General features: G+C 42.8%; 2 protein-coding genes across 2 annotated transcripts; both read right to left on the bottom strand.

Annotated features, from left to right (window-relative positions):
• Positions 1-2,469: 2,469 nt before the first annotated feature.
• Positions 2,470-4,261, bottom strand: LOC146073467 (olfactory receptor 1468-like). The gene is made up of 2 exons (XM_083180648.1): positions 4,184-4,261; positions 2,470-3,408 (listed from the first exon to the last, which is right to left on the bottom strand). Exons 1-2 carry the CDS (start codon positions 4,259-4,261, stop codon positions 2,470-2,472), a joined length of 1,017 nt encoding a protein of 338 aa, XP_083036774.1.
• Positions 4,262-39,448: 35,187 nt separating this feature from the next.
• LOC146073466 (olfactory receptor 5P52-like) lies at positions 39,449-52,888 on the bottom strand. Its single transcript, XM_083180647.1, has 4 exons — positions 52,884-52,888; positions 48,472-48,617; positions 46,634-46,707; positions 39,449-40,387 (listed from the first exon to the last, which is right to left on the bottom strand). The coding sequence occupies exons 1-4, from the start codon at positions 52,886-52,888 to the stop codon at positions 39,449-39,451; spliced, it is 1,164 nt and encodes a 387-aa protein (XP_083036773.1).
• Positions 52,889-72,089: the final 19,201 nt, after the last annotated feature.

The raw sequence follows: 72,089 nt of genomic DNA, 5'->3' as shown, positions 1-72,089 counted from the left end.
CCGCCCCCCTCCCCCGTGCTTGGAGACAGGATGATGTCATCTCCAAGCTCCAATCACCGCCGCCGCCGGACCGGAACGCTGCTGGGGCAGCCCAGCACTAAGGTAAGCTGCTGGGCTGCCCCCAGTCCCCGCGCACACTCCCCCCACCGTCGCACAGGAGGTGAATGGATGCCTCACACAGGCATCCGTTCACCTCCCTCCCCCGCCGACGCTGCTGTCTGCAGGGTATAGCAGACAGCAGCGCCGGCTGTCAGTGTCAGGCTGACAACCCGTCCAACCTGCGGACGCTGCGGTCCGCAGGTTGGACGTTCCCCATTCATGTAAATGGGAGCCGGGTCATCCGACCCGGCGTTCCCATTTACACCGCCCTCTACCCAGGTCCTAGCCGTGTTCTACCCAGATCAGGACCTGGGTAGAAGTCCCGTGTAAAGGGACACGGCGTTAGGTATTTACACCGCCGAAGATCCGGGTCTGACCCGCCGCTGACCCGGATTTTTCGGCGGTGTAAAAGGGTTATTAGTGAGCAGATAAACCATGCCCCACCAAACGCTCTCCACCATCCCCCTGTCACCCAAATCCGCTCAATAGCATGTGAGCAGATGCATTCACATAGACATCCAGTACGGCATCCAGTAAGGGGAGTGACCATATTTCAATGGTCACTCCCCTTCGCTAATAAAAGTCAGTCTGCCCTCTGATGGCTGAATTCGGGGAGGGCGCTGAGGTCATGTGATGTCAGCTGCCTGCCTCAAGCAGACATCTATAAGCATGCCTTCGCAGGAGTATATCCAACGTTTCTATGGGCCGCCCACCTTTTTTGTGGACACAACCATGAAATACTGGGTGGTCCCCTGAGCCTGTTCACTGCCTGCCCTCTGCCGTCCTTCCTGGAGGGAACGCCCCGGCGAGTGTGAAAATCGTCGAAGGAATCCGCTTAGGGGGTTTGCACATGCACTTATTCTCATAGGCGTAAACTTCACTGATCCTGGATGGGGCTGAATTTGGTGTGAATTTGCCACTAGGTTTCTATTCCTGTGTATGTAATATTACATGGGCAAGTGATATAAATAAGTTGAAGAGAAAGTTGGGGTGTTCCTCAGGAGTAATACCAAACATGGCATGTATAGTGAATGAGCAATTTTGAGAGATCAATGTTTTTTGTTTATTTTTAGGGGTACTTGTGTATTTTGGCGGCGCCCATCGCATCGCATACCATAACGCATGCGATGGTATGCGATGCGACGCGATTTCGTGCCATAGTGTGCGATGGCATACAATTTTCAAATTGTATGCCATTGTACATGGCATACAATGCCATACGATGCGATGCGATTAAACATTGTATAAGCACCCTAATGGGTGCTTACAATGTTGAATGCACCCCCACACCACTCCCCCACTATAAACGTGAACCCGAAGCGTGGCGAGCGCAGCGAGCTCGCAAGGGGCGGCGGTACGCGTCCTACGACCTTTTCATACCCCCACTATCCACGTCGGCGTGGAGTTGAGAATAGAAAGTGTGGCAAGCGCAGTGAGCCACCGAGCCCAAAGCGTGGCGAGCGCACGCGGATACCTTCACAGGTATCCGCGTTCCCTGGCGGGCTTCACAGGTGTCCGCGTGGCTAGCCACGTGAGGGGACGCGGACACCAGTGAAGCCCGCCAGGGGACGCGTATACCTGTGAAGGTATCCGCGTACGCTCGCCACGCTTCGGGCTCGGTGGCTCGCCACACTTTCTTTTCTCAACTCCACGCCGACGTGGATAGTGGGGGTATGAAAAGGTCGTAGGACACGTACCGCCGCGCTCGCCACGCTTCGGGTTCACGTTTATAGTGGGTGGTTGGCGTATGGGTGCATTTAACATTGTAAGCACCCATTAGGGTGCTTATACGATTTTTCATCGCATAGGGGGTCAAAATCGCATCGCATCACATGCCATCGGGTACATGGCATGCGATGCGATGCGTTCATCGCACGATGCTGAAATCTGGCGCCGCCAAAATACATAAGTACCTTTTTAGGTAGCTGTAATGATAAAATAATTTGTTGTATATGTGCTGTAACTGTGTACTTATTGATTTATATCATTGGCAAATACAACTAATAAAAGAAAACATGCTCTAATTACAGTATGTCTGAATTTATAAAGCTGTTCTGCTTTTATTACATCCTTGCCTGCAACTCTTACGTTATTCCCATAGGGCTGAAAAAGATTGGAAGCTTCGAGGTCAAAAAATGTCATGAGAAGTCAAATCCAATTTTCATTTGGAGCCTTAAAGACGCATGTCATTACATTGGCCAAGTTCTGGGAAAAAATAGTACTTTATAATGTTTATCTTTCAGCATCTATTTCCGAGCCTCTAAAATCAGCTCCCGTTACTTCCTAGCCAATCTCTGCCTACTGCCATATATGGGATATATGATTTTCAAAAATGTATAACAGTGATGTCTAGCAATGTCAAGGTGAGGATCATCTAATTTTTGACACTGGCATATTCCTAATATACCCTTCAAATGCTTTATGTATGTCCTTATTTCTGAAGCTGTATATGATAGGGTTAATCATCGGTGTAACGGCAGTGTACAGCAGAGGCAGGAGTTTACTTAGAATTTGTGACTTAGCATTGTTTGGAACTGTGTAGATGCTTGTTAGGGAAACATAAAATATACAGACAACAACCAGATGGGAGCTGCAGGTGGAGAAGGCCTTATGTCTTCCAGCAATGGATGGCATTCTTAGGATGGTGAAGACAATGTAGACATAGGAAACAATGATAATTAAGAACGGGATGATAGCTAATGGAATAGAAAGAAGGTTAGGTACAAGTTCGGTCACATAGGTGTCTGAGCAGGAAAGTTCAAGCAATGGAGTCAAATCACAGAAGAAATGGTCAATCACGTATGGTCCACAGAACCATAGCTTACACAGTGAAATAGCTTCATTTACTAGCACAGCATAACCTATAACCCAACACATTATGATTAACTTACAGCAAAGCATGGGGTTCATTATAGCAGCATAACGCAGTGGGTTACATATGGCCAAATAACGGTCATAGGACATCACTGTAAGAAGGAGACACTCCGAACATTCTGTTGAACAAAAAAACAAGAATTGGGTGATACAGCCCATAAGGGGAATGAGGCCACCTTCATTGAAGATAATAGACAATAAATTGGGAACAATATTTGTGGTCAGCAATATGTCACACACAGAGAGTTGGGTAAGGAAGATGTACATAGGAGAATGGAGAGTCTTACACTGAGACACCAGGATAATTATCATGAGGTTACCCCATATTGTCAACAAATAATTAAGGAGGAAGAGACTGAAGATTATAACCTTAAGGTGATGAAGACTTGGAAATCCTAACAGAAGAATTTCTTTGATTACAGTCATATTTCTCACCTAGAAAAGAGCAAAAGTATTGAATGGTGCATGTATGGTTCCGTACAGGTTCCGTTAAAATAGGAAAACTATAGTACAACAACTAGAGAAAAAAAAAAACACTTAACCATGGGGATACTAGGATATATTTTAGTTAACACACAATTAATCTTTCAATATGTTTTTGGAGTGTTTTTGGAGTGTGTGAAAAGTTTGCAAGCTTCACACAGAGGCCCTTATTCTAGCTCAAATGGACAATACCATGTGCACTGCAGGGGGGCAGATGTAACATGTGCAGATAGAATTAGATTTGGGTGAGGTTTTACTTCAAAGCGAGATCTTCATGCAGTGTAAAAATCAAGCAGTCAGTATTTTCCCTGCACAGAAAGAAAATAACTCACCCAAATCTATTTCTCTCTGCACATGTTACATCCCCCCCCCCCCCCCCCGCAGTGCACACGGTTTTGTCCATTTGAAAAGGAATTTGCCTTTGCAAGTGAACCAGAATAAGGGCCACATTGTGAACCAATCAGGTATTGAAACCATGGCTCTGGTTTGTCAAAACAGCAATGCTAACCACTGTGATATAATTGTGTCCTAGTTGAAAAAACTTTTTCTTTTTTATAAAGATGATGCAAGCGTGAAATTACCAGAATGTTAAACGTTGGAATAAAGAGACATATTAGAACAACACTGCCTTTACTATGTTTTATTACAGTATGTCCACAGTAACAATTGAATATGTTATTGATGATTATGTTGGAAAAAGAGACACATTAAACTTAATGACACTTACCTTGAAAGAGTTTTGCCTGAAAACATTGTTTTCTGTTATATTTATGTCCTCATAAAGGGTCTGTATTAAATAACCCATGTCTGCAGCATATGGAGATTTATGGGGATGATACGGTATCTTGTATTAAGAATGGTTGTCAGTGTTTTAGTTTTACCTGAATTGACGACGATACTGTAGGTCCACCCCGATGGCACGGAAGGCTATGAGTGAACTTCTGTATTGTTTATATAGACCTCAAATGGAAATTCCAAGGACATGTCTATTCTTTACTAATTGACCTCTTGAGTATTCCTTCTTAATTAGTCAGTAGAGATTGAACTCTATGAACTTTGTACAGTAATAGTTTGTTAATGAAAACTTTAAATACTTTCTTGTGATTATGGATAGTTTGTGAAAATAACTTATTGGTTAGTAATTTAATGTAAATCATGTATTATAATGTAACAATGACGATGATGATGATAATTCTGAACCGATTTTACAACCTCTGTTCCTAAATGACCATGACTGACCGTTTGTGCAGATAGGGCTTGTGCAGACAGGGTCTGTGATAGGTTGTTTGGTGCCCTCCTCTAACCTATGGCCACCTGGGATGTCTATTTTCAATAGTCAGAGTTATAAGTATATCCATGGCTGAGCACAGATATAAATCAAATTGAATGAGGTACTATATAAGTCACCTTTGGCCAAGCATGGATACATTTAAAACCTTGACCATTGGGAAGCCTTGAGGACCGCATTTAAGAAACTCTGCTTAGCCATTGATGATTTCAACCAATGGATGACCCACCAATGGCAAAATGTTTCTCACCCCAAGGAATGCCTTAACTTATGAAGCTATCTAAAGAGGAGTTAAAACTGAATCAAACAAAAAAGAAGGGCAGTTTTAACCCAAACCATGAGGACTACAGAGACTGTATATACTCTACACAGTTTATTGGTAGAGTGGTCATTGGTGCAGTGTCTAGGTCATGGGTCTTCAAAATGTGGCCCTCCAGATGTTGTGAAACTACATGTTCCAACATGCATTGCCACATTTTTTCCTATGTGAGCATGCCAAAACTGTCAGGGCATCTTGGGACATGTAGTTCCACAACATCGGGAGGGCCACAGTTTGAAGACCCATGGTCTAGGTGCTTAATACGGGTCTTAACACAGCTCTCCACGATTAATAAATGATTATTATAAATAGTATTGTGATCCTTTATATATACAACACCACAAAGAATCCACAACACCCATTTACAGAGTACATAAATGAGTAGCCGAAAACACAGAGAGTTACATTACAAGACAGTATAGGACAATCACAGGGTATATAAACACATAGCTTTATCAGAAGACGATACTGAGCTAAGTATCATGGTGGCAGAAAACAGAAGGGTTTTATGCCATCAAAAGGAAGAATTGAGTAAAAGAACGTTTAAATGAGAGTTTGAAATGCATATGAGGGTGGAGGGCCCTGCTCGTCAGTCCCTACATTCCACAGATGATAAATGAAAAGAATCCTTCTGCAGGGAACTAACGCACTGCTTGAGTACTTCCTATACTGGTCACTTAGTCTGCATGCGAAGAATCAAAGGGCCTGATTCAGCTTCATTCAGTCACATGATGCCAGTGGACACCCCACATTTGGCCCTGTCCTTCATAAATAGATGTAAGCCTAGACTCACTTTTATTTTTGAACAAGCAAAAAAACTATTCAATGGTAGGTGAACATCGAACGATTTGGATGGATGTGTAAGCGTGGACATCCATTTGCATGCCAACAGGACATTTGCGCGGTGGTGGGCATTGGTTCACCCGACGGGCAGCGATTACTCACTTGCTAAGCAGAAAATGAATGCTGCTTAGTGAGCAGACCTGAATCAGGCCCAACGTCTCAAAATCGTATGGTCTTCTCCCCCTCTTGTCAATAAGGACTCTGTTGTATTGACTTGCAGGTTTGACTGCCTTAGCTCCAACTTAGCTGCCCGACTGCCTGTGCTCTAGCCCTTCTCCCTGGCTCAGTCTCTGCAGGGCACCTCAGGCACCCTTTTTGTTCTCTGTGGTAGTGGGTCCTTCAAGCCCCACACTGCATCAGCTGCTCGTCCTCACCATTACTGCTGATACTGCCACACCCTCTGTGGAAATTAAAGTACTATAAAAGCATTACTCGGATTCGCCTGAGACTTGGATCCTATATAAAGCAGACTAAGAATAAGCATGCACCGCTGCCGCACTCTGAAGGGATTTAAATCAAAATGCTGACCAACACTGTCATTAGACTCAGTACTGTGACTGCTGGACATATAACTCCCCTGTAAATACTGTGACTGCAGGTTTTACTCCACTTGGTGTATGGTACTGTGACTTCCTTTTGTACCCCAACTGTGTTTATGGTACTGTGACTGCTGGCTGTACTCCCATTGTGTGTATGGTACTGTGATTTCCTTTTATTCTCCCACTGTTTATACAATACTGTGACTGCTGGCTGTACCGCACTGTGTATATGGTACTGTGACTGCCTTGTGTACCCCACTGTGTATATGGTACTGTGACTTCCTTTTATTCTCCCACTGTTTATACAATACTGTGACTGCTGGCTGTACCGCACTGTGTATATGGTACTGTGACTGCCTTGTGTACCCCACTGTGTATACGGTACTGTGACTTCCTTTTGTACCCCAACTGTGTTTATGGTACTGTGACTGCTGGCTGTACTCCCACTGTGTGTATGGTACTGTGATTTCCTTTTATTCTCCCACAGTTTATACAATACTGTGACTGCTGGCTGTACCGCACTGTGTATATGGTACTGTGACTGCCTTGTGTATCCCACTGTGTATACGGTACTGTGACTTCCTTTTGTACCCCCACTGTGTTTATGGTACTGTGACTGCTGGCTGTACTCCCACTATGTGTATGGTTCTGTGATTTTCTTCTATTCTCCCACTGTATATACAATACTGTGACTGCTGGCTGTACCACACTGTGTATATAATACTGTGACTGCCTTGTGTACCCCACTGTGTATACTGTACTGTGACTGCTTTTGGTACCCCACTGTATATACAGCACTGTGACTGTCTTCTGTAGCCCCACTGTGTGTATGGTACTGTGACTTCCTTCTGTCCCCCCACTGTGTATATGATACTGTGACTGCTGGGTGTACCCCACTGTGTATACAGTAATATGACTGCCTTCTGTACCCCCACTGTGTATATGGTATTGTAACTGCTGGCTGTACCCCACTGTGTATACGGTACTGTGACTGCCTTCTGCACCCACAATTGTGTATAAGGTACTTTGACTGTCTTCTGTGCCCCACTAAATATACAATACTGTGACTGCCTTCTGTACCCCACTGTATATACGGTACTGTGACTGCTGGCTTCACCACACTGTGTATACAGTAATGTGACTGCCTTCTGTACTCCCACTGTGTATATGGTATTGTGACTGCTGGCTGTACCCCACTGTGTATACGGTACTGTGACTGCATTCTGTACCCCCACTGTGTATATGGTATTGTGACTGCTGGCTGTACCGCACTGTGTATATGGTACTGTGACTGCCTTCTGTACCCCCACTGTGTATATAGTACTGTGACTGTCTTATGTACCCCATTGTATATACGGTACTGTGACTGCCTTCTGTACCCCACTGTATATACAGTACTGTGACTGCCTTCTGTACCCCCACTGTATACGGAACTGTGACTGTCTTCTGTACCCCATTGTATATACAATACTGTGACTGCCTTCTGTACCTCACTGTATATACAGTATTGTAAATGTCTTCTGTACCCCCCATTTTGTATATGGCACTGTGACCGCTGGCTATACCCCCACTGTGTATACTGTGTCAGGTTCTGGGTCTGCTGTGTTCCCGGCCCTGACCGTGGTGGACCAGTGGAGGGCGCTGTGTAGCGGAAGGCCGGAGGCCTGATGAATGACATGCACAGAGGCACTGCCTTGCGTACCAGAATGTTGGCTGAAACCAGAAACAGAGGCGCGGAGTCTAACCTGCCAGCGGTATTCACCAGAGACCCCCGCAAGGGGATATGGACTTCGCTGTGTCTGACAGGCAGGTCGCGGCCCTCTGCCCTGGTCCTCTGGACGTAGGAGGAGAGTGGTAGTGATATTGGAGACACTGGGAATTGGAATAGTCTCTGGAGGGCACAGTGTGAAAGTGTCAACACTGATGTCGACAGCAGGGTCGATGTGATCACTCAACTGCACGATGGTTATTTTGCAGGAGGCTTCTGGAGATGGTATGCCAGGTAAAGATGGTAACAGGAGTAATACTCGACTGCAGAGTGGAATGGCAGGAGTCTTCTGGAGATGATAAACCAGGTAGTATGCAGGAAACTGCGAGAGGTACACGGGGAGACCGGATAACCAGGAGCCTTTGGAAACAGCTGAACACAGGAGGGACTGAGGTCAGATGAACACATATTCAAGGCGATGACTGTGAGTTAGAAGCCGGAATATATCCCCCTTGCTGCGCACTGATTGGTTAGCGTCAGCAGCACCAATCAGTCCAGGGAAAGAGTGAGTACACCTGAGAGGTGTGCAGGTGTGTGGGTCAGAGGTCACCCTGGCTGGACCGCGGGATTGGACCCTCTGGTCAGCTGAGCGCATGTGTCATGGCGGCGCCCATGACGCGCGGGCTCCAGCGTGCCGGCATGTCGATTGCACGGGTCAACACCAGCCAAACATGGGACATCTCGCCAGGCGCTGACAGCTACCAGAGGCCTTACTCTCACCGCTGACCACCGGGAAGGTAATGGACGTGGTCTCAGACGGGGCTGAGACCCACGGTTTGTGACAGTACCCCCCCCTTTTAGGGTGGGCACCGAACACCCTTTAGGCTTGGACGGGTTCTCTTCGTGAAATACTTTGATTAGTCGGGGGGCATGTACATCTTCTGCATCTGCCCAACTCCTCTCCTCAGGACCATATCCTCTCCAATCAACGAGATATTGGAGATGCCCATACCTCCGACGAGAATCAACGATTTTATTAATCTCGAATTCTACTCCCCTGCTGGTTTGAACTTTGGGTAGTGAGGGTGAGGAAGTATGGAAGCGATTCAGGATGAGAGGACGTAACAAAGAGATGTGAAATGAGTTGGGGATGCGTAAAGATTTGGGCAACTTCAGTTTGTATGCGACAGGATTGATCCTTTGTAGAACCGTATAGGGACCAATGAATCTGGGAGCAAATTTCATAGAGGGAACTCTCAGTCTGAGATTCCGTGTGGAAAGCCACACTCTATCTCCTGGGTGCAACTCAGGAACAGCTCTTCTCTTGCGATCTGCAAAGAATTTATACCTTGTTGAGGCTTTCGTGATGTTGGAATGAACCTCTCGCCAGATTTGAGAGAAATGGTTAATGGCTGCTGCGGCTGCAGGCACCTCTATTGCTGGTAACATTTCAAAATTGGGGGCCCGGGGGTTTTGTCCATAGACTATAAAGAAAGGGGAATGACCAGTGGTTGTGTGGTACCTGAAATTATGAGCAAATTCTGCCCACGGGAGGAGTCTCGACCAGTCATCTTGCGAGGATGATATATAAAGACGAAGGAAGGTCTCCAGATCTTGGTTCACCCTTTCTGTCTGACCGTTGGATTGGGGATGATAGCCTGAAGAAAACTTTAATTTGATTTGGAATGCATGAGACAGAGCTCTCCAGAACCGTGCCACAAATTGTACCCCCCGATCGGACACAATTTCGCTAGGCAAGCCATGACTTCTAAAGATATGCTGTACAAACAGCTGAGCCAGAGTGGGAGCGGACGGTAGGCCGGGTAATGGGATGAATCGGGCCATCTTGGAAAACCTGTCAACTATTACCCATATAGTGTTGTATTCTTGGGATTTGGGTAAGTCACAGATAAAGTCCATTGAGATGTGAGTCCAGGGACGAGATGGTACGGACAGAGGATGGAGCTGGCCGGCTGGGGCTTGTCGGGATACTTTGTGCTGTGCACATTCTGGACATGATGCCACGAACTCTTTTACTTCTTTGCCAATCTGTGGCCACCAATAGGATCTCTGAAGAATTTTTAATGTCCCTTGAGCGCCAGGATGCCCAGAGAATAATGACTTGTGAGCCCAGGAAAGAAGCTTCTGACGTAATTCAGTGGGAACGAAGATTTTACCAGGAGGAGGCACAGGCGACACCTGAGTGGGAGCAAAGGCGATGGGGTCCAGAATGGGCCGATTTTCCTGTAGGTCAGAATCTTCTTGCATGGAACGTGATAAGGCATCCGCTTTCACATTCTGAGTGCCAGGACGGTATAAGAGCTTGAAAGAAAAACGAGAGAAAAACAAGGACCAACGAGCCTGTCGGGGGTTCATACACTGGGCAGACTGGAGGTACAGGAGGTTTTTATGATCTGTGAAGATCGTCACGGGAAACTTAGCACCTTCTAAAAGATATCTCCATTCTTCGAGAGCTAATTTGATGGCCAGTAATTCTTGGTCTCCAATGGAGTAATTTCTTTCTGCTGGAAGAAACTTGCGAGAGAAGAACCCACAGGGGTGGAGTTTTTCATCACTGTTCTTTTGAGATAGTACAGCACCGACTCCTATGTGAGAGGCATCTACCTCAAGAAAAAAGGGTTTGTCGACATCAGGCTGGGACAGGATAGGAGCAGTGACAAAAGCTTGTTTTAAAAACTGGAAGGCTGCGATGGCTTCTGAGGGCCAGTTGGCTGGATTAGCCCCTTTTTTTGTGAGTGCGGTGATGGGTGCAATCAGCGTGGAGAAGCCTCGAATGAATTTCCTGTAGTAGTTGGAAAACCCTATGAAGCGTTGGACTGCTTTGAGGGAAGTGGGTTGTGACCACCCATTAATAGCCTCTAACTTCTCTGGATCCATACGTAGGTCGAACCCAGAAATGATGTATCCGAGGAAAGGCACAGAAGGGACTTCGAAAGTACATTTGGAGATTTTGCCATACAGTTTGTTTCTGCGAAGACGAGACAATACTTCCTTGACCTGAGTTCGATGAGAGGATAAGTCTTTTGAAAAAATGAGAATGTCATCGAGGTATACCACAAGGCAAACGTAGAGCATGTCCCTAAAGACCTCGTTTACAAATTGCTGGAATACTGCTGGGGCATTACAAAGACCGAAAGGCATTACCAGGTACTCGTAATGACCATCCCGGGTGTTAAATGCGGTCTTCCACTCGTCACCTTCACGGATTCTTATTAAGTTGTATGCCCCACGGAGATCCAATTTGGTGAAGACTTGGGCACCTCGCACTCGGTCAAAAAGTTCTGTAATAAGAGGAAGGGGGTAACTGTTCTTGACTGTGATACTGTTTAAACCCCGGTAATCGATGCACGGACGGAGGCCTCCATCTTTTTTCTTTACAAAAAAGAAACCTGCGCCTGCTGGTGAACTTGAGCGCCGGATGAAGCCTTTCTGAAGATTCTCCTGTATGTATGCCGACATAGCTTGTGTCTCAGGAACGGACAATGGGTAAGTTCGACCTTTAGGAGGGAATTTCTCTGAGAGAAGATCAATTTTACAGTCCCAATCACGATGAGGAGGAAGAGTATCAGCGGACTGTTCGCAGAACACATCAGCGAATTCACTATAGACTTCAGGGAGGCCAGGAAGAATTTTTACATTGGCTGAACGAGTGGGCACCACTGACTTGATACACTGCTGTTGGCAATGAGAACTCCATTGCTCGATCTGTAGCGTCTTCCAATTGATGTTTGGGTTATGAAGACGAAACCAGGGAAGACCAAGGACGATTTCATAAGAAGATTTGGGAATAACGAGAAATTTGATCTGTTCCTGGTGCAGCATGCCGACTCTGAGGGTGAGGAGACTGGTACAGAAGCGAACCTCACTGCCTGGGATTCGGCTGCCGTCAACTGCTGTCACAGCTAGGTGTGGAACTAGTGGTTCCATTGGAATCTTCAGTTTAGTGACCAGGTCTTGAGAAATAAAGTTCCCGGCCGAGCCGGAGTCTGCCAGGGCGGTACTGGAATGGGTACCAGTAGGAGTATCCAAAGATACGGGTAAGACAAAGTCATATTCTGGAGGAGATTTTGCCACTTGACCCAACCTGACTCCTCCCTTGCAGGTTAGGCCCGGTCGTTTCCCGAACGCTCGGGACAATTGTTAATGAAATGGCTAGGAGCAGCACAATATATACACAGGCGATTGCGCTGCCTACGGGTGCGTTCTTCGGGAGTCAGTCGTGATCTACCCACTTGTATTGGTTCTTCACGCGTAGGAGACTCAGAACGAATCTTGGGAGAAACTTTGGGAATTAACTTCTTGTGTTTTTCTAGTCCTCTCTCACGAAGACGTAGATCAATCTTGACACATAGAGATATGAGATCTTCCAAGGGAGTAGGAAGGTCGCGAGATGCCAGCTCATCTTTGATCCGGTCAGAAACTCCTAACCAGAAGGCAGCTGTCAGGGCTTCATTGTTCCACTGTAATTCAGACGCGAGAGTTTGAAAGTGGATTACATACTGCCCCATGGGGCGGGACCCTTGCTTAACCTGGAGGATGTCGGTAGCTGCTGACACGGGTCGACCTGGCAAGTCGAATATGCGGCGGAAGGTCAGGAGGAATTGGTCATAGTCTGTCAGCAGAGGATCTGCTTTTTCCCATAAGGGTGATACCCACTTCAGGGCCGAACCAGTTAATAATGACACCATGTATGCGATTTTAATTCTGGCCGTAGGAAAGTTATGAGGAACCAATTCGAACTGAATTTGGCACTGGTTGATAAACCCTCTGCAGGTCTTGGGGTCACCATCGTATTTGGTGGGTGCTGGCAGGTGGAGACGGGATGATAAAGCTGGTGTTGCTGATCTTACGGTAGTGGTTGACACAGAAGTCGACAGGGACTGTTGCAGGGTGTCCAACCGACTGGATACATCTTGTAAGAATTTAATCACCTGCTGCTGAGTAGCTTCTTGGGTCTCCATTCTGGCAGCAACATTTTGAAGAACCGCTGGTCCCACACTTGGGTCTTGGGCCGAGTCCATCGGCCTTGAATATACTGTCAGGTTCTGGGTCTGCTGTGTTCCCGGCTCTGACCGTGGTGGACCAGTGGAGGGCGCTGTGTAGCGGAAGGCCGGAGGCCTGATGAATGACATGCACAGAGGCACTGCCTTGCGTACCAGAATGTTGGCTGAAACCAGAAACAGAGGCGCGGAGTCTAACCTGCCAGCGGTATTCACCAGAGACCCCCGCAAGGGGATATGGACTTCGCTGTGTCTGACAGGCAGGTCGCGGCCCTCTGCCCTGGTCCTCTGGACGTAGGCGGAGAGTGGTAGTGATATTGGAGACACTGGGAATTGGAATAGTCTCTGGAGGGCACAGTGTGAAAGTGTCAACACTGATGTCGACAGCAGGGTCGATGTGATCACTCAACTGCACGATGGTTATTTTGCAGGAGGCTTCTGGAGATGGTATGCCAGGTAAAGATGGTAACAGGAGTAATACTCGACTGCAGAGTGGAATGGCAGGAGTCTTCTGGAGATGATAAACCAGGTAGTATGCAGGAAACTGCGAGAGGTACACGGGGAGACCGGATAACCAGGAGCCTTTGGAAACAGCTGAACACAGGAGGGACTGAGGTCAGATGAACACATATTCAAGGCGATGACTGTGAGTTAGAAGCCGGAATATATCCCCCTTGCTGCGCACTGATTGGTTAGCGTCAGCAGCACCAATCAGTCCAGGGAAAGAGTGAGTACACCTGAGAGGTGTGCAGGTGTGTGGGTCAGAGGTCACCCTGGCTGGACCGCGGGATTGGACCCTCTGGTCAGCTGAGCGCATGTGTCATGGCGGCGCCCATGACGCGCGGGCTCCAGCGTGCCGGCATGTCGATTGCACGGGTCAACACCAGCCAAACATGGGACATCTCGCCAGGCGCTGACAGCTATCAGAGGCCTTACTCTCACCGCTGACCACCGGGAAGGTAATGGACGTGGTCTCAGACGGGGCTGAGACCCACGGTTTGTGACATACTGTACTGTGACTGCAGTCTGTACCCCCACTTTGTATACTATACTGTGACTGCTGGCTGTAACCCCACTGTATATATGGTACTGTGACTGCCTTCTGTACCCCCACTGTGTATATGGTATTGTGATTGCTGGCTGTACCGCACTGTGTATATGGTACTGTGACTGCCTTCTGTACCCCCACTGTGTATACAGTACTGTGATTGCCTTCTGTACCCCCACTGTGTATACAGTACTGTGATTGCCTTCTGTACCCCCATTGTGTATACAGTACTGTGATTGCCTTCTGTACCCCCACTGTGTATACAGTACTGTGATTGCCTTCTGTACCCCCACTGTGTATACAGTACTGTGATTGCCTTCTGTACCCCCACTGAGTATACAGTATTGTGATTGCCTTCTTTACCCCCACTGTGTATACAGTACTGTGATTGCCTTCTGTACCCCCACTGAGTATACAGTATTGTGATTGCCTTCTTTACCCCCACTGTGTATACAGTACTGTGATTGCCTTCTGTACCCCCACTGTGTATACAGTACTGTGATTGCCTTCTGTACCCCCACTGTGTATACAGTACTGTGATTGCCTTCTGTACCCCCACTGAGTATACAGTACTGTGATTGCCTTCTTTATCCCCACTGTGTATACAGTACTGTGATTTCCTTCTGTACCCCCACTGTGTATACAGTACTGTGATTGCCTTCTGTACCCCCACTGTGTATTTTGCATTGTCACTGTCGGTCGGTTTGTTCGATGATAGATATGGAGGCTAAACTACTGAGAGGAGAGCAGGAAGCTCATACCAGTGCTGCTGCTACTGTCATGATATTAATGCAAGTCCGTCAGTGTCAACTACTAAGGCCATTGCTAAAGGGCATAGAGGGCTGATGTCAGGGAAAATTGAATCAACATATTTTTTCAGTGTGAAAGGTAAAAAAAAAAAGTAAATTTAGCTACAGGGAAACAAAATTGGCAATATGCCATTCGCCACTCGAAGTGGCAAGGAAAGGTTACGGCCTTGGCCACTATTTATAACTGATGGTTCTGCCTCTCATGTAGGCCCTCCTTTTAGAGGTGTAAAAAAAAAGAAACTCATGAAGGCACAGGAACCAACTCTGTGCTCAGAAACATCACAATTCCCCAAGGAGAGTCCAAGTGTGTACATAAGTTGCCAAGAGTGATACTGATGTTTCTAATACTGTACTGGAAGAGGGGGCTCTTTCCAACAATTGTGCGCACTCTGAAAATGTGGGGGATAAGCAATACAGTACAATTCAGCATGCTGATATAGAAATTGAGGATGTTTCTGTGGAAGTGCACCAATACGAAGTGTATTTTTGTGTAACTGGCACTAAGAAGGATGTTGGGGATGAAGAAGAAGTTGGTGATGAGGATGTTGATGAGAATGTTTGTATCAGTCAGACAACAATGATGAAAAAGCCCATTGTCTCTTATGTCTGGAATAATTTCTACCTAACTCTGGACAACTTTCAAGCCATAGGTACCGTTTGTAAAGCCGTAGTGACTAGAGGTAGGGACCTTCACCATCTCGGAAACTCCTCCCTTTTATGTTACTTCTAGTGAAATCATCAAATGTTTTTGACAACTTTCGAAACTTTGGCTTAAAATATAACAGCTTGTCACCTGTCACCTAGCTCTGTTATCTCTGTAGAGCCAAGCGCCTGCAATCTCCACCGACAACACCCTCATCATCAGTATCCTCAGTCATGTTTGAAAGTTGTCCTACAACCAATTTAATAGGCATGACTGAGTGCTCTCCTATCTGCGCTTCCACAGAAGCATCCTTGAGTGCAGAGCCGGCCTTTGGCATAGGCAAACTAGGCAATTGCCTAGGGCATTCGGAATGCCTAGGGGCACCAGCAGCTTCTGCTGATTAAAATGATATGCAGCATGTCTATATTCTGTGTGTGAGTGAGGCTGTATCTGCATATGAAATAGTGTATTCATGGAAATCACTGTAACATAGCATTCCGTATGCAGGTACAGCCACAGTCGCACACAGAATATAGGCATGCCACATATCATTTTAATCATCGGAAGCTCCTTGTGTGTGCTGGTCATAACAATGTGACGAATTTTCAGCAAAAAAAGCACCCAACGTTAGCAGAACTGGCCAGGAGCTGCATGGCTTATTGAGGCAAGATGTATGAGGAAATATCTGTATCCAAGCAAAGGCAGAGGTCACAGTGTTAGCGGCTGTGCGAGTGCTGTCTGCGGGTGGGTTGGTTGTGCAATAGTGTTCGGCATATGTGTAAGGGGCATTATGTGTGTCATGTATAAATGCATTAATAATGTGCGACATGTGTAACAGGCATTATGTCTGTCATATGTATAAGGGCATTAATAATGTCCAACATATGTGTAATGGGCATTATGTGTGTCATGTGTATAAGGGCATTAATAAAGGTTGGCATAATGTGTAAGGGGCATTATGTGTGTCATGTGTATAAGGGCATTAATAATGTGCAACATATATGTGAGGGGCATTATGTGTTTCATTATGTGTATGAAGGGCATTAATAATGGTTGGCATAATGTGTAAGGGGCAGTACTGTGTGGTATTATCAGGGGTGCCGAGAGAAAGGGGTAGGGGGTACAAATTACCCAGGCCAAAGTCTGATGGAAGGGCCCAGTGGGGGCCCCGGGGTACTTCCCCTTAAGTGACAGCAGCAGCTGCAGCTCTTCTCCTCTGCCCAGCACACGCTGCTTTGTGCTGGGTTGCAGTGTGGCCATGGAGGTGCTTAAAATACAATATTTTCACAGGATTTTTTTCTATGTTAGAATGTGAATAATGTGAGGAGTGATGAACATAAGGTAAAGTGGTACTACTGTGTGATGTAACATGAGTAAGGGACACCATCGCATGATATAATGTGAATAAAGTTGCACGCATGATATAATGTGAATAAAGTTGCACTACTGTGTGGCATAATTTGAATTGGGGGTACTATTGTGTGGCCATGCCCCTTCCCAGCAAGAATACACCCCTGTTTGGGCAGCGCACTGAATGTGTGCACTGTTTCTATTTAAAATATTGCGGTAGGAGCACCAAAATGATGACTGCTATGATGAGGGTTGATGGTGCTGGGGAGCAGGGTCAGAGGCGGAACTAGTGGCTGTGCTAGGGGGCTCCAGCCAAAATCTTGCCTAGGGCATCATTTAGGCTAGAACCGGCTCTGCTTGAGTGCTACACCTCCTTCTACTGCTGCTGCCGCCTTTGTTGTTGGGAGTGGATCTTCATCTCAGAAGGGGACCAGGAATAAATCTTATACTAATGTAACCATGCAGTTGACTGGTAAGTAGTCATTTGCAAGGGGGACCAAGTATGACAGTACTGACTCGGTTTCACACCAGATTACTGAAGCCATAACAGCTATGGTGGCATCCTGTATCCGCTGTTCATGCACTGGGTTTTAAACAGTTAGTTCAGGTGCTGTTTCCCCACCACCAAATACCATCTAGATTCACTAGAAAATCAATTCCTGCATTGTACAAGAACATTAAGAAAAAACGAATTAGTGTCCTTCGGAATGCCATTGTACCAACTGTCCATTTAACCACAAATATGTGGACAAGCGGTACAGTATAGAAAACCAAAAAGATAGTGACACCCACTGGCGAAAACTTCTATGACATGTAGTAACTTAAACAATATAATTGCTGAATATTTGTCGTCTTTACATATAGCATATAATATTGGATAATTGAAGTTTCTCTCTGAAAAGAGCTCAAACACAAAAATACATAGTGCAATATTGCAAGATCTTAAATTAATATTTTTGCATTTCACTCACAAAGGATAGAGGTTAGCAGGGCAGGCAACAGGGGGGGGTCTAGGGGGACACCTATACCGGGCCCCAAGCTTGTGAGGGACCCCAAGGTTCTAAGGGGCTGTAAGCATGGCTGCGGCAGTGAAGTGCCTAGCAATGGTTTATAAAGGCACCCGCCTGGATTCCTGTAAGGATACTTGCCTGGAACCCCCTCCGGTATTAGTGATTATTAATTATGTTTCTTTTGTAACAATAAAAAAACACTTTCAATATGCAGTGTACTAAAACTGTTCTGCTCAATGGGGCGGGGTTAGGGGGGCCCGCCAAAAATATCAGTGTACTGGGCCTCAAGATTTCTGTTGCCAGCCCTGGAGGTTAGTGTGCATATCAAATTGTAGGAATCCTCCTTTCAATAATGTGATCTTCTCCTTGTAAAATGTTAAAAGATTTTAAAAGCATATAACCCATCTGGGTAGTGGACACAATTGGCATAAAGCAGATACCATTTCCTCAGCAATCAAGGGAGCTCCCGGTTCTCAGTCCAACAGGTCTGGTCAGTGGTGGCAGCAAGCTTGAGCGTGCTTCCAGGCGAAGAGGTGCCCTTCATCAGAAGTATAGTGGTCACCATCAAGCGAGGCCTTAATATACCCTGTACGATTAGAGTCCACAGCTGTTCCAGACGTTCTTTTCTCTGTGGGAAGTGAAGTTTCACATAAGTTTGATGCCTTCCACTTGCTTGTCATAGATCCTTCCTGTTAGTAAAACGGATGGATGGTCCATGTTTGGAAAGCATCCATCTTGGAAATTCTTATATGGCATGATATATATCACTTCTCTTTATGAAAACCGGGTTCATTTAAGATCCATATGAAGTTCTTATTTAGTAGTCCCACTCATATTTGGCGTCCATTTTTGTGGTACCCCAAAAAATATTTTTATAAAAGAACCATATTATATACGGACCAAATCTACATATTTTCACATAAAATACATACCAACAAGAAAAATATATAAAAAAATTATATAAACACGCTAAATTTTACAAGGACAATAAGGGGAATAAAGTGACAAAGCATTTAGTACTAAAATAGAGGAAGAACTATTTATTTTTGTATTTATAGGAACCACTTTATTTCTAATTCGCTATTCAACCCTGCGGGTACTAAGGGTTTTAATTTGTGGATCCACATCATCACTGCGTTGTGAGCCGTACATCCACATTATTAAATCGCCAAAACGGGTTAATTTGTTGTATGCCCCAAAAAAGACTTAATATATTTAGGATTTGATTTATGATTTTTTTTTTTAAGTGGGCAGATCCTGTGTCCTGTACAGTGCAAATGAAAGACTACATGACTGTGCCAGCTCTTAAGTATATTGCCTTCAGCAGCACCAACAGCATCATCATCATCATCTTAGAAATTCCAGCTCATTTAGAGGTAGGCCACTCTGTGTAACACCGGTTTCATTAAGAGCAATTCCGCTGACAACCGCTTTGAGAAAATCAGGAAGATTGTTGCAAAATTGATTACTCCGCTTGGACTCTCTTCAGGATTTGTGATTGTTGACCATACTTGATGTTAAGTTTAAGTCATACATTGTATCTTTTCAACAGACAGAAATCTGAATTTGTTGGTGAACAAATTGTTTGCTTAAGCGGCACGTGACACCACAGCATCTCCTCATTCAGTTTCTCCTGTGGCTGCAGCTGCTAGGGAAATACTACATTTTAGGGATATTTTAGTGACAACATTGAAATTGGCATGTCAAACAGTTATTTGCCTACTGGCATGAATAATAGACAATTTGGAGGCCCTTGAACAAACTAGCTTGGCTTTTCTTAAGTTGCCCAGCCTCCATTGTGTACTCTGAAAGAGTTTTAAGTGCAGCTGGGAACCTTGTCATCCATCACCATACGGTTTACTACCTAAAAAATGTTTAGAAGATGATGTTCTTCAAAATGAATTACAAATTCCATCAGGAAGTACTTTGCTGGCAATTACATCCACAAAATACAGAGGCGTCTGTAATGGTGAATTCTAGTGGGGAAAACTTAATATTGAATGAGAAGAGGATATGCACAGTGATGGGGGAGAAGAGTCCCTGTATCTAAAATAATTGGTTTGGTTTATCCTGTTTATTATATACAATGAGTGTAGTTGGGAGGGCCTTAAGACAATTCTAGCTTGCACCTCTTTCTCTGCATTTTCATGTTTATTTTCATATTTGTTGTTTCATTACTAATGCTGCCCTTTTTTATTCATATGCATGGGGAAAAACATAGAACTTCACAAAAATGGTGCCAAGAACTCTAAAATAAAGGCCACAGTGTTAATAAAGAGGTGACCAGCCTTGGATGACAAGATGCACTGTACAGAAAAACGACAAAGGTTCTCTTTAACATCATTTATTCATATAGTCATCAGCATTCCACAATTTTCGCTATTGCAATTATAACATTATGTTCTCAGTTTAATTTTCACAAAGTCAGTTATTATAATAGACCAAAAACAAGAGAATGGCAGAGCGCAAATCTATACAACTCCACCGGGTCTGCTGCTGTTTCTGACAAGGGGATACCCCACCCTTTGTGTGATTCCAGAAAGAGAAAGAGCGCTCCAAACCGAAAAGGAGGCTTGGCCATGAAAAACAGCGCAAGTGCACATTGAGCCTGAGACGCCATATAAGCCAAGCGCCGGAGGCGCTCTGCATCTACATCCTACTGATGAAGCAGCCGATTTGAAAGGCTGAGAAACGCGTTAAGGAGTCCACACAGGTGCCGACCGTATTGCCACTGCATGACCAGATTGCCACCAAGACCTCCCCCAACACTCTGTGGAAGCAACCCAGAAGACTGTTTTGCATACAGCAAGGAATCAACAGTCGGGATACCACCACACCAAAACGAGTGACTGAGCCAGGAGGCGGGCAGGTTATAGCTCAATTGAGCACCATTCATAATTGTTTGCCTTGCAAATGACTGAGTTCCTCTCTATCACTAAGAGCATGCATGCTATCTAACAAACTAACACGAACAGAGCTGTGAGAGAGCTTATTGTTTATCTGTATTGCTAACATCTGCATACTAACAAAGAAAAACTAAGGAATACAATGAGCTGGAGTATAAAGTAACGGCTATGGTGCTAACTGCAGTGGGTTTTTTTTATATTTGTTTTATGCTAAATTACCAGCCGGTATTTGTGTGATTACTATCTAAATTGATATATTTAAATAATACATTTTTAAAGTGTATATCTGGATCAGCGCTGCCTCTGAATTTCTTTCTTTTTCAGTTATTATAATATCCGATATTAAACTCTAAACCATATCAAAAGGAGAAAGAATACACATAGACAGACAGGACTGTTCTATATCTATGATTCCTCTAAAATATTTAACAGGTTCTTTTGTTGCGTTATCCTAGTTTCCCACCACTGTGTTATACCCCGTTCTCACTGCTAGGCAAATTCCTGGGTCTAGCATTTCGACTCGGTAATTTACCTTTTAACACAGGCTTTTTTTCAGTGTGAACGGGTCAACCCATGTCAAAATTCCTGAGTCTCCAACCCTGCGGTTTACCAGGGTTTGAGAGCCGGGTATGCAGACACGTGTTGACCTGTTCACACTGCAAAAAAACCTGTGTTAAAAGGCAAATTACCGGGTAGAACTGCATCATCCTTAGCAGTGAAAGCGGGGGTCCATCAGTGCAGTCCCCGGCATTAAAATGCCGGGTAAAAGCCAGGTATTTCACATGAGCAGTGTGAACACAGCATTACCAGGAACATTTGCACCTTGATTGTTGTAGGCTGGATTTGAATAACTCTTTCCAAGTTTCAAACAGTTGTTTTACCATTTTTTCTTCTGGAGGGATTCCTCTACCCACTCCATCCGAAACATATAGAGTCGTTTCTCCTTAAATAATACCATTCTAGTGGCAGATTTGCATATCCACATATGTCTTACGCTTTTACATCAACTGCCAAAGTTGACCATACTGCCGTCATTGGGAATGGGAATACTAGGTGTCAGATAGCATATTGCCAAACTTTTATCCAAACATTTTTAATGTAACAGTATTGCCATATGCAGTAGAACAAATCTGCCAGTGTTTTACATTTTAGACATTTATGTTCCTCTGACAGACCCTTTATAAAACGTCTTTTGAATCCTGTCTCTTAAGTGTCTGTGGATTTCAATTTTATTATACCATCCCACATTTGGGAAATTAATGCCCCCAAGGTTTTTTTTTTTTTTCAGACTGATTCGTGTTTTCTTACCCTTCCAAATAAAGTTGCGAAAGAGCTTATTTATTTCTGATGTATCTTTGTGTGATAACAATAATGGCAGGTTTTTGAGAGGGTATAATATTCTAGGTAGCGATATCAATTTGATTAAATTTGCCCTCCCCCTGTATGAATGATTGAGGTGTTTCTAGCCTTGAAGCTCTGTTTCGAAAAGATTGTTAGCTTTAGAAATATTACGTGCATACATTTGTGATATATCTTTAGGGAAGGCTACACCTAGGTATGATAGGGAGTTTTGGTACTTATGTATTATCTGGGCTCCCATGTTAAATGCATCCCATTTTTTCATACCCCTACTATCCAACTACGCATGGAGTTGATTTTATAAAGTGTGGCGAGCGCAGCGAGCCACCGTGCCCGAAGCGTGGTGAGTGCAGCGAGCCCCGCGAGGGGACGCGGTCTCATAAGAAAAACGGGAGCCCAGATAATACCTAAGTACCGGTGTTTTTTGCCCACTTTAAGTTAATTTCCTGATCCCAACTAGGTTTTTTTGTATCCATTTTGCAGTGCCAGGACTATGACTACTACAAACCCCAACACTACTCCTAATTTATTCATAAGGGGTTTCATGGAATCTTTAGGATTTGGGATATATAGTAATATATCGTCTGCAAATGCAGATACTTTAATGTTTCTCTTTACTATCTGTATGCCTTCCACAACTTGACAAGATTAAATTACTTGTAGCATTGGGTCTAGTACTAAATTAAAAAGTAGTGGGGACAGGGGGCATCCCTGTCTAAAACACGTCAATCTGAGTACCTTGATATCCATTTATTAACAGGGATCTTACAGGGTTATTACTTTTTTTTTTTACTAAGGCTCTAATATCTTCCTCAAATCCACGCCGGGAAATAATCTCCTCTAGATATTACCACGATATGGTGTCAAATACTTTCTGTGCATCTAGGTTTAAAAGAATGCTAGGTTGTTTTGTATTGGGTTGATGTTATTATTGCTGCGATTGCCAACCTAATCCTTTTCAGAGTGTGTGTCTCCCCCTTACAAATCCCAGCTGGTGTTCTGTTATTATTGAGGATATAACATTGTGTAAGCATGTTGCCATTATCTTTAGTAACATAGAATTTGGTGGCAGATAAGAACCATTTGGCCCATCTAGTCTGCCCTATGCCAGTATCTTAAAGTCTTCATTGAGAAGGGTAGCATGGGATCCTTTCCTTGATTTGGTATTTATATAGTGTAAGCAGCAATAAATGATGGGTATGTTATCCATTGTCTGTGGATTAACCAGTAAATTCCAAGGAGGGTTGGGTCCATATCGTTCAAAAGTATCTTACAATATTCTGTATATGTTATGCGGTCAGATCCCGGGGATTTGCAAAAAGGCATCTCTGCAATAGCCTGAGAAATCTCTTCCTCACTAATCTTTGCTTCCATTAATGCAGCCTGGGTCTCGGAGAGTACTGGGGGTACTACTTCATCCAGTGTCTCGGAAAGTAAGTTTGGGTCATGCTGTTGTGTTTTATATATTTTTGCAAAATAGGATTGAAACTTTGCTAAGATATCTGAAGATTTAATGAGGGTGAACCCCGGATCATGGCCTCTCAAGGCTGTTATATGATTCCTGGACTTTACCGGCTGCACCATATTCACCAGCAGTGCTCCCATACGAATTCCCACCTTAAAAAAATATTTTTACTATACTCCATATTATGTTGAGCTTGTGCTAGTAGATACAGTAGCTTTCCATTATTTGACGGGCTTGTTGTCAGGTGCATGGATGACAAACATATGTTTGGTAACCTAGGGCCACTGCCTTTTTCAGGGATTTGTATTTTCCCTATTTAGTTTTTGCTGTCTGGATATATAAGCTATGATTTCTCACCTAATAACTGATGATGTTCCCCATAGAAGTATTGGGTCTCCCCTTTGTTCATTGTTAATTTCGCTGCTTTGAGGTCATTGTAAACTAACCGAAATCATAGCATGATCTGAAATTAATATATTATTATTATTATTATTATTATTATTATTATTATTATTATTATTACTATTATTATTATTATTATTAACAGTTTCTTATATAGCACACACATATTCTGCAGCGCTGAACAGAGAATATTTGAACATTCACATCAGTCCCTGCCCCAGTGGAGCTTACCATCTATATTCCCTACCACATGTAAACGCACACAGACATTCTAGGGTTAATTTTGTTGGGAGCCAATTAACCTAACAGTATAGTTTTAGATTGTGGGAGGAATCCAGGGTACCCAGAGGAAACCCACGCAAGCCGATGGAGAATACACAAACTCCGCACAGTTAGGGATATGGTGGGTATTGAACCCATGACCTCAGCGCTGTGAGGCAGTAATGCTAACCATTACACCGTCCATACTGCCCCACTATATTGTCAATATTGCTAAATTTAAATTTCAATATCAAGTGATAAGCCAGAACTATGTAATCTATCCATGAAGATGTGTGATAGACACCTGAGCAGAACGTATATGTTCTGTCTGTTCTATGAACAACTCTCCATGGGTCCTTTATCTCTAAATCGCCAATGAATTGCTGTATTGGGTTTCATTGCGGTTTCTTATTTATCTTTTTCAGTGCTGCTATCCATAGGTGGGGCTAGTACCCAATTAAAATCACCTCCTAACAGTTTGAGCTAAGTTTGAAGCATATATATTTACAGGTGTATTATTTGTTGTCCAGCAGCTGTAGGTCTAGTATTATATATCTTCCCCGGGGGTCCGCTATAGCTTCCACGACTGGGTATGTTAAATCTCTTGCAAGAACAATCGCAACTCCCCGGGATTTTGTTCGGTACGGCACTTTTATGCTATTTCCTACCCATCTATATTTTAATGTAGCCCATTCCGCCTGTTTCCAGTGTGTTTCCTGAATAAATGTAATGTCAGCTCTTGATCTTTTAATGTGCTGAATAACCTTTTTGCGATTCATTTATTCTATTTACATTCATTGATGAAATAGTCAATTGGGGAATGATTTTGGATACAGTAGACTCATCCTATTCCTTATAAATGTCGTTTAATACAAGAGAATTCATACCAATAACTGGGTCTCGACCCATCCCGGCCTGCTGGTCCATTTCCCATTAAGTATGTACACATACAGTGCATCCAGAAATTTTAAAAAAAAGTATGCTTCATCCCTCCTATTGGTAAGGATTGATTCAGGCCTGGTTACATGGCTGCAAATTAGCAGGCCAGGCGATTATCAATAGACTGTGCATGAGTATAGATTGAAGCAAGCCTGCCTGAGTCCATCCTGTGATAAAATCCTGCAACTTTTTTTGATGTCTGGCTGTATGCAAGGTGATTGACATGATGCCGGCGTTTGGGGGTGGTAACCGGCCGTTTTCTGGGAGTGTCAGGGAAAACACAGGAGTGCCCAGGCATTTGAGGGGAAGTCATGTGACATCAGCTCCACCCCCGATCAGCCTGTTTCTATCACAGCCGCTGAGTAAGTCCTGGGCTACGCACAGACTGCACACACTGGGGAATCATTACATGGTGAGCGGCTGTTATCTGGGAGTGTCAGGGAATACGCAGGCGTGGCCAGGTGTGTGAGGGGAAGTCATGTGATGTCAGCTCCGCCCCCTATCAGCCTGATTCTATCACAGCCCCTGAGTAAGTCCTGGGCTACACAGACTGCACACACTGGGGAATCATTACATGGTGAGCGGCTGTTATCTGGGAGTGTCAGGGATAATGCAGGCGTGGCCAGGTGTATGAGGGGAGGGTCTGTGACTTGTGTTCACAGCCGCTGAGTAATTCCTGGGTTATGCACACACTGCACACACAGGGGAATCATTACATGGTGAGCGGCTGTTATCTGGGAGTGTCAGGGAATACGCAGGCGTGGCCAGGTGTGTGAGGGGAAGTCATGTGATGTCAGCTCTGCCCCCGATCAGCCTGATTCTATCACAGCCGCTGAGAAAGTCCTGGGCTACGCACAGACTGCACACACAGGGGAATTGTTCAGAAAAAGAAGGAAAGAAATCATTTTTCACTGGGATGCAGTCCTCATCCACATTGTCCCATGGGACATAAAAATTAGTACATGTTCTTTATTGGTATGCAATTAAAGGCCATCATTTATTATTCCATTTGGTCAATTTTATTAATTGTCTGGTGACCTGGTATAACGAGTCCCTGTGGCAGGGATATTGATAGCGAAGTATTAAAATAAAGTAATGAATATAGATAAGAAAAGAAAAATAAGAAGATTAAAATCTGTAAACTGTTGTTTTAATCAGGTTTGCTCTGATAGTTTGGTGATAACTATCAGTGGTATTGTACCAGTGAGTACATGTGTGGTCAGGGGTATATAGTCACTGAATGTGTGGGTTTATATGTATTCGCAACTATTGTTGTTGCTAAAAGACACTGTTGCCTTCAGAAGTAATTATTCTACACTTGTAACAGTAGGTACTATGCAATTCATGAGAACACTGCTATTTATTTCCCCGTCAAGAATATTGCGGCTACAGAAACGGGCTACAGTACATGTGTGCCTGCTGAGTCTGTATGAATATATAATTACCGCTATGACGGTTTAATACTATTGTTTCCGCTACTGATGTAGAGATAGCGTTGCCAATGTGCATGCAGGGTATCTGTATCAGACCATAAGGTGTGCTTTCATATATATGTGACTTTAAAACACTGATTGTGCTGGTATAGCTGGTTTTAAATATTGCGCTATTATGGCTTTGGTCCACCTATATTATTGCACCTTATAGCAAGCACTGTTTAGTGGTTATGCTTTGATGCATATATCGACAATGTGGGATGCCTGATTATCCACATTCACAGTATGTCATCTATTATATATGCATCTGCAGGCTAGCTGATAAGACAGATAAAGTAGTAAGTATAATCCAATAATCCCACCGTTTGGGAGTGTTCCCGCAGTGTTAATTGCGTGTATCTGCGTATACGCTCTGCATATCACTCAAATACAGTATTTAATCATGGTAATGTTGTCTCCTATTCCATCCGAGATATTGCGGCCACAGAAGCAAGCTTAGTTAGTTAGTGCTGGCTTTCTCTGTGCGTTAAATTACCGCTATAACGGGTGGAGTAATTTACTGTAGTGTGCACAGGGATTCCCGTTTATTCATACTGCAGGCGGTTTGACATACTACTCATGCATTTTTATAGATATTAGGCCACTCAAAAACACGCAGCTTCCAAACACTGATTTGTACTGATATAGCCAGTTCTGGGTGTCTGCAATTGAGTGGCTTTAAGATAGCATATGCTCTGGTATCATGAAGCAGGCACTGTTATTTAGTTATGGCAGTAGTATACACGTGGATATTTAGGGTGCGTCCGTGTGTATCTTCATACCCAATTCTCAGTTATATATATACACCTAGGGCAAGTTAAATATGCGGGTAAGGTGGCGGGCTTGAGTACAGAAGTCTCTGTCAGGGATTGTTCCCTTTGTACTCGCTGCGCGTGTCAGCGTGTGTGCTCAGTTAGCAGCCGGAGATCTGTGGTGATTCTCCGTTGCAATACTGTGCCTTCACAATCAGGGGGTATATTCCCACTAGTACACTGCGTGTGCTAGCGTGTTTATTCACGCTGCCTGCAGCTAGTACTCGCTCTCTTATCCCGCAACCTCTAACCACAATACATTGAGTAAATTTTTTTTTTTTTTATTATTTTTTTTTTTACAGTTAATAAAGCAAACACTGGTACAAACAAACAAACAGTTTACAGCGATCTGCCAATGTGCATTTCGCTCTCTATAAGCTACTAAGCCTTGACAAAGCTTATAGAGAGCGAAATGCACATTGGCAGATCGCTGTAAACTGTTTGTTTGTTTGTACCAGTGTTTGCTTTATTAACTGTAAAAAAAAAATTAAAAAAAAAAAAAAAATTTACTCAATGTATTGTGGTTAGAGGTAGCGGGATAAGAGAGCGAGTACTAGCTGCAGGCAGCGTGAATAAACACGCTAGCACACACAGTGTACTAGTGGGAATATACCCCCTGATTGTGAAGGCACAGTATTGCAACGGAGAATCACCACAGATCTCCGGCTGCTAACTGAGCACACACGCTGACACGCGCAGCGAGTACAAAGGGAACAATCCCTGACAGAGACTTCTGTACTCAAGCCCGCCACCTTACCCGCATATTTAACTTGCCCTAGGTGTATATATATAACTGAGAATTGGGCATGAAGATGCACACGGACGCACCCTAAATATCCACGTGTATACTACTGCCATAACTAAATAACAGTGCCTGCTTCATGATACCAGAGCATATGCTATCTTAAGCCACTCAATTGCAGACACCCAGAACTGGCTATATCAGTACAAATCAGTGTTTGGAAGCTGCGTGTTTTTGAGTGGCCTAATATCTATAAAAATGCATGAGTAGTATGTCAAACCGCCTGCAGTATGAATAAACGGGAATCCCTGTGCACACTACAGTAAATTACTCCACCCGTTATAGCGGTAATTTAACGCACAGAGAAAGCCAGCACTAACTAACTAAGCTTGCTTCTGTGGCCGCAATATCTCGGATGGAATAGGAGACAACATTACCATGATTAAATACTGTATTTGAGTGATATGCAGAGCGTATACGCAGATACATGCAATTAACACTGCGGGAACACTCCCAAACGGTGGGATTATTGGATTATACTTACTACTTTATCTGTCTTATCAGCTAGCCTGCAGATGCATATATAATAGATGACATACTGTGAATGTGCATAATCAGGCATCCCACATTGTCGATATATGCATCAAAGCATAACCACTAAACAGTGCTTGCTATAAGGTGCAATAATATAGGTGGACCAAAGCCATAATAGCGCAATATCTAAAACCAGCTATACCAGCACAATCAAGGTTTTAAAGTCACATATATATGAAAGCACACCTTATGGTCTGATACAGATACCCTGCATGCACATTGGCAACGCTATCTCCACATCAGTAGCGGAAACTATAGTATTAAACCGTCATAGCGGTAATTATATATTCATACAGACTCAGCAGGCACACATGTACTGTAGCCCGTTTCTGTAGCCGCAATATTCTTGACGGGGAAATAAATAGCAGTGTTCTCATGAATTGCATAGTACCTACTGTTACAAGTGTAGAATAATTACTTCTGAAGGCAACAGTGTCCTTTAGCAACAACAATAGTTGCGAATACATATAAACCCACACACTCAGTGACTATATACCCCTGACCACACTAGTACTCACTGGTACAATACCACTGATAGTTATCACCAAACTATCAGAGCAAACCTGATTAAAACAACAGTTTACATATTTTAATCTTCTTATTTTTCTTTTCTTATCTATATTCATTACTTTATTTTAATACTTCGCTATCAATATCCCTGCCACAGGGACTCGTTATACCAGGTCACCAGACAATTAATAAAATTGACCAAATGGAATAATAAATGATGGCTTTTTACCTTTAATTACATACCAATAAAGAACATGTACTAATTTTTATGTCCCATGGGACAATGTGGATGAGGAGTGCATCCCAGTGAAAACTGATTTCTTTCCTTCTTTTTCTGAACAAGTCAAACGCTAAATCAGTTGAGAGCACCCTAAAACCAAGAGAAACATTATTTATAAAAAGTTTCTTCTTTTTTGAAAAAATCCATCCACAGGGATATATTCCCAAAACATTATTTGGTGCGGGTCATACTGTATGTGTGTGTACACACAGGGGAATCATTACATGGTGAGCGGCTGTTATCTGGGAGTGTCAGGGACACTGCAGGGGTGTGAGTGGAAGTCATGTGACATCAGCTAAACCCCAATCAGCCTGTTACTATCGCAGCAGCTGAGTAAGTCCTGGGTTATGCACACACTGCACACACAGGGGAATCATTACATGGTGAGCGGCTGTTATCTGGGAGTGTCAGGGAATACGCAGGCGTGGTCAGGTGTGTGAGGGGAAGTCATGTGATGTCAGCTCCGCCCCCGATCAGCCTTATTCTATCACAGCTGCTGAGTAAGTCCTGGGCTATGCACAAAGGGTACATACAGGTAAAATAATTTCATAGGAAGCGGCTTGTAAATGGATTTGCAGCTGTTTGCAGGGCTGCAGTATTTCGGCTTGCACGGGGCAGGATATCACTGTGGCATGGTAGCATAAACCTGTTCACTGGGCTCCAAAATTTGGCAGGTCTGAATCAGGCTCTTAGTCACTTGTCAATAACAGTCTAAAGGCCAAGGAGCCCAGAAGATTAGTAGGGGCACAGTATTAACAATAATCATTATAATAATTACAATCATTTTTATTTTACATAGAACTCTTCCTCTAACAGGACTTTAGGGGCTTGGCCTTTTTAGTAAAACAAAGAACATACCATACATTAGTACAAACGATTAGGTACAATAATAAGGTAAAGTAAAAAGTAAACCTAGGGTGCACAACAGTGAACAATAGGCGTAGTACAGAGTTGGTGCCCTGAGGCAGCCATCTTGGGCACAATACGTACAGTAGGATTACCCTGGTTATGCCTGATGACACATCATTGTGGTTAAAGCATCCTAATGCTATGAGTAGGGCCACAAATAACAATCAGCAGCCTGTCCTCCCCCTCCCAGAGTCCCCGCCCCAGCCTGATGGCCAAATCCCCTTAACTTTACTGGGGCCAAGTGCCCCTTGGTGAGACAGCCATTTTGGGTTCACTGTAAAATTTACACTTTGGGAGATGAGGCATAGTCAAAGACCCGCAGCGTAATGTATATAGGAAAGCTGTCATATATACATTATATATATACCAGCCCCCGCTATTATTTGGAGTACCGCTCACCCCCCACCAATACCCAAGGGCAAGTGGGGAGCAGCAGCGTGCTCTAGAGAGATAAGAGGCTTGGCTATTTTCTCTATATTAATTCTATACACCTAATTATTTTTCTCACTGGTACGCATTCATCCCAAGTACTCAAGGTGAATACCCTGCACTGAACTTGTATCAACAGGGCATATTTCCTTTTTAGGAAAGGGACAGAAGTAATACCTTAATTTCTACCCTATTATTCAGGAAAAGGTACTCGCTCACTTGTAAAAACGACGGTTATCCCAGACAAGAAGCAGCAGTCCCTAAAACCGGTGGGGGTTGTTTTCCCACCATTTATCACTTTTCTGAGAGGCACCGCAGACATACCAGCGGCATTTTTCTTATACACTGGTATTAACCAGAAAGTAATTTGAATATATCATTATTCTTGTGTCGGTGTCAGGTTTTCAATATAATTAATCTATTACCCATATTGTTATCCAATTAACACTGCAATCAAACAGTGTTTAGAAATATCTGTTATAGGGTGTCACTAAGCACAGGGGAAGATATTCCGCTATCTCCCACTGTGCTCTAATATAAAGTGCATGCACAAATATCTATTCATCCTTTGCATTTGCAAACCTGACTCTTTAATATACAGTATATGCAGTCAGAGACAAAGGTTTATAGAAAAGTGTCACTAAACACAGGGAGAGATATTCTGCTATCTCCCACTGTGCTCTAACTCACAGGGCAGGCACCATTATTCTGTCTGTGACTAACCTGATTATTGATTTTACACACAGTCAAGGAAATTGAAAGTCACAAGAGGATATTTGCAATATTGGAGTAATACTTTAACCAAAAAGTATATATTTTCGCAAAACTCAAAAAGTTAATTTATCTTTCAGTTGCTCCAAAACCGCCCAATATTTATAAAGAGTGGCGATTATAATTTTTGTTTCATGTATTTGTATGTCACTGTATATGTGCTGTAAGTTAATTTTATTCTTTATCTAAGATATAATTAAAGTTAAATTTTAACGAAATTCTGAATAAGTTGTGCCTCAAAACCAGAGAGTACTGTTCTGTCTGTCCTTGTACTGTTCTAATTTACTCTCAGGGGAGCACCTCCACCTCAATACTGTGCAGCAGCAATTTAGCTTACTATTGTTTATATTGTGGAAAAACATACTATAAGTGATTACAGTTAATTACTATTGTGCCACATGACTAGTGCATCGGTATCCTCCCATTTTCCCCATTCCCTTGTTCATAAAATTATTTATGGTCAAATATTTATGGAAAAAAAAACAGTTCTGGTGACTGCCAATCATAAATGATCTGTACAAACAGAACCCTTTACAATATAACTGAACCTCAGAATCACATATAAACACAAATCACTTAATTTTATAGTTCTTCTCCACATTTTTTTGGCCTAGGTGTGCCGTGAAAAAAGTCTTGTACTCTAGGGTGCCATGATTCAAAAAAGATTGGGAACCCCTGGCTCACACTTTATCTTACACAGGAATAATGGATAGTAAGCACATCAAGGTTTCTTTGCATCCGTATATAAGGGAACAACAAAAAAAAACTCCATAGTGGAATATGTAAAAATTGAATGGAACAATAAAAAACATACGTAGGTACAATTAAAAAAAGTAAGGATAACCCCGTATAAGAGATCAGGTGTCAAAAACCTGGGTGTTTCTATTGCTGAGAAAATCCTATGCCTTACATTGGTAACTGTAGTGTCCTTAGATACACTCCTCCAACATGTTTCGATGTCGTGGGATGTATTTTTTAAGATTTTTAATCTACAGTATTTATGTAAGCATCATTTCTGTACACCAAACCGAGGTGATGTAAAATTTTAAGTGACGTCCCTATGGTAAAAGAAAACTTTATGGGTTTCCATTCTATGTTCTTCAAGTATGATACATGTGTGCATATATATTATATACATTATATTACATTATATACTTTATATGATATTAGGGCTGTATGGATGGTGTAATGGTTAACATTACTGCCTCGTAGCACTGAGGTCATGGGTTCGACTCCCACCATTCTCCCCGTGCTTGAGTGGGTTTCCTCCCACAATCCAAAAATATACTGGTAGGTTAATTGGCTCCCAATAAATTAACCATAGAATTTGTGCACAGGGCCGGCGCTACCCACTCAGCAGCTCCTGCAAAGCAGGGAGGCACCATGCTGAAAAGGCGTTGTCTCCCTCCCTGCTCTGCTAAAGCTGCCTCAGCCCTCACTGTCACTGCCTCCTGCATGCCGCCCGCAGCGCCTGTCTGACAGCGGGTGGCAGTATGGAGAGGCTGAGCAGCTCCCTGCACCGCGCACACACTGTCCTCCTCCTGCGACCTGCCCCCTCTTCCTCAAGGACACTTGCGCTGAGGCATGTAGCGCTGTCTGTGAATGCCTGGATGACATGTCATGTCCGGATCCGCCCCCTACCCATTGCTCCCTGCGCCTGTCAGCTGTCAATCAAATGACAAACAGGCAGCAGCACCGCCTCCCCTTCCTTCCCTCTTCTCAGTGTGCTGTGCCAGTGCCATTGTCAGTCCTCAACACTCCGCCCCCTCTATCTCCTCCCCTCTTCTTCCATCTCCTCCTTCTCTCCCCTCCTTTCCCCCTCAGTCACGAGTGCTGCACATACTTTTTGTACTGCTTTCGGATCGCATCGCACGTACATTGCATGCATGCCGTGTGATGTGATGCGATCTAGCCCATAACGTATGCGATTCTCGCAGCGTGTATGGGCACCTTTAGTGCCTGCAACATTTTGCGGACACAGCACTGAGATGGTGTATGCATACATGTACATGCACCCGAGATCCTCCATAGGATCGCATGTTGCATACGCTCCCACAATCGGGCTGCAGCTTGTTGCAATGGCAATGTAAAAGGGCGCAAAATGTATGGTTTGCAGGAGGGCGCTGGACACCCTAGCACCGGCCCTGTTTGTGCATGTACATGTGGTAGGGAATATAGATTGTAAGCTCACTGGGGCAGGGACTGATGTGAATATTTTCAAATATTTTTTGCAAAGTGCTGAGGAATATGTGTGCACTATATTAGAAACTGTTAATAATATATAATTAATAATAAATAAATATTCGGGTTTAGGAATATAAGAGAGAATGGCGGTCTACTTGTATTGTATTTTCCATATTATTTTCTTACATTGGATCCTATAATCTCATTGACTGTGTTGTATATGTATTTTTTTTGCATGGCATCGACTATTGTGAGGAATACATGAGGTTTACACATACAAAAAATCATCGTATAGAGGGTTTTTCTAAGAAAAAAACTGGATGAATGAACTGGAACTATCAACACAAGACACAGTTTTACCAATTAAAAAGAAAAGAATGTCCCAAGGCGCAATAAAGGAGTCCATGCTAACTCGGTGTTGATGGAGGATCACTGAAAATGCCTCCTTTAAAGAATACTGTAGCTGGAAAACAACACTTATGGTGCTTGACGTCGTGTAGTAGGTGATGGTGAAACAACTGATGTGATGTTTGTATGTAAGAAAATAAAAGAATATCGTATCAGATTCTTCAAAAATAAATAAATTGTGTGCGTTAAGAGGATAGTGAATACATTGTACCGAACTCACAAATTAAATCATGAGAACCCGTGTGTAAAGGTTTCTTTTATAGGAACACCTTCTGTGCTAAAATACTAGGGGGTGTAAGTAGGCTGCATACGGTACTCACTAGAGAATAGGTCTTTATACTCTCATAATGGTTTCTTTATCCCCAAATAGTTGTTCTTTAGGACTCCATTGATGTGGGTCCATATATCAATTTTGTGGGTCCATATATCAATTTTAAAAGGATATATGTGTAAATTATGATGATATTGAATTCATCGATTAGTTACAGTGCATCAGGAACCTTTATGGTGTACCAAACTCACAAGAAGTATGCATATTTGATACTTAGTACCCCCCACGTATGGTGATACCTTATAAAAGAAACCTTTATGAACACGGGATATAAGACTTCTTGTGAGTTTGTCTCTTCTGTTTAAAGTACATACATCTCTTCTTTCTATATATTTGAATAATAGAAGATTTTTTAAAGAACCCTATTTGAGGGCTAAATGAAGGGTTTAATTAAAGATGACATGGCATTTTGTCTGTTTTTACAAATTAGTCAGATGGTGGTCTTACGATATGTTGCAGGGTTACAGTTTTTATTTTTCCCCACAATTGCTTTCACCTAGTTATCCAAATGTAAACCTCTAGGTTTTAGGGTTTTTAGCTCATACATCCACTGTAATCCTAATTTGTGGATATTAAGCCCCCTCTCCAGTTCTGCCTGACTTCTTGGATGCCTATGAATCTTAGTGAGCTGGGGTCCCCATTGTGGTAGTCACTAAAATGTTTTGATAGATCTGGACAAGCATTAATCAACCAATGAGAAACAACCGTTAATAATAGAGGGACATTTAAACCCTTGGCAATCAACATACAATCCCTAGAAGAAGGCATATCAGCCGAAACGCATTGGTGGAACAGTCCATCACAAGCCAGCTACCCTTTCATCCAGCACGGAGCAAAGGAGGTTCATGTGCTGGGAGCTTCAGAGCACACACAGACAGCATGAGGACAAGCTAGACAGAAGCTGGAGAAGAAACAGAAAAATGACAGATGGTACGTGGCGCAATGCTGCCTTAGGTTACAACTCCCTGAAGATACACCCTTACTTCAATATACAGAATTTTGAAAAAGATGGGATTTCTGTGTATCCAGACTCCTCTCCTGGTGAGATGGTGATGATTCTCAGGTAAGTGGAGTTTTCCGGATAATGGTGTTTAGCGTGAAAAAAATAATAAAGAAACAAAATTAGAATACAGTGTCTGTGTCTATTTATTATAAATGCTTAAAGGCATGGTGTTTTATGTGTGGAGATCGGTTTTGTTCCCCTTGGGCGTACCGAAACTCACGTGGGTTCAAGATGGTATCCCTCTCGTAAAGGTTTCTTTACTGTACTGACCAAAGGTGGATACAACTTCTCCAAGTGGGTATTCTCTGTGTGTGTGGGTAGATTAATCCCGACGTTTTCGTGATTACTCGGGAAAAAAAGAAAGTGTCTGAGATCTATGGTCTCATCATGTGTACATACAGTAGTGATGTGAGGGCTGTATAAGTACAGTGAGCTTAAACAGCTTTAGACGCTGGAGAAGACCAAACACCGCTCGGAGACGGAGGTGAGTATGAGGGTAGGAAAGAGGACGGGGGGTGCAGCCTGTCCGGGATACCAGGCATGGCACCCACTAGTACCCCTTTTGGAAAACTTATAAACTGACCACTAATGATAAAAGATGTACCTGAAGATTTCACAAGTTATTAGGCATGAACTATCAAGGACTAGTTTAAGCGGGACGCCTCATATTTCATCACTTATCCTTGGACATTTCAGAAACAGCTTTTTGAGTACATTGAACAAGACTTTATTGATCATATGATTTTTTTTTTGCTTTGTTTTTTAAACAACTGACACATGATAGAGTACACACAGAATCACGTTATCAGCTTATCAGCTGTAGTACATTAGCACATAGAGCATTATTTGTGTCATTGTATACAGTATATCTATTAGTAGAGAGATTTTAACTTCAATATTCCTTGTGCACATTTTGATTTAATATTGTGGAATCACTATATTTAGGCAGAGCGCAGCACAAAAAAAATCTGTAATTACAATTTAATTAAAGGAGACAGTCAGCTGTAAGTGCAGCAGCTAGCCGCAATGATTCAGTGCGCTGATACTGCAACAATATTTACTTACATGTGCAGGTGCGGCAGTGCGACAAGGAGCCAGGCAGGAGAGTGGTGCTGATGGGAGTCGGGTGATGTTGCAGAGAGTGAGGCATGCGGGTGGTGTGGCTGGGAGTGAGGCAGGTAGTGCGGCCTAGGGAGGGTGGAGCAGCCGTGAGGCCTGTGCAGCGCGACCGCTGGCCATTCCATGCTGTGCAGAGCTGAATTGCCAGTGATGGGAGAAGCCGGGCAGCGTATGAGCAGGTGCTCAGATGCTTCCCAGCATTAGACTGTGCATGTACAGTCTAATCCCCAAATATCGGGATTGGAAACTCCAGTCTCGGGATTGAAAACCCATCAATTTTGGGGTCAATCCCAGGATCCCGCCAATACTGATCCTGGGATTGTCCACCCTAATTGTACACCCTGACATTCTGTGATGGGGATGCCAAGCTGTGACTTGAAGGCTTGAATACCACTCTATAAGAAAAGGTGTAAGCAGAAACTTCTATACAGTATAACATCTGTAGGATGGCTGTGCTGCAGTATTGTCTTCACCTACAGTACAGCATCATAAGGACCTTTGTTTTATCATGTTTTATTCACACTCAACTGGCACTTATCCACTCCTGAAGCTCAGCTAGACAACCATTTATGATTGTATTTAGGTTCTCAGTACCTGGAGCAAAGGAACGGTACAGTTGTATATAATCTGAATAGCAGTTCATTATTTCACCCAGTAGTGTTCTACAAAAGCATGGGGATAGTATAGAACCTTGAGGAATGACCCATGTCAGTGGAACTGGTGATGACGAGTACTCAAGAAGAAACTTTCTGTGACCTGCTGTTGAGAAATGAGCTAAAAACAGTGCCACCGAGTCCACAGAAATCTTTCAGGTGCTCAAACAGATTCCCATGGACCATTGTATCAATGCTATACTTATAGCCAGATGGATTATGATTGACTGGATTGGTCGCTTGCCTTCCAAAGATCAACAAATATACTCCAGCCTAAGAATTGATTGGATGTCCATGTCTTTTATTTAAATTGTATTTTATTTTCATTATTATATGTGTAATGTATTGTATGTGGTTTAAAAAAAGTATATTAATTGCTTTGCCCACCACTTAGGTGTGTGATTATTATTAATCTATGATAAATCATAAAAACATATATATTTTTTATCAGAAATCCAGTGTTACATTTGCGCTCTTTAAATATTTACTTGATATTTCCTTGTTAATTCTATCTTTCTTTGGGGATTGCAGATACTCCCCATTTAAGAGCTGCAGGTGTCACACTTTCTATTTTATTAAGAAACTATATTGGTTACTGTGCGCCCAATTTTGAGTCTCCTGTTCCATCCTGCTCGGTGTCGCAGGTGGATGTGTGTCTAAACATATCACACATTTTGAGTCTGTAACGCTGTGCGTGGGGGGAAACAGTAGACCCAACTTGTGTAGATTCCCATGGACCACTGTATCAATGCTATACTTATAGCCAGATGGATTATGGTTGACTGGATTGGTCGCTTGCCTTCCAAAGATCAACAAATATACTCCAGGCTGATTTAGTTCTACTGTATGTGTTCTCCTGATCCATAAATATCATGGGTTGACAGAAGAGTTTCTAATTCAGTTGCCACCACTTTCTCAATGACCTTTCCAAGGAAGGTTTGAAACTAGTCTGTAGTTGGTCATAAAGGTGCAACATTGTAATTTGATTCTCAAATTGGGGGAGATTTTCCCCTCTGTTCTAATTGGTGATATCTCTTTGTTCCTTTTGTTCAGGTACTACAGTATAATTAATGTTGGAACATATAAAACCAAAGCTTCAATCTTTATGAAAATAAGTCAATAGATTTGTTTCTATTATAGAGAGAAAGCTAGACAAAAAGGAACTGATCATGCGATAGATTCATATTTGTGTAATATTATTATTATTATTATTATTATTATTATTATTATTATTATTATTATTATTATTATTATTATTAGAAAAAGCACCTTACAAAGTACATTATTAGAAACAGCATTAACAAAACAAGAATAAAGTTGCTTACAGTGCAGAACATTTCAGGGGATGTACATGGTTTATTAACATTGGTGAGTGGTTGGTCATGGAAGCCAAATCAACAGCAGGGTGGCAGAACCCAAGGGTTGGTTGCCGTGGCAAAAAGTGAGGAGGGGATGATGGTATCAGTGAGGAAGGAAAAGCATATGACAGAAGATAGCCACGCTCATGAGAACTTGCAGTCTAGAGGGTGCATGGGCATACATGGTGAGGTTTTGCAAACAGCACAATAGCTGATTCAAATTTAGGCAATTTTTGCATATCTGTGTTCTATTCATGAGTCATGGTTACGTAGACATGGCTGTCTTTCCATGAAATTGGTAACTTAGATTCGGCAGCTATTAGAGTCCAAATAACTGCCTTATCTGTGGGAACAATACCACAAAATATTAAGTAGTATAATTCACTTTTATGTTACCATGGACTGTAACACTATATCCTGCATATATTGCCATATTTGGGGCTTCTGCTGCTTTGATTGAGTTCCATAAATGTATAATAGTGATGTCTCGTAATGTCCAGGTGAGCATCATTTAGTTTCAGACCCTGATCTATTCCAGACATATTTCTGAAACGCGTTATGTATTTCCTTATTTCTGAAGCTGTATATGATCGGGTTAATCAGTGGCGTGACCACAGTGTACAGCAGAGACAGTACCTTACTTAAATCTTTTGACTTTGCTTTGGTTGGAAGGGAATAAATACTTGTCAGGGATCCATAAAATATAGAGACGACGGCCAGGTGGGAGCTGCAGGTGGAGAAGGCCTTATGTCTTCCAGCAATGGATGGCATTCTTAGGATGGTGATGACAATATAGACATAAGAAATAATAATGATGAAGAAGGGGATGATAACCAGTGGGATAGTAAGCAATTTGGGTACAAGTTCGGCCACATAGGTGTCTGAGCAGGAAAGTTCAATCAAGGGAGTAAAATCGCAGAAGAAATGGTCAATAACGTGTGGTCCACAGAACCATAACTTACTCAGAGCAATAGCTTCATTTACTAGCAGAGCATAACTTATAACCCATGACATTATGATTAACTTAAAGCAAAAAAGGTGGTTCATTATAGAATTGTAACGTAGTGGGTTACAGATGGCCAAATATCGGTCATAGGACATCGCTGTCAGGAGGAGACACTCTGAGCAATCTGTGAAACAAAACACTAAATACTGAGTGACACAGCCCAGAAGAGAAACAAGGCCTCCGTCTTTGAGGACAACGTAAAGCAAATTGGGGACAATGTTTGTGGCCATCATTATGTCACACACAGAAAGCTGGGTAAGAAAGATGTACATAGGAGAATGGAGAGCCTTGCTCTGAAACACCAGGAGAATGATGATGAGGTTACCCCATATTGTCACCCAGTAAATCAGGAAGAAGAGACCAAAGGTTAATACCTTAAGGTGATGAAGACTTGGAAATCCTAACAAAAGAATTTCTGTGATGACGGTCATATTTCTCACCTACAAATAGAAGAAAAGTGTGCATATGGTTCCATTAAGGCTTATCAGCATCCTAGGCAAAACTTCAACCTACTGCCCCCTGTCCAACCCCTCACTGGGGTGTCTGAGCACCTAGAAAACCTCTGCCCGCAATGTATCATGCTGATTTCTTGCAGTCTGTTCCAACATCCAGGCGATGTGGCAGAGAGTGAGTCATGAGGGTGGTGTGACCGGGAGCGAGGCAGGTAGTGCGGCCATGGGTGGATGGAGCAGCTGTGTGACCTGCGTAGCATGACCCCTGACCACTCCATCTTGCGCAGAGCTGCATAGCCAGTGATGGGAGAAGCCGGACAGTGTCTGAGCAGCAGATGGCAGTGTGTGCGGCTCCTTCCCTGTGTGGCTGCCACATTGAGATGCAGCCACTGGCAAGTAGGGGGAGGAGCTCCACTTGTGCATTTAGAGCCTGTGTACCGAGTGCTGAGTATGTCTTTGTACTGTGCAGCAGTGAGGTGAGGGGGCAGAAGATGTTTGCCTATAGGTGTCCTGTGATATCCTTCTAGGAGTGTGGAAGGGGGGTGCTGGGGATGAATTGGCGGATGGGGTCATGGTGGCGCTGTGACATGGGAACACCCAGCATTTCATGGGCATCCCCATGAAATCGCTGGGAGTTCCCATAGGTGCATGGGCAGGCCGATACCTGCTAGGGGCGGGTGGCTGATGTGATGTGATGTCAGCTGCCCATCTTGTCTTCGTCCTGGCGGCCGCAAATTGAGACTGACATATATGCGAAGCCAGGAGATATCGATCGCCGCCGACCAGGGACTGGCTGGCAACTTTTAGCCTAGGGGGCAAGTCCAGAGCACTGGCCCAAACCCCCCCCCTAACATTCCGGAAGATGGAATGCCTGTGCGCGCCTTGAGGCCTGTACCGTGATTGTATACCTGCAGATTGCACATTGTGATGCTAATTACACATTATTCCGCACACCTTGATGCCCATTACACCCCATACTGTGATGGCAATTACCCAATGCTCCCCACACCATAATGCCCATTACGCACCATACTATGATGCCCATTACACCACACAATGTGATGTCCACAGTGCCAGATTTGCCCCTACAGTGCCAGATATTCCACCACAGTGCCAAATACACATATGCCCCCACAGTGCCAGAGACACATATGCCCCCACAGTGCCAGAGACACATGTGCCCCCACAGTGCCAGATATTCCCCCACAGTGCCAGATACACATATGCCCCCACAGTGCCAGATATGCCCCCACAGTGCCAGATATGCCCCCACAGTGCCAGATACACATATGCCCCCACAGTGCCAGATATGCCCCCACAGTGCCAGATATGCCCCCACAGTGCCAGATACACATATGCCCCCACAGTGCCAAATATTCCCCAACAGTGCCAAATACACATATGCCCACACAGTGCCAGATATGCCCCCACAGTGCAATGGGTTAGTGGCAAAATATTCAAAGATTATATCTCCTGTAGTGCAAATCAGATATATTTACCACTCCCAGGAGTAATTTATATTCTCCAATACGTCAAAGCTCTTCCGGCAATTTACACTGGAACCAGTTTTGTGCCCTCAGGTCTGCAAGCATCTATTTGCCGCGCATGAGGGGATCGGGTGCTGGAGTGCTGGCCGGCAGAATGTCAGTGAGCACTGAGCAGAGAATGTTTGTGACGAAAAATCCCCGGAGACACGCAGGCGGGGAAACGCGTCCTTCTTCTAGCGCTGGTCGCGGCAGCCCTCCTGCGCTGGCCGCAGCGGCCCTCCTGCGCTGGTCGTGGCAGCCCTCCTGCGCTGGCCGCGGCTTCCAGAACACGGCCGCAACTACATAAAAATGGCCGCCGGCCTCCTGCACTGAGGACATCAGTGCAGGGGGCCGGCGGCCATTTTCCTATAGCCGCGGCCGTGTTCTGGAAGCTGCAGCCAGCGCAGGAGGGCTGGAGGAGGTGGTGATCCAGCGCGGCCCGCAGCCAGTGAATGGGTAAGCAGCCTGCCCCCCGGCCCAGCCCACCGGACACAACACACACCCCCCCCGCCCTGGTTGCGATGGAAAACGGCAGCAGGGGAGACGGGGATTCACCGGGGCGGCATCACATGGACTTGGTAAGATGCAAGCTTCACAGCTTACCGAGTCAATTAGAATGACCCCCTTTGTTAACATTCTTAGTGGTGATCTACCAGCATCAATCCACTGAAACCTTATGCAAAATGTATTTATGATGTACAGTACGTTGCACTGCCTGGTGTTAGCAAGCTTGGAGCAGTCAAGGCGGTAGGTACTTATTCCTAACCATAAGCAGGTGTTAAAGTACAGTATTAAAAGCCTTAACCCTTTGAGTGCCAATATCTCTGTAAGAGATGTTATAAATATCCGCTGAAAATGCCGGCGTCGCTCACATTTGTTATATAAATTCAAATAAAAAACGTTGTGTAAAAAAAAGATTCTGTTTGCTATACAAGGTAACATTACAAGTCATTATGACTATGCTTTTGCAATTTTCACACCTATTTTGACAAATTCACTTGGCACTCAAAGGGTTAATAATAATGAACACATTTAAAAAAAAAAAAAAAAGAAATAATAATCCTGTCCACATAAAAACAATACATTTTTCCTTGGTTGTGATGTTCTCTGAGCCTGGATCCATAAAATGCCATCACATGGCCTCATTCATAGGTCGGCACTTTACTAATGTTTGTGCAGTTGAGCAATTTTTAAATACTATGTATGCAAAAAACCTTCCTGCACACGCATCAACCTAAATACAGGTTGAGTATCCCTTATCCGAATATCCGTTATCCGAATTCCGAAAACCAGACATTCCAGAAAGTGAAAAAAATAATATATATTTTTTTGCTAAAAACTTACTGGGGACATCTGTAACAGCACTACTGAGGACATGATATGTAACTAGCACTATATATATATATATATATATATATATATATATATATATATATATATATATATATATATATATATATATATATATATATATATATATATGTGTGCAAGAAAATGATTGCTTGGCATTCAAATTAAGCATATTTCAACTGGAGAGAAAGAAGACTCATGTGTGGGTCTTACAATATTTATATGTACACCAGTACTATATCCCGAGTGTCAAGGAAAATATGTTGGAAGAAGGTGGTATTAATATAAAACTTAACTTTTAATAATCACGCAAAAAAAAAAAAAAAAAATAATAATAATAATAAAGAGGGTATACAATATACAATAATAAGTCAAAGAATAAAGATAGAGATAAGACCGCACTGCAAAGGAATGTCACACCCCTGTCTGTGACCAGATGTACACTTTTAAACAAATGTTTGTACACCATTGTTTTTGATTTCTTATTCACATAATATCAATATCAACCATTTGAAAAAAAGGGAAAGTTTATATAGGCTTGGACCGCCAAGCTTTGGTGAATCTAATATAATAGCCAGTACGTTCAACATATCATGACCCAAATTCCTAGCAAGAATGTGCATAGATTTATTCAGGATTGACACAGTTATTCAATGTAACAATCGTGTCGCCCATTTAGCAATCAACACAGCAACAGTAGCAGATTAGACAGTCATGAGATGTAACATTTGTATTGCATATTCGTTATAACACATAGCAGAATAAGAATTAGAGACCATATATTAATATTATATATGAATACCACCTTCTTCCAACATATTTGCCTTGACACTCGGGATATATTACAGGTGTACATATAAATATTGTAAGAGTGCCCCCACACATATACTTACTTCTGACTCTGGGGTGCACCTCCAACCTATAAACTGCTGAATTGTGTATCATATTTAAGAATTAATAGAGGATTTGGAATCAATAAAAATGATTCTAATTGTTAACTCCACCCTTCACCGACGTATGTGAAATCATCATAGTGGAGAATCCTGTGCGGGATCCAAACAAAAAACTATTCATTCAAATTCAGTACCTGAGATAGTACACACATTTTGTTTCATGTTTTGAAACCTTGTTTTTTGAACAAATAAAATATATTTGTGTGTATTTCATGCAGTTGATGTGTGTATACAGCATAAATGCAAGATACCTCAAAATACATCATTGAAATATTAAAATATTCCTAAATATGTAATAATCCGTTATCCAAAATTCTCCTGGTCCCGAGCATTTCAGATAAGGGATACTCAACCTGTATACATTATTAGTTGAAGCTGCATAAAGGACTGCTGGCTGTGATGGTGGCAACTGCAAACCATAGTTTATACTTTGAGAAGGATGGAAGACACTCATTTTTGTTCTATGAATGAAACACACGTCAGAGTGGTCCATGCAGCTATGAATATGGACACAAGTCTCAATTCATTGCAAACAAAAGGCTCAGCGGGCTAATGAGACCTGGGCTTCTGAGACCCCATAAGTCATCACTGGTTTGTTTTTGTTAAGGTGGTCGTGATCTACGGCTAGATGCCTTGTGAGTTACCAGTAGATAGTGATCTACCTTTTGACCAGGTCTGCCTTAAGAGTTCCACATCCACCATCTGCATTAAGTACCACAAGGATGTCTTCCCCATAGACATCCTTAATTTTGTGAAAGGCAGACTAAGGGGGGTATTCAATGTTTGTCGTGCTCCCACAGCCATCTCCCGATGGGGGAGATGGCTGCGGGCCCTATTCAATGCCGTCTTCCCCAACAGCATTGAACAGGGGTTCTCGGCAGAACAAGCCCGACATCACATGTGGTCGGGCTCGTTCTGCCGAGAAAAGCTGGAAATAGTCGAGCTCCCGGACGTGCCCCTGACATTGAATACCCCCCTAAATGGTGGCTACCCCCTGATCCTTTATGCCGCCTAAAGGTAGAGCAGGCCCTGGTTCTATACCATTAAAGTTCCCTAACATACAAGCACAAAAACATACTATGGTTATTTTTAGTCAACAACCGATAACATGTTTTTGGAGTGTACTAAACAAATGAAGGAAAATCATGCAAGCTTCCACAGAGGGCAAACTATTAAGGTATTAAACTTGGACCGCAGTTCTTTTGAGTCAGCTATGCTAACTATTGTGACACTGTTCTTTCGTAACTTAAATATCCGTGATTGTTTAACTTTACTTGTAGGATACTTTTTTTTAAAAAGTTGAAACAAGTGTAAAATGACAAAAACGTTGGTCAGTGGCATAACGGGATACATTTGTAAAATGATGGTTCTATGTTCCACGGTAAAAATGAAATGCTTCAATGTATTCTCCTGAAAACAGGAACGCATAAAGTTAATGACACTTACCTTAGAGGCATCTTGAAATAAAACATTGTGTTCTGTAATATTTGTCTCCTCATTACATGGCTGTAGTGAATTACTCATGCCTGTGGCACATAGGGATGCGTGGAAAGGATACAGTATCCTGTAAACAGAGTGATTGTCACAAGATGTGATGACAATACTGTATGTCCCACCGACGGTGCAGGAGACTATGATCTTCTCTCTTTCCATATAAAGACCTCAGTTGGAACCTCCAAGGACAAATTTATTCTCTACAAATGTAATTGACCTCTTGTGTATTCCTTGTTAATTAGCCAGTAGAGATTTAAAACTAGGTAGACTGTAACAATCTGTTAGTGAAAAATGCAAACATGATTGGTATTATGAATGCATTTTAAAAATAATTGTGAAAGTTTTCTTAATTAGTACCTCAGAACAAATGTAACTAATGTAATTGTTATGGTTTTGGGTGTGAACCAACAGTTGGGACCACTCTTTAGAATGGCCACAGCGACACCTATTCTAACTCTGTTGGCCTCCTCGGGCAGGTGACCGTAGTCTGCAGGTGGCTAGGCTTATCCTGTAGTCGCCACATTCGAAAGAGTGAGTTAGGCCCACTCCAACCCCAATGCAACCAGGTTTTGAGAGGTGACAAGACTACGGCGACCGTCAGAGGTAATGACAAGAGGAGGTCTAGCTAACTGGCGCTATCTGGGAGGAACACCCTGCCTAGCGGCACAGGGCCAAGGATGGGGAGTGCGACTCAGTCCCAGACACCAGATGCAACAGAACTGGGGTGCCTCCAACCTAAAACACGCCAAAGTTATTAATGAGTACACAAACACACGGTACCCCAAAACAAGCATATACCCACTACCGTGGGCCACTCCACACCTGGAAGAGCTGGACCAAAGGAACATGGAAGCTTGCAAGAACTTTATAAATAAATGAAGAACAAAACCAGGCTCCACTGGAGCACTTACGTGACCTGGAACAGGCACAGCAGGATCACGGGACATCCAGCAGCTCAGGATGGTAAAGAGCAGGCTGGGATAGACTGGAAACAGATACAGGAAGATATGGATAAACTATATCAGTTAAAGGCGCTTGGTATGGGTGTGCTTGGCCAGAAGCAGCAATCTATAAAAAGGGGGAGTCACCCCAATACAATATACAAGAAAAAAACAAGGTGGTCGATTGCGCTAATAATTACAATATAATTATAATGTTATAAGTAGAGACCTGGTCAGGTGTGAATAAAAATAACACTTTAATTGAAAAATATCAATAGAATAATAATAATACAAATTATTAAGAACAATTAAGACAATATGGACCGATGGTCAATAGTCACCCATTTATAGTTGAAATGTTGTGCCAGTCCTTGTAAGTAACCCAACTGGGTATTTTGGTTGGAATCCGGAGAAGAGACAATATTTGTAATCCACACTGTATTTTCGTTGGAGGGAATTGGTACTGGTGTCACTTTTTCCACAGTGAATTGCCGGGCTACTTAGGAGGTGGCGTGCCTCCAAGATGACCTTTGTGCCACGATTGGTGGTAGTTGAACCAGTCCACTTTGACCTTAGAGACAGTGTCTCAGATGGAGAAATGGGCTCAATTCTGCGGATCCACAAATGGGGAGATGGAATGAAAAAGCTGCTTTAGCCAGCGAAACGCGTAGGTGTTTCCCTTCAAACAGGACACTTGGTCATTCAAACCCTAGCCAGAAGAATCCTTGCCAGACGAATTCCATCTCCCCATTTGTGGATCCGCAGAATTGAGCCCATTTCTCCATCTGAGACACTGTCTCTAAGGACAAAGTGGACTGGTTCAACTACCACCATCCGTGGCACAAAGGTCATCTTGGAGGCACGCCACCTCCTAAGTAGCCCAGCAATTCACTGTCGAAAAAGTGACACCAGTACCGTTTCCCTCCAATGAAAATACAGCGTGGATTACAAATATTGGCTCTTCTCCGGATTCCAACCAAAATACCCAGTTGGGTTACTTACAAGGACTGGCACAAAATTTCAACTATAAATGGGTGACTATTGACCATCTGTCCATATTGTCTTAATTGTACTTAATAATTTGTATTATTATTATTCTATTGATATTTTTCAATTAAAGTGTTATTTTTATTCACACCAGACCAGATCTCTACTTATAACATTATAATTATATTGTAATTATTAGCGCAATCGACCACCTTGTTTTTTTCTGGGATAGACTGTAGCAGACAGACAGGTTTCTGCCATTGAATGTAAGCAGGGTAGTGTCTAGATCCCATGCAGTTTTGGTAATTTTCCCATCATGCCCTGGGTCCACGTATACCTGGAGGGGAATATAAATCTGTGGTGAGCGAAGCGAGCCACCGTGCCCGAAGCGTGCGAGCGTAGCGAGCCCGCGAGGGTACAATGCTGCAAAAATAAAACAAAATAACCGACACTTACATGAATTACACATAAATTAAAAAACATTGTGAGGGCATCTAACAACTTCTGCCCTCACTGAACGTCACATCCTGTAACCAATACTGCATGGGAACTAGTCTCTACCATATAAGCAGGCAGGAACTGCCAAAGGCCAGGAAGGCTGCACTGGGCTAAGTGCAGGGAAAAACGGGCTAATGACCAGCAGATGGCTGGTAATCTACAAACAGAGCAGTACCCAGACAGGTGACAAGCTGAGGACAGGAATTTGCAGCTACCTGCAAAGGGAACAGGAAACTGGAAACTATGAACCAGGAACTAGAAACTATCACCAGCAGGGCAGTGCTGTAGAGAATGCCCTATGAAGGGCTCAAGGGATTATTCACCTGGGAAAGACCCAAACAGTTCCCAAGCTGTGATAACGAGGTCATTACCTCTCAGACTTGTGCATAAATCAACTCTCAGGAGATTGAGCTGTAATGGCACAGACCCACCACTGGAGGCCACCAAAGAGTCAAATACCAAACACAGACTGAAACAGAACACAGAACTGACATAACAGAACTGAACCATTATTAATGGCTCCTAACAGTAATAATGATGTTGTTGATGATTATGATGAATCAGCAGCAACTTTACAACCTTTGTTCCTTGATGACCATAACCAACATGGGGCCTGTGCAGACTTGCATGCAGTTCTGAATGCAGACATAACGTAACTGTGCAGAAAGTCCCAGAGTTTTCTTTTTTGGTCCTACGGCAATGGATTCCCGCAGTACTGTATCTTTAGTCCCTTGTAGAGTAGGTGACCAATGCCCACTGAGGTTGGAGGACACATTATGTAGTTCATAGCCCTTTTTTCTATTTCTAATGTGTTCAGCAAGGCGCTCCTTGAGTATCCTTCTGGTTCTCCCAACATATTATTGCCTGCATATACATTCCAAAGTATATCACATTCTTTGAGGCGCAGGTAATGAAATCCTTGAGGGGATATACTTTAGAGGTGACGTTGGATTTATATTCCACAACTTTGCTATCAGTTTTACATACTTTACATATAGAACAAAAACCACATCTATAAAAACCTTTTGATAAAATCCTAGTGATCATTTTGGTCACCGGTTGAGCACTTTTAACCAGAATATTATGCAGATTTTGTGCTCATCGATATGTAAACTGCGGATTCTGTCCTATATATTTTTTCAGACAAGGATCTCTGATTAATATGGGCAAGTGTTTTTTTTTTTTATTCTAGATTCGAATTGCTTATGTTGACTGGTATATTAAGTTACAGTATAAATCTGACCTCTCCATATTTTTTATCTTTGGTTTTCGGTTTAACCTTCAAAATATCTGATCTAATGAGGTTTTTATTTTTAGTTATGGATTTTTGTAAAGCATCTGGTTTATATCCCTTCTGAATAAATTGTTGTTCCATAAGGCAGTGGTTCCCAACCCTGGTCCTCAAGTACCCCCTACAGTGCATGTTTTTCAGGTCTCCCCACAGAATCACAAGTGCTATAATTAGCTCCACCTGTGGATCTTTTCAAATGTGCCTGAATAATCAGTGCACCTGCCGGGTGACCTGGATAATGTGCACTGTTGGGGGTACGTGAGGACCAGGGTTGGGAACCACTGCCATAAGGGATGGCTGATTTTCAAAGACCACTGTGTCTGTACAATTTCGATGAAGCCTTTGCAATTGGCTATTAGGGATGCCCTTAATCCAGTTGGCATGATGATTACTGTCCTGATCGATATAAGAGTTACAATCCGTAGTAAAAAATTTTGTTAGAATTTCATTATTTTCTATAAAAATTGTCAAATCTAAAAAATTCACGGAAACATGGCTCTGGGTGAATGTCAGTTCTATATGTCTCTCATTGTTTTTAAGATGCTGGCAGAACTGCCCATATAAATAGGACATCATCAATATAGTGAATCCAATGCACCAAGCTGGCACCCAGTCATGCCCCGTCCATACCTGCTCATCCTACAAATGGGCCATAAACAGGTTGGCATAACTGGGTGCCAGAATGGTGCCCATCACTGTGCCAGCCAACTGTAGATGGAAATCTCCCTCATACCAAAAATAATTGTTGTTTAGGATGAGGGCTATACCCTCCAAAATGAATTTGGTACTCTTTACCTAGCACGGCGCCCATCGCGGCCGTCGGTGGCATCACATGCGGCCAAAAATCGCATGCGAGCGCAGCGAGCCCCGCGAGGGGACGCGGATACCTGTGAAGCCTGCGAGGGGACACGGATACCTGTGAAGGTATCCGCGTCCCCTCGCCACGCTTCGGACTCGGTGGCTCGCTGCGCTCGCCACACTTTCTATTCTCGACTCCACGCCGACGTGGATAGTGGGGGTATGAAAAGGTTGGAGGACGCGTACCGCCGTCGCTCGCCACGCTTCGGGTTCACGTTGATCGTGGGGTGGCGTTAACAATTGGGGGGGCCATTTCACTCTTCAGGGTGGCTATTTGGGGTCTGTGGGGCATTTAACATTGTTCCCTATGTAAAATTGGGTCAATTGGGCCATTTAACATTGTTCCCTATGTAAAATCGCGGTCATCGCGTCATTCGCATCGCATGCGATTTTTTGGACGCATACGATGCGACCGACGCGATTTTTTTCCCTTGCGATGCCTACGATCAAAATCGTGGGCGCCGTGCTAGGTAAAGAGTACCATGAATTCTCTTTCAGGGATAGAATCTTTGATTAAATGGTACTCTGTTGCTTTAAGACCATATGTATGTTGGATGATCGTGTATAGTGACTTCACATCGGCTGTAATTAGTTGGTAATGTTCCTGCCACTTTAAACCACTCAAACCGTTAATAACCGATATTGTATAAACCATCATTATATATGTCCTTCCCCCATTCATCCTGATTTTTATGAATTTTCTTTATTATAAAATTTCCATGTTTCACTTTTCATCATTTATTTAATATCGTTTATTCTTTATTATTATTCATTTATTTATTATTATTTTTTATTTTTTATTTTTTGGTTTCCATTACATGAATACACCTTCTTGATCTTGATTCTTATATTGCATCCTACTATATCCTCCTTCTCCCTCTGCATAAGTACCAACTGTGTAGTCTGGCACAAATGAGCCATGTAAAGTGTACTCTAGTTTCCAACCACTAGAGGTCAGCCCTTTCATGTTTTTGGCCTAAGTATGAGATATGGATATCTCAAAATATCATTTCACTGCTTAGAAACTAAATAATATAAAATATCTCTATTGAATTGAATTCAATACCATTATAAATGGCTTTTTTCTGTACCCATACAAAATAACTCTAATGGATACTGGGCACTCATACGAAATTCTAATAGCTCACGCCCATCAGAATGACGCCTATTCAGGGTCATCCGCCCCCAACACATTATTGTAATGAAAGTAGGCTACTCCGCGCCTCCGGAAGTCCGGATGACGCGGTAGGTAACCTCAGCCCCAGGACTCCGTCCCTGGCATCACGATCTCCGATAAGTCGCGTCACCGGAAGCCGGGATGACGCGACCGCCGGAAGTTGTTGGAAGTGCCTCCAACAACATGCTACTCGGTGGGTCGCGTCACCGGAAGTCCGGGTGACGCGACAATAAGCTCTGATATGTAATCCTCCCCCCCGCTACTACTGCATAGAGGGGATGCCCTTACTGGTCGCACCACGAACCAGGAACTTCCGCCCTCACAGCCCACATACCATCAGGGCAGAATGACCTGGAAACTAATCGGATATTCCTCCAATTAGAATGCACATCTGATAAGGTCATCTTAGTCACCATGACCACCATACTAACAATATTTATTGCACAGTTAGCGATCATAATCTAAGCACTTTTACAACCAACAACATACTATGTTCTAGTGTATATTTTACTACTGTATCTTATTGTGTATGAATATATAGTGACTTGCCTCCTACTTTAGCGCCCTATTTTGTTTATAAAATAGATTGGTTGATCTAATTAAGTTGGTCACATGACCCATGTAACAGGAAATAAATAGCCAGCCATGTTTTAAACCTGTAATCCTCTGACAAAGCTGCCTGGAGCAGCGAAACCGGTCAGGACTCAGGTTTTTTATCTCCTTCCAGAATACCAAACTGGTTACCCCTAAAGAACCCGGAAGTGCTGATTTGTGCACACACTTACCATCCTTAGTCCAATTGGACCACCAAGTCCCAGCAGTAAGGTTGAGGTCGAGGACTGTTTCCCGCTTTATTCCATCCAGCGTAGGGAGTCGGTTATTTGTGCCATCCTGGGCCGCTCCTGATCAACATCTTCAAGTCCTCCCCACCATCTGCTACATTGGAGACATCCATCACGCCTCACCAGGACCTGGGGGTCCCTTTGGGCCACTTACAGATCCCAGTCCGGTAATATCACCTTCCACTGGTTCCATTTGGATTACAAATTCCTCTAGTAAGGTAGAGGTTGAGGACCCATCCCGCTCCAGTCCATCCAGCGGAGGGAGTCGGCAACTCGTGTCAACCTAAGCCGCTCCTTATCCTCACATCTGGTCCTCCCTCCCTACTGCTCCAATTGGGCACATTATTGCAGCTCCATACAGGACGACTTACATCTCAGCCCTATACAGGACTCTTGGGACTCTCCGGGCCATACATTTCCCCCAGTTTGGTTTGGTGAGATATGAATTTTATGTGATTTTAGAATAATACCAATGTATTCTGGCTATATGTATTTTAGACATTAAATCTTTTTGTACTAGATCAACCAATCCCTTATTTTTTCACCCAACTTTACAGGTTTCATTACCTCATTCTTCCATAAATGTTATACCAAGCGCAGCTCAACACCCTCTTTTTTTCTTGTTCATTCAGTACAGGACTAACTATCCTGTCTCAGAGCAGCAGCTAGGGAAACACAACTCCAGCCAGGCGCACCTGCACCCAGACCCACCTAGTGTGGTCAGGGTTACCACCATCCTTTTTCTATTGTTTTCAATTAAGTTTTACAGGAGCTGCCGGCATGAGCTGTTTTTCCCATTTGGATTCGCGCTTAAGTAGGAGGCAAAACATACTGTCGCAATGGGACAGAAATGATGACAATGTCACCGAGCCCATCCAGGACCTTAGGGATCAATTCAATCAATTAGAAGACCTTATGACAGCCGAACTAAGACACTGGCTGGACAGTTCGAATCTGCAAAAATATATCGATCAAAAAATGATACCTAGGGGCCTTAGGCTTACCAAACCATCAGTGTTCCAGAATGAGACAGTGTTCCAGAAGGAATGGGATCAAACCCTGGATCAATGTTCTCTAACACTGATGGGGATAGTGGTTAAATATAGGCAACAAAAAGCAGATGATCTGACTAAACAAATAGAATCATTGAAAAAAACACTAGAACCCCAGAACAAACTGAAAGAGTTTGAGGAAAGGGATAAAAATCTTATGAACAAGTTAGTGACATTTGAACAGTCCCTCCTAGATTCTAAATGTAAAAAATTCAGGAGGGATATCGAGGACTACAAAGGAGGAGATATTAGGGTATATAGATCGCAAGCCAAGAACAGGAGGAACATGAGGGACAATAACTACACCCAAAATAGGTACCCTTATAGACAGAGAGACCCAACACATAAGGGCCAATATGAAAAAATTAAAGATCTTCCAGTTTACACACCCCCACACCTAAAGAATAGAACCAGCTATAAAGAAAACTACCCATCACGTCAATATAATTATGTCACCAAAGAAAACAGCTATAAAGATGTCCTTACAGGCAATACACAACAAGGGGCCAGACCTAAAGAAAGACCAGCAAGAGACCAAGAAAACTCAGCCAGCCACCAGAGTGTTTTTTTAGAGGGGCGATACACCAAACCAAGAGCCCAGAACCCGTTAGACCAAAGAGTAGGAACCCCAAAAAGAAGACGCAGAAGTTCAGAGGGAAGAGAGGAGGAAAGAGGGAGATATATAAGAAATTAAAGAAAGAAAACAGAAAATAACTCCTTAAAAGTGTTATAAATCTGTCTAATAAAAAGCTGAATGAAGGAGAAATCTCTCTCCTTAGTAAGGGCCTTAAGTTCGCCCCTACTGCGACCCCCAACATTTTTACTTTTTTTATAGAACTTAACAGATTCGTCCGAACACTATGTCGGCAACGATACTTCGCAAAAAACCATCTACCCCAGGTATAACATCCATCAGAAAGTATCACCCTAGAACCGGAGGATCTTCCATATGTAGACATTCTCAAGGAACTACAGCAGGAGAACCATAGTGAAGAGAGCGTTCAGATTCTAGAGTGTCCCCCTACAAATTTCAACATCAACCGTAAAGACTTTAAACTGAAGTCAGAATTTTTCCCCATAAGATCAAAAGGCCCAAATATAGAGAGCTTTTACAAGACCACCCTGTCCGACTTTAAGACCATGTGTAACAAATCTAAGACAAAAACATACAGCTCCAACCTTACCAAACGAGAAAAGAAAGCCCTAAAAAATCTGGTAGAGGATAAGGGGATAATCATTAAAGAAGCAGACAAGGGGGGGAGTCTTGTTATACAAGACAAACAGGACTACATCTCCGAAGCCCTCAGGCAATTGGAGGATACCCAGTTTTACATCAAATTAAAGGGGGACCCCACAAACCTGTTCAAAGCCAAATTATTTGAATTGTTGGATCAGGCAGTAATGGAGGGGACCATATCCAGGGACGAGTTAAAGTTTCTTTTTTCTTAACACCCTGTGGTGCCCATCTACTATCACCTTCCTAAAGTACACAAATCACTTTCAGCACCCCCAGGGAGACCTATTATTTCGGGCATTAACTCTTTAACTTCTAATCTTTCATTATTTGTGGACTCTTTTCTCCAGCCTAGAGTCTCCACCCTCAGGTCACACATCAAGGATACTACATCATTCCTTAAACTCATCAAAGAGACTACATGGAAAGACTCTTATAATTTCCTCACGCTCGACGTCACAGGCCTGTATTCCAACATCCCACATGGCCTGGGTCGTCGAGCTATAGAGAAACGCCTGGAAGAAGATGGTGATCTGGGGGTGGAGCTCAGGCAATTCCTTCTTAACTGCATCACTTTTATTTTAGAACACAATTATTTTTTGTTTCAAGACACTCATTATCTACAGGTGATGGGTACCGCCATGGGGACCAGGTTCGCGCCCAGCTACGCCAACCTGTACATGGGGGAGGTCGAAGACCACCATGTGTGGGGCGGCGGCTGTGGCGCGAACCTGGTCCTCTATGGACGGTACATAGATGATCTTTTTATGATTTGGGACGGGGATGCACAAACAGCACTTGATTTTGTTAAAACACTTAATGATAACTCATATAATTTACAGTTCACCCACACTTTTCACCCCACGGAGATCTCCTTCCTGGATGTGGCCCTCTCCATAAAAGATAACAAAATTGTAACTAAAAACTATACTAAGGAGGTGGGGAGCCAAGCCTACCTCCACTTCCGCAGTGGACACCACTTACCCTGGAAAAAAAGTATTCCCAAGGGACAGCTCATACGTATTAGGAGGAATTGTTCCTCAGTATCAGATTTTGAAATGCAAGCGGAGAAGATGATGTCCTCCTTTAAAAGTAGAGGATATCCCGCCCCTTTGGTCCAAAAGGCATTCGAAGAGGTAGTGAATATGGACCGAGACACACTGCTAAGTCCAAAATAGAAAGTGAGAGATACGTATTCAGATGCCAACCTAAACAATACGAGAATGGCATTTATAAGTACATTCACAAGCCATCATACCGAGGTTAAAAATATTATATGTAAAAATTATAATATATTACATCAAGATCCTCTCTTAATAGGAACCTTACCGAAAAAAACGAATTTTATTTTTAAGAAAAACCGATCCCTCAAAAGCATTCTGGCACCTAGTTTCCTACCCTCATTTGCTACCCCCTCACCTCTCATGACCTGGCTCCCTTCCCAACTAGCAGGGTTCTATAGATGCGGGAGTTCCAGATGCATCACATGCTCACATATAAAAAATGCTAAAACCACACAAATTATGGTAGATACCAAAACACACCCTATTAGGAATTTTATAAATTGCAACACCACTTATACAATTTATGTTTTGTCCTGTGAATGCGGGCTCAAATACGTGGGCCGCACAACTAGGAAACTTCGTATCAGGTTCTTAGAGCACCGCCGTAATATTAAAAAAAGTCTAATTTCACATAGTGTCTCTAGACATTTCTTCGAGAAGCACAACGCCGATCCTCAAAGTTTGGAATTAATAGGGGTGGAACATATTAAAAACACCAATAGAGGGGGGGATAGGTTCAGCAGATTGTGCAAACAAGAAGTTTTTTGGATGCACCTGCTGAACTCTATCCACCCAGAGGGCCTCAATGAGATTGTGGAACTCAATTCGGTCATTTAGAATGTATACTCCCATTCCATCACCATGTACGTCCGAACTCCTCCATCTGTCAAATATCATTCCACCCACTGTAATATGTGTGTATGTATACCTTCTGTGTGCACCATCTGTAAAACACCACCCCACCCATTGTAACATGTGTGTATATATGCGCCCACTCTTTTGGTATAGTGCGCAGCCTACAATAAAAATCGGATTGTGGGAGACTACCATATATCCATTCTCTCTCTATTCACCCCTCTAAGAACTATAAATCATCATTATATACCATCTGTGTGTACCATCTGTAAAACATCATCCCACCCATTATAATATGTGTGTATATGCGCCCACTCTTTTGGTATAGTGCGTAGCCTGTAATAAAAATCGGATTGTGGGAAACCACCATATATCCATTTTCTCTCCACTCACTCCTCTAAGAACTATAAACCATCATTATATATGTCCTTCCCCCATTCATCCTGATTTTTATGAATTTTCTTTATTATAAAATTTCCATGTTTCACTTTTCATCATTTATTTAATATCGTTTATTCTTTATTATTATTCATTTATTTATTATTATGTTTTATTTTTTATTTTTTGGTTTCCATTACATGAATACACCTTCTTGATCTTGATTCTTATATTGCATCCTACTATATCCTCCTTCTCCCTCTGCATAAGTACCAACTGTGTAGTCTGGCACAAATGAGCCATGTAAAGTGTACTCTAGTTTCCAACCACTAGAGGTCAGCCCTTTCATGTTTTTGGCCTAAGTATGAGATATGGATATCTCAAAATATCATTTCACTGCTTAGAAACTAAATAATATAAAATATCTCTATTGAATTGAATTCAATACCATTATAAATGGCTTTTTTCTGTACCCATACAAAATAACTCTAATGGATACTGGGCACTCATACGAAATTCTAATAGCTCACGCCCATCAGAATGACGCCTATTCAGGGTCATCCGCCCCCAACACATTATTGTAATGAAAGTAGGCTACTCCGCGCCTCCGGAAGTCCGGATGACGCAGTAGGTAACGTCAGCCCCAGGACTCCGCCCCTGGCATCACGATCTCCGATAAGTCGCGTCACCGGAAGCCGGGATGACGCGACCGCCGGAAGTTGTTGGAAGTGCCTCCAACAACATGCTACTCGGTGGGTCGCGTCACCGGAAGTCCGGGTGACGCGACAATAAGCTCTGATATGTAATCCTCCCCCCCCGCTACTACTGCATAGAGGGGACGCCCTTACTGGTCGCACCACGAACCAGGAACTTCCGCCCTCACAGCCCACATACCATCAGGGCAGAATGACCTGGAAACTAATCGGATATTCCTCCAATTAGAATGCACATCTGATAAGGTCATCTTAGTCTTAGGAAACAAGGGGGAAGGGGGGATTTGGAAATTTTTCTCGCACAGACTTACAAGTCCATATTAAATATCCATTTGTTTGCCAACATATAACATAATTCAAGATGACAATATTGTCACTATTTCCCTAGTTGGCGGTGCTCCCATGAGTCATAATAATTATATACAAAAACAGAGAAACAAGATGACTCTCTTTTTTGGGGCACTCTTTCTTATTTATAATATTTGTTATCTGAGTATTGGTCGCGATCTCAAGGTACTATGTGGGTCACTATTGGGACAGACTATGCATTGGGACACTTAATTACGTCAAAAAAGATAGAAATGTATCAGTTTGGGATGCTTAATGTATCATAATGTTTCTGGATTATTACAGTCCATCGAGACATCAATTGCTCCCCACTGAATTTTATATACATGTGAATCAATTGTATGACTCAATAATGTGAATAGTGAAATCAGAATACAAATAAATATATATATTTTTTTTGGTTTTTCTTATGCAATTAAAAATGGCGAAATATTTTGCATCACTTTTGTCGTGGCTGCTTGGGTATTTTAACTTATCATCATTTGTCTGTGCATTAATGCGAATAAGTCCTGGTGTCAGATCTCAATTTTTAGAGGGAAGAAAAAAGGCTCGCTGTCCAATACCCCAGTGGTCCTTTTAACTCAGCCGTGTGTCGCTTATGGACAGTGAACAGAACTGAGGGATAACCACTATATGGGGTCAGGGCTAGGCAAGTGAAGGAAGATACAGGGATCTGCTGTCACTGTCAGTGTTCAGTGGCGCCCCTGTTGGTTTCCCAGCGCAAGGGTTCACCCTCTGAGACCGACAGTGATGAGAGTCCCCTAGCGGTGGAGGAACAGAGACAGCGATAATTATATCCAATTATTCTCACATTTATAAAATTCAATATTCTCTATTATGCTGCCCCTTTAAGTCTCTCACATGTATACCTATCAGTTTCTCACATGTATTCCCATAACAATCCTGTCAAGGAAATATAGCTATAATGAGTTGCCTTAATGCCTTCACTAAATAGTACAACAGATACAGCCAAGTCCTTTCCACATTACCAATACGCTCTGTTAAGCAAAGTATAGGAATAATGCATGCATCTGTCTCTTATCATATATGCCACTTAGCCTTTGGATGGTCAAACCAACTTCCTCTCTCCGGACACAGGATTAAAAATCCGCCTGGTTATTGTCTCCCCATGTGCAGCAGGTCACCATATGTAGCGTGGAACTCGCGTTTCGCCCTGAACGAATGGGCTTGTTCACCCACGTAATGTATCCCCTGCTGGTCTGTCTTTTATAGCGCTATATTTCGCGCTCCGTTTTGAGAGCCGGAAGTGACGTTCCGGGAACTCTCAATACGTGGCGTCTATTCATTGAGACGCCCGCTGTCACTCACTAACTCTATGCGGCGTCATGGATTGTATGTATGGGGGGACCGTCTATGCCGTCTCCCATTGGTCGCTGTCCGTCTCTACGTGCTGACGTGTACTGCCTAGGCTTATTCCTCTAACGCTAGTTGCCTGGTGACGTATAAACATGTCTGTAATACAACGGCATCTATTCCCATTGGTGGCTGTATTTTTCTACGTACTGACGTATGCCTCCTAGGCTTGTATTCTAACGCTAGTTGCCTAGTAACATGTAAACAAGTCTGTGTCACAGCGGCATCCATTGCACTTTTCTGCTGATTTGGACCTGTACGGTAGTGTATATGCTTTTTAGAATGTAATTTACTCCACATTACTTATGCCTTCTATGGCTCCATAGGTAGGGTTGTTTTTCTATCTATGAGTGAAAGAGTATATGCCTATGCTTATTTTATGCTAATGGGCTGTCTCACTCCTTGATTTCTCGTATTTAATTATTATTATACAGTATGATATAACATTGAAAAAAGAAGAAGATATTAAATCCCAGTTAATTTTTATACAGTGATGGTCTGTGTATATGGTTAGATTACCGTGATTATCTTACAGTGCATATTTAGAATTATATTAATACGTGATCCTTTATAATTACCTTAATTTTGTGTTTGTATATCTTGTGAAATAGTTGCATAAGTGCCTAATTGGTTCTGTGTCTTGATTAAACAATTAAACGTTGTTTATATATTGATATGTGAAAGAAAGGGGGCGTGCTAAAAACACTGCAAATAAAGTACAACAAATTACATACTGTGAAGGTAAAAGAAGAGGGGGGGAAGGGAAAAGATTAATAGAGTTATTAGTGACTAAGTGTACTGGGATTATAATTTATACTAGGAATTTATACTTACTACATTGTTGTTATATTCTATCTTTATATTAGAATAATAGAAGTATGGTGTATTGCTAAGTATATCCTAATTGTGTTTAATTTCATAAGTTGTTTTAATACTGTTGAGGGGGAGGAGTATTAATAATGTAAGTGGAGAAATGATCTTAATAAGTCTATGGATGATATAAATCTCTCGTCCAAATATTGGTTTATGGTATATACATCCTTTGTTTCCTTTTTTACAGAATTCTTAGTCCAACAGGATCCTCAAATGAATACTTGATAGTTAATGTACTCGTTGAGGCCATTTGGAGTCAGTGCATTCAACCTAAAGGTCCATTCACTCTCTCTTTGCAGCAGAATTTTTTGTAGGTCTCCACCTCTTATCCCCAGGGTCACTTTCTCTAGGCCATATACCTTCACTCCCTCAAACGTGTTGTTGTGTTCATGATGGAAGTGCCGTGCCACAGATGTTAATTTTTTGCACTTCATCAAATCCGTTGTGGCATTTCTTATTGTGCCGGCATGTTCAAGGATTCTTTGTTTAAGTGCCCTGGTGGTCATTCCTACATACTTCTTGTTACATTTGCATTCGATGCAGTATATTACTCCAACTGTGTTGCAGTTGATGTAGTTTCGGATTTTGATGTTTCTACCGAATCTGTCCTTTATTTGATTGGTTTTATGCATGAATTTGCACGCTTTACAATTTCCGCAGGGGAAGGAGCCTACTGTTTTTTCTACCTTCGGTGGTTTGTTCAAAAAGTGGCTATGTACTAGCTGATCTCTCAAATTGGGGGACCGTCGCCAGCTCATTGCCACCTTTGGATCCAAAATTTTGTTAAGGTCCTCGTCAAGAAGCAGGACTGACCAATGTCGTTGAATTATAGACTGGATCTCCCTCCATTCCTCACAAATCTTCCCCACAAATCTGATCTTTTCTGTCTTTTTTCTTTTCTTATTTGTGAAAATAAGTGCTTCCCTTCTTGTACTGGAGACTTCTCTTTGGGCTTTTTTGATGGACCTCCTACTATAGCCTCTTTCTCTCAGTCGCGCTGTCAATTCCTGTGCCTGTGCTTCAAAGACTTTTTTGTCCGAGCAATTTCTCCTCAACCTTAGGAATTCCCCTTTGGGGAGATTTTGCACAGTGGGCGGGAAGTGGGCACTTGTTTGATGAAGAATAGAATTTGTGGAGGTTTCTTTCCTATACAATTGTGTATGGAGGGTTCCATCTGGGTGTTTATAGATATTAAGATCGAGAAAGGGTATTGATTCTTTGCTTATGTGGTGGGTAAGCTTAATGTTGATGTCATTCTTATTCAGTGTTTCTATAAACTGTAATAGTTTATCCTGGTCTCCTTCCCAAATAAGCAGGATATCGTCTATATACCGCCACCATGCTATGACGTGGTCGGTATATAGACTGTTGTTTTCACCAAACACTGATTCCTTTTCCCACCATCCCAGAAATATATTTGCATACGTCGGGGCACACGCCGCCCCCATTGCTGTGCCCCGAGTCTGCAAATAGTATCTGTCTCCAAAAGTGAAGTAGTTTCGAGATAGGACGAATTCCAAGAGCTCAATGATAAAGGAATGAAATTCCGTGTGGCCTTCCATTTGTAGGAAGTATTTTACGGCTTTGATGCCTATGTTGTGCTCAATACTCGTATATAACGATTCCACATCAAGTGTTACCAGGATGTGGTTTTCTTCCAACTTGATGTCGTTCAATTTACGGAGTACGTCTGATGTGTCCTGGAGATAGGAAGGGAGACCAAGGACATGGTGTCGCAGATGTAGATCTATGAACACACTGGGGTGTTCAGATATCCCCCCTATCCCAGAGACAATTGGGCGTCCAGGTGGTTCCAAAAGGTTTTTGTGAACCTTCGGTAGAAGGTAGAAGGTTGGAGTTTTTGGATACTCTACCTTTAGATATTCATGTTCTTGTTTAAGTATCACGCCATCTCTTAGTGCTCTATCCAAAATTCTATTGAGCATGGTGTTATAATTCTCAGTTGGATTGAATAATAGTTGTTTATAGCATTTCACATCCTCCAATTGTCTTTTGGCTTCTTTTATATACATTGTTGTTGGCCAAAGCACAACATTCCCACCCTTATCAGATGGTTTTACTTGTATTTCGTCCCAATCTCTAATTTCTTTTATTGCTTCATATTCTTCCTTCTGAAGGTTGTTATATCTATGTATCCTTTTCGAGCTTATATCCTGTAGTTGATCCAGGTCCCTTGCAACTAATTCTTGAAATATTCTTACTTGAGGGCAGTTGTGATCCTGAGGGAAGAAACTGGATTTTTTGCGAACGAGGGGTCTTTTGGTGATGTCATTTCCCATATCGGTCAGATCGCCTGACTCTAAGCCAAGTTCTTCTAATGACTCTAGGGCTTCCATGTCATCTTCCTCGAGGGTTTCCATTTCCCTTGTTTGGTTCTCCTCTGCTGGGGAGATATCTGTAAATTTGTTTTTTGTAGCAAAGAATTTTTTTAAAAGAACTTTTCTCCCAAATAATCTCAAGTCCTTCTCCCATTGAAATCGGTTAAAGGACTTCGACGGTGAAAATGATAGTCCCTTTTCCAGGACTGATATTTGGTGTGTTGTTAGTTCTTTACCCGATAAATTAATTATTTGTAGATTGTTTTTTAATGTTTCTTGTCCCTCATTGGGTATCTTGAGGTCCTTTGGTAGTTCCAGTCCACTTTTTCTCGGTTTCTTCTTGCTCCGCCGCGTTTTCCTTGTTGTCGATAGCGTGCCCTGTCTCCATATGCCTCTTCTAAAAAAGGAATTGATGTAGATGGAGTCGGGAGTTGGTCTTTGAAGGTATTCCTTCTATAGTCCCCTTCATTATTACTCGTGCCGCTATTGTCTGAGAATTCCTCACCACCCGAAGATTCTGTATCTGACTGTGTGTAGGTTGGATCATTTCTGGGTCTCCGATTGTATCTCTTAAATTCCATTCGATTCCATCTAAATATATTTCCTGTCTCGAAATCTTTCTTATCCCGATTGAATTTGCTCCTTTTTCTGTTGATGACTTCTTGCTCATAATCGTCCAGATCTTTTTTCATCTTTTCATAAGCAAAGAATCAATACCCTTTCTCGATCTTAATATCTATAAACACCCAGATGGAACCCTCCATACACAATTGTATAGGAAAGAAACCTCCACAAATTCTATTCTTCATCAAACAAGTGCCCACTTCCCGCCCACTGTGCAAAATCTCCCCAAAGGGGAATTCCTAAGGTTGAGGAGAAATTGCTCGGACAAAAAAGTCTTTGAAGCACAGGCACAGGAATTGACAGCGCGACTGAGAGAAAGAGGCTATAGTAGGAGGTCCATCAAAAAAGCCCAAAGAGAAGTCTCCAGTACAAGAAGGGAAGCACTTATTTTCACAAATAAGAAAAGAAAAAAGACAGAAAAGATCAGATTTGTGGGGAAGATTTGTGAGGAATGGAGGGAGATCCAGTCTATAATTCAACGACATTGGTCAGTCCTGCTTCTTGACGAGGACCTTAACAAAATTTTGGATCCAAAGGTGGCAATGAGCTGGCGACGGTCCCCCAATTTGAGAGATCAGCTAGTACATAGCCACTTTTTGAACAAACCACCGAAGGTAGAAAAAACAGTAGGCTCCTTCCCCTGCGGAAATTGTAAAGCGTGCAAATTCATGCATAAAACCAATCAAATAAAGGACAGATTCGGTAGAAACATCAAAATCCGAAACTACATCAACTGCAACACAGTTGGAGTAATATACTGCATCGAATGCAAATGTAACAAGAAGTATGTAGGAATGACCACCAGGGCACTTAAACAAAGAATCCTTGAACATGCCGGCACAATAAGAAATGCCACAACGGATTTGATGAAGTGCAAAAAATTAACATCTGTGGCACGGCACTTCCATCATGAACACAACAACACGTTTGAGGGAGTGAAGGTATATGGCCTAGAGAAAGTGACCCTGGGGATAAGAGGTGGAGACCTACAAAAAATTCTGCTGCAAAGAGAGAGTGAATGGACCTTTAGGTTGAATGCACTGACTCCAAATGGCCTCAACGAGTACATTAACTATCAAGTATTCATTTGAGGATCCTGTTGGACTAAGAATTCTGTAAAAAAGGAAACAAAGGATGTATATAAGATAAACCAATATTTGGACGAGAGATTTATATCATCCATAGACTTATTAAGATAATTTCTCCACTTACATTATTAATACTCCTCCCCCTCAACAGTATTAAAACAACTTATGAAATTAAACACAATTAGGATATACTTAGCAATACACCATACTTCTATTATTCTAATATAAAGATAGAATATAACAACAATGTAGTAAGTATAAATTCCTAGTATAAATTATAATCCCAGTACACTTAGTCACTAATAACTCTATTAATCTTTTCCCTTCCCCCCCTCTTCTTTTACCTTCACAGTATGTAATTTGTTGTACTTTATTTGCAGTGTTTTTAGCACGCCCCCTTTCTTTCACATATCAATATATAAACAACGTTTAATTGTTTAATCAAGACACAGAACCAATTAGGCACTTATGCAACTATTTCACAAGATATACAAACACAAAATTAAGGTAATTATAAAGGATCACGTATTAATATAATTCTAAATATGCACTGTAAGATAATCACGGTAATCTAACCATATACACAGACCATCACTGTATAAAAATTAACTGGGATTTAATATCTTCTTCTCTTTTCAATGTTATATCATACTGTATAATAATAATTAAATACGAGAAATCAAGGAGTGAGACAGCCCATTAGCATAAAATAAGCATAGGCATATACTCTTTCACTCATAGATAGAAAAACAACCCTACCTATGGAGCCATAGAAGGCATAAGTAATGTGGAGTAAATTACATTCTAAAAAGCATATACACTACCGTACAGGTCCAAATCAGCAGAAAAGTGCAATGGATGCCGCTGTGACACAGACTTGTTTACATGTTACTAGGCAACTAGCGTTAGAATACAAGCCTAGGAGGCATACGTCAGTACGTAGAAAAATACAGCCACCAATGGGAATAGATGCCGTTGTATTACAGACATGTTTATACGTCACCAGGCAACTAGCGTTAGAGGAATAAGCCTAGGCAGTACACGTCAGCACGTAGAGACGGACAGCGACCAATGGGAGACGGCATAGACGGTCCCCCCATACATACAATCCATGACGCCGCATAGAGTTAGTGAGTGACAGCGGGCGTCTCAATGAATAGACGCCACGTATTGAGAGTTCCCGGAACGTCACTTCCGGCTCTCAAAACGGAGCGCGAAATATAGCGCTATAAAAGACAGACCAGCAGGGGATACATTACGTGGGTGAACAAGCCCATTCGTTCAGGGCGAAACGCGCGTTCCACGCTACATATGGTGACCTGCTGCACATGGGGAGACAATAACCAGGCGGATTTTTAATCCTGTGTCCGGAGAGAGGAAGTTGGTTTGACCATCCAAAGGCTAAGTGGCATATATGATAAGAGACAGATGCATGCATTATTCCTATACTTTGCTTAACAGAGCGTATTGGTAATGTGGAAAGGACTTGGCTGTATCTGTTGTACTATTTAGTGAAGGCATTAAGGCAACTCATTATAGCTATATTTCCTTGACAGGATTGTTATGGGAATACATGTGAGAAACTGATAGGTATACATGTGAGAGACTTAAAGGGGCAGCATAATAGAGAATATTGAATTTTATAAATGTGAGAATAATTGGATATAATTATCGCTGTCTCTGTTCCTCCACCGCTAGGGGACTCTCATCACTGTCGGTCTCAGAGGGTGAACCCTTGCGCTGGGAAACCAACAGGGGCGCCACTGAACACTGACAGTGACAGCAGATCCCTGTATCTTCCTTCACTTGCCTAGCCCTGACCCCATATAGTGGTTATCCCTCAGTTCCGTTCACTGTCCATAAGCGACACACGGCTGAGTTAAAAGGACCACTGGGGTATTGGACAGCGAGCCTTTTTTCTTCCCTCTAAAAATTGAGATCTGACACCAGGACTTATTCGCATTAATGCACAGACAAATGATGATAAGTTAAAATACCCAAGCAGCCACGACAAAGGTGATGCAAAATATTTCGCCATTTTTAATTGCATAAGAAAAACCAAAAAAATATATATATTTATTTGTATTCTGATTTCACTATTCACATTATTGAGTCATACAATTGATTCACATGTATATAAAATTCAGTAGGGAGCAATTGATGTCTCGATGGACTGTAATAATCCAGAAACATTATGATACATTAAGTATCCCAAACTGATACATTTCTATCTTTTTTGACGTAATTAAGTGTCCCAATGCATAGTCTGTCCCAATAGTGACCCACATAGTACCTTGAGATCGCGACCAATACTCAGATAACAAATATTATAAATAAGAAAGAGTGCCCCAAAAAAGAGAGTCATCTTGTTTCTCTGTTTTTGTATAAGGTCATCTTAGTCACCATGACCACCATACTAACAATATTTATTGCACAAGTTAGCGATCATAATCTAAGCACTTTTACAACCAACAACATACTATGTTCTAGTGTATATTTTACTACTGTATCTTGTTGTGTATGAATATATAGTGACTTGCCTCCTACTTTAGCGCCCTATTTTGTTTATAAAATAGATTGGTTGATCTAATTAAGTTGGTCACATGACCCATGTAACAGGAAATAAATAGCCAGCCATGTTTTAAACCTGTTATCCTCTGACAAAGCTGCCTGGAGCAGCGAAACCGGTCAGGACTCAGGTTTTTTATCTCCTTCCAGAATACCAAACTGGTTACCCCTAAAGAACCCGGAAGTGCTGATTTGTGCACACACTTACCATCCTTAGTCCAATTGGACCACCAAGTCCCAGCAGTAAGGTTGAGGTCGAGGACTGTTTCCCGCTTTATTCCATCAAGCGGAGGGAGTCGGTTATTTGTGCCATCCTGGGCCGCTCCTGATCAACATCTTCAAGTCCTCCCCACTATCTGCTACATTGGAGACATCCATCACGCCTCACCAGGACCTGGGGGTCCCTTTGGGCCACTTACAGATCCCAGTCCGGTAATATCACCTTCCACTGGTTCCATTTGGATTACAAATTCCTCTAGTAAGGTAGAGGTTGAGGACCCATCCCGCTCCAGTCCATCCAGCGGAGGGAGTCGGCAACTCGTGTCAACCTAAGCCGCTCCTTATCCTCACATCTGGTCCTCCCTCCCTACTGCTCCAATTGGGCACATTATTGCAGCTCCATACAGGACGACTTACATCTCAGCCCTATACAGGACTCTTGGGACTCTCCGGGCCATACATTTCCCCCAGTTTGGTTTGGTGAGATATGAATTTTATGTGATTTTAGAATAATACCAATGTATTCTGGCTATATGTATTTTAGACATTAAATCTTTTTGTACTAGATCAACCAATCCCTCATTTTTTCACCCAACTTTACAGGTTTCATTACCTCATTCTTCCATAAAGTTATACCAAGCGCAGCTCAACACCCTCTTTTTTTCTTGTTCAACCGATATTGTATCCCTAGTATATGATTTTGTACTTTTCACCAAGGGTTGCAGTTTGGAGTCAATTTAGCATGACAAATTTAAAGTCACAGACTCTATCCCTGCTACAATAGTGCGCCCTGGGGGGTTAATTATACGCTTGTGCACTTTCAGCAGAATATAAATGACAGGTTTAGCAGGATTTTCTATTTTTATATATCCTGCTTCTGATTCTTTGATCATACCATGGGATAAATACAAACTGATGAAGACATCTATTTTCTTTATTATGCTTTGTGTAGGGTCTCCCCTCAATTTTTTGTAAGTACATTTATCCGCTAGTTGGTTAGCAATCTCCCGATGGTAGATGGTAGAGTTTATTGCTTCTCTTTGTTTTCTCTTTGAGAGGTTGGGGTTACCTATGGTTTTAAATGTACATTTTTCATATTTTTACTTACTCTTTATGCAGGGTTATTATTTAATTTTCATTCTACTGTGCAAACGATTATTAAGCTTAACCATATTCCTTCATCTGCAGGGATTTTATTTCATAAATGTAAGTTCAAGATGTTGATTTGATGTTGCATGACCTCATTTTCCTGCTAAACTATATAGAGATGGAGCCAGCTTCATTCAGCCAGGGGCTGGCAAATCTATTGCCAGCCCCTACCAGCCGCCAGCCCCTGCCACGCGGCGCATGAGACGCTCATGCGCCTGTTGCAATGGAGCTCCCTGTCACCATCTGCCGCCACCATCGCCGGTCCACACCACTGCCCCAACCCCCCCTAACCCTGCCTGTCTCCCTGAAGTGGGGACCCGCCGCCCAGCTGCCGAGAGACTGGGATGTGCGTGCACATGAGACGCACGCACATCCCAGTTTAATGGAGTTCCTTTCCGCCAGCTCTCGTCAGCGGGGACGGTCTGGCGAGAGCTGGACAATAATGAGAGATTATGGGGGACTGGGGGTCCCCCGTATTTTGGAACCAGCACCGGGCTCTAACAGCGCTCGGTGTCATGCCACAGCCGGGAGACACTATTTACATAAGATCCACTGGCTATGTCATGCTCATTGTGGCTGGTCAGCCCTGGCCAGGGAACCTGGGGGAGTAGGGACCACCCCAATAAAGGGGACCCCCCAGGCTTCACACGTCCAAGGCTGAAGCCCGGGGATGTCCCCGGCATCCCTGGGTGGTGCGCGCCAGGCTGATACTTCTAAAATGAAATAAAAAAAACATTGCTTTTTACAGGTGAACTACAAGTCCCAGCAGGCCTCCCCCGCATGCTGGGACTTGGTGAACCACAAGTCCCAGCATGCAGGACATTAATGGGCCCCCTTGGACTTGTAGTTCACCTGTAAAAAGAATGTTTAAATAAAAACACACACACACACACACACAAAAATAAAACTTTAATACACATACACTAAATTTACACCAGCATAAATTACCATTCCAGGCTCCAGCGTTGACTGTCTCTCCTGCAGCAGCTCACCCCGCACTGCCAGTGGAGGTGAGCCAGCTCCCCTCGCATTGACTGTGGGGTGAGCCAGCTCCCTTTCCACTGACTGTGGTGTGATTCGGCTTCCTCCTCGCCTGCTGTCACTGCGCTGTAGATGCTCTCAGCCCCGTTGGCTTTATGCGTCTCCATGGAGATTCTTTGAACCAATCAGAGGAAGCCCAGCCATGAGCATGATGTGGCCAGAGGACCTTATGTAAAAAGTGTCACCTGGATGTGGCATGACACCGCGGGCTGTTGGAGTCTAGTTCTGTTTTTTCACGACAAAAGGTGCATTTTTTCCCTGCAAATCGCATCCTATAAAATGTGCGGTTTTTGGAAAAAGTACAAAAACTGCCATTTTTTACAATAATAATGCAAAAGTCACAATATCGGACCTCATTAAATCTCGCCCATAATGTGTTACTTTAATGTTGATAATAATGAAATTAAAAGTTTGTATATTCTCCCCGTGTTTGCGTGGGTTTACTCCGGGTACTCCGGTTTCCTCCCACAATCCAAAAATATACAGGTAGGTCAATTAACTTCAAACAAAATTAACCCTAGAATGTCTGTGTGTGCGTGTACATGTGGTAGGGAATATAGATTGTAAGCTCCACTGGGGCAGGGACTGATGTGAATGTTCAACTATACTCTGTAAAGTGCTGCGTAATATGTATGCGCTATATAAGAAACTGTTAATAAATAAATAAATAAAAAGTCAGAAGGGTGATGTTAAGGATGGTTATGACTATTACATGATCCAAAAGTGGTTTTGAATAACAACACTGTTAGCTGCCTTAAGAACAATGGAAGTTTGGTTTGTGGGGGCCCAAACACATCTAATGACAAAAGTGGCCATCCCTGTTATTAAAGTGCTTGGTTTGTTAAACTGTGCATGACAGAGAATATTTGTCCAATTCACCACAGTACCTGCCCCAGTGGAGCTTAAAATCCTGCAATTAGACAAGCAATGCCCAGCCATAGAGAAATCCCACCTTGTGCAAGGCTTGTGAATGACTTGCAAAAAATACGCCTATAAGCCATCACCTGCAAATCCATACAAAAGTTGATCAACATCTAATGATTTCCTGCCATGCAGTCTGTGCATAACCCATGACTTAATTAGCAGGTGTGATAGAAACAAACTAATCTGGGCCAGAGCTGATGTCACACAACCTTCCTTCAAACACTTGGCCATGCCTGCTTTTTCCCTAACACTCCATGAAAATGGCCATTTACCATCCACAAACGCCAGCTTCCTGTGCATTAACTTGCATAAGGCCAAAGATAAAAAGTAATTCGATTTTATTGCAGGATGTCCTGGCGCATGCATATTATGTGATGTACGCATATGTAGCCTAGCCATTAACGCCCAGCCTGCAAATTCCCAGCCATGTGCTCTGGTCTGTATAACCCTCTATATTTCTTACAACACATATATTCATATACATTAATGCTAGGGTTATTTTTGTTGGAAGTCAATTAACCTACAAAGTATCATCTTGGGTTGTGGGGGGAAACTGGTGTTCCACGAGGAAACCCACGCAAATGAAAATTAGTGAATACATTGCTATTGTTATTTTTACGACCTCATCCAGAGGGGTGGCGATACTCAGAAGGAAATCGTTGGCCTTTGTTAGTAATAGGGTGGAAATAGATCCGGGAGGCAGGTATATCTTTTTGGATTGTACTGTCAACTCACTCCCTTTGATACTGCTGGCAGTATACATGCCCCCTCCATTCTCGTATGAAATTCTGGTGAAGGCGGTGGCATTCGCGGCACGCAACCCCTCTGCAGAGGTGGTGTGTGCCGGGGATTTCAATAACATCTCCGACCCCGCATTGGACAGATGGAGGGGAGGTTCCTCCACTGCCCCAACGGCTCGTACCCCATTCGCAGGATTCATACGGGATATAGGATGGAGGGATATTTGGCGGGAACGCAATCCCACACGTCTTCAATTCTCGTGTTATTCTCTGACCTATCAGACCTTTTCCAGAATAGACTTAATACTAACATCACAGTCCTTCACCACCCATATTAAAACTATAGAATACAAACCTTGGGGTATATCCGATCACTCCCCTGTAATAATGGAGTTTTCGGATAAACTTGCGAGGGGGCAGGGGTTTTGGAAACTCAACCCAGCATGGTTGCTTTATTTGGGGCAAGTGGACAAGATGACTAAGTTATGGGGTGAATTCTGGGATACGAACTGGGGCTCCGCAGCGGCGGCCACTGAGTGGGATGCGTTTAAGGCATATATGAGAGGGGTATACATGAAATAACAGAAATTACACGGGCCAATACACAACACCTGCAGAAAATGGAGGATGTTTGTTTGGAGTTGGAAGCTGAATACCTCTTGAATAAAAACGAAACAGTAAAAAGCTTTTGGCAACAGGCACAAAAAACCTGGCTGGAGGCCATACAGGACGAGAATGCAAAACTGATGTTGCATCAGTCCGTTCGGGCCTACCAATCAGTGGATAAAACAGGCCGTTACCTTGCCTACTTGGCCAAGGCAGAGGGACCCCCGCTTTGTATTGGATCCATAGCAGATTCACAGGGACAGCAGATATATGATACCCCTCAAATTGGGGGGATGTTCTGCAAATATTTCCAGACTTTATATACCTCCGAGTGCCAGAGTACTTCAGAGGAAATTTCTCTTCATTTAGAAAATTGTAAACTACCCACCCTCTCCCATGTGGAAAGGCAGGAGTTGGACGAACCATTATTACTGAGTGAGGTCTGCCAGGCCATTAAAGAATTGCCCTGCAATAAGGCCCCTGGGCTGGACGGGATTCCAGCGGAGGTCTTTAAAAAACACTCCGATAGTATTGCCCCTCAATTCCATCCTACTCTACTGCGATGCTTTGAAGAAGGGGAAATT

Source organism: Crinia signifera, chromosome 4 (genome assembly GCF_055691185.1).
Source record: "Crinia signifera chromosome 4, ASM5569118v1, whole genome shotgun sequence".
Classification (NCBI taxonomy): Eukaryota; Metazoa; Chordata; class Amphibia; order Anura; family Myobatrachidae; genus Crinia; species Crinia signifera.
The sequence above is the reverse complement of the archived record's forward strand: the minus strand, read 5'-3'. Positions and strand labels throughout refer to the sequence as shown.

Excerpts from the sequence above, each read along its gene's own strand:
- LOC146073467 (XM_083180648.1), bottom strand. The coding sequence starts at position 4,261 with ATGGGTTATTTAATACAGACCCTTTATGAGGACATAAATATAACAGAA. Across the intron at positions 3,409-4,183 it reads TCAGGCAAAACTCTTTCAAG|GTGAGAAATATGACTGTAAT; the intron begins GTAAGTGTCATT and ends GCTCTTTTCTAG.
- LOC146073466 (XM_083180647.1), bottom strand. Across the intron at positions 46,708-48,471 it reads ACTGTTTGGGTCTTTCCCAG|TCTATCCCAGCCTGCTCTTT; the intron begins GTGAATAATCCC and ends ATCTGTTTCCAG. Across the intron at positions 40,388-46,633 it reads CTGTGCCTGTTCCAGGTCAC|GTGAGAAATATGACCGTCAT; the intron begins GTAAGTGCTCCA and ends TTCTATTTGTAG.